This window comes from Ischnura elegans, chromosome 5, assembly GCF_921293095.1.
Source record: "Ischnura elegans chromosome 5, ioIscEleg1.1, whole genome shotgun sequence".
Lineage (NCBI taxonomy): Eukaryota > Metazoa > Arthropoda > Insecta > Odonata > Coenagrionidae > Ischnura > Ischnura elegans.
The window spans coordinates 78,866,640-78,932,854 of record NC_060250.1 but is presented as its reverse complement, the minus strand read 5'-3'; the positions used below and the strand labels follow the sequence as shown (position 1 = coordinate 78,932,854).

Sequence of the window (66,215 nt, the reverse complement as noted above, 5' to 3'; positions counted from 1 at the left end):
ATCACCTATTAACCCTTTCGAGACGGCGGAGTTTTCGTCTTAGCATGACTGCTGTACTGAGCCCCAAGAGACTCTTCTTTCTCGTGGTACGGAGCATTTTTGGAGGGCATTCGTTAAGAAGGGTCTCGCTGAACCTTTTTTGACCCCTCCCAGCGAGGACTCCGCACTATCTCGGACTCCGAGAGTAGTTGTGCTCCCTCCTTTCAGGGTTTACGACCATACCTGCAGCATTGGTTCGCGGTCAACTTATGTATTGCTTATATGTATTTAGCAAATGGATAATTGTTGCTTGCACGTCAATTACAGACTTTCAATTGAATTCCTCATTTTTATCTGAGCATTGTAAAATTTTAAACGAAGTTCTAAGGCCATTATTAACGCATTTAATGCAGCAACAATTTCCATGTTGATGTTTATACATAACTCGAGATATAAGTTAATATTTGTCGTAGAATTTCGTTTAAAAATTGTAAACGCTGCTCAAAAGACAAATAATTGAATTCTAAGAGTATATATCTTGAGAAATGAACAAATATTTATTTCGAAAATTGACTGTATAAACAATTGAATGACCGCTGAGAGGGGTTACAAAAGACGAAGGGTCTGGGTACTTGCTCCAGGATTCCGAGGGTTAATTCTAAATTCCGAAGCGTTGGGTCCCGAGACAAAGATGTCGTAAACCCACGACCATCCTAAAAGGGAGGAGCTAGAAAACGTATATATACGGCTTTCGATGTCCTGGCCGGGAAAATCTCACACGTATATATGTATACGCCCGTTGTCTCCTGGGTCAGGAAACATCCACATGTACATATACATGTACAGTAGGGAAAAGGTTAAAATTGCCTATTTTCGGAAAGTTTCTTTCGCTTGATGATAAGGTATTAATAATCCTTATTTAAGCCAAGCGATACCTGCTAGCAGCCTGCATTGTAGCTGCGGTAGTGGCACTCATAGCCTCGCACCAAGGTGGCCTCACATGGCGGCGGCCAGAACAAGAATGAGTCACATGGGCTTTTCCCAGCATTCAAACTTAGCCGTCACGTTGTGCGCTTGAAAATTTTCACTTTTCATTTAATCGCGAAAAATAGATTTCTTCATTTAAAAATCTAAAAGCGTGAAATAACTACTCCAGGAGTAATAATTTTTCGATTTAGGCAACAAAAAAATAGGAAACCACCCTATTAAAGAGAGGCCATGTTAAAATTAGAAAAAATAATTAAAGTATTTTAAAGACATATGATTGCTTTGATACTGATACTTTATTTTTAAGGCTATCCCTGGGGAGATTCCCCTAATCCTCCCCCTTAATTATGCCACTAGTGTAATCAAATCTACTGTTCCCACACTTGCCACTGTATAGATTATTGAAAAGGTTAGGGAGTCCCATACTTCTCATGCAGGTATCAGATCAATTTTTTTTATTTATTTATATATTTCCATTACCCCATAAACAGCACATTTATGGCCTTTACAATGGGGAATTAACCATTAAAAATGAAGGACATTCACACACGCCTACTCCCTGGAGAACAGTAACTTACCCAGGTGGGACTCGAACCCGCGACCTTCGGTTTGGCAGGCGAGGACTTTACCACCCCACCACCGAGGCCGGCTGCAATAAAGGTTGTGTTTTAATTTTAGGATTGTGGCCTTCCCAGGTAGGTTTTGATTTTTTTTACTTATTTTCGAAGTGATTTTCAAAATATTGTTTTATCATCTCTCATAGCTTTTGCTGGGGTTTTTGTCATTTCGAAGGCTATATATCTGTGGCGGATACTGCACCTCACTGGTGCAGTATCCTAGCAAGGTGGCTGAGAGTGTTATTAAGTGGGGATAAGGATTAATCCTGCTTCCCCTCCAATTGGAAGAACATATCATTCCCATGTCTATCAAGGGATAATAAATTGGAAATGACTGAGTAGACCAGGGGTAGATTAAGGTCATTGTTTCAGAGGAGCTCATTATTTTCCATGACCTTTTGGTGGTGGTAGTAATTCTCGGTAATATTGCCTCTAAGGTCTGATAGGTGTATGCTGCCTAGAGTGTTGGCTTGCACTGTGCATAGGCACAAGCTACTTTGGGATATATATCAATTATTTTTCATCATTGTTTGTTAAGCTGGTATAATAAAAACTTCCATTGAAGAGCCACCATACAGACTGCTATGTTTTAATTTTTTCAGACATAAGGGTGGGGGCAGCCCCCGGCCCCCTTAATCTGTCACCGTAATGGAGTGAGGTCACTTGTAAGGGGCTTTCTCACATTTTTTGTACAAAATGTATATTTTAAAGCCAAGTGATTATTGGGTATTAATTTCTGCATAAAGCATTACTAAGATATGATGAGTATTTCACAACAAATTATCATACAGTCAACAATAAACTGTGAGGAGAAGGGATTAGAATTTTCCAGAAAGTAATAGAAAACCTTTAGTTTAGAAAACAAGTATTTTAAGTCTGATGGACACAGGCACTACCAAGTAGTTCCAAGGACGGGGAATTAGGGAAGCTGGAGGATCTCCCCTTGTTTTATAAGCATATTGGATAACATAGGTTAAGGCAACTCCTACCCATGTTATTCCTCGTGATGGTATTTTAGAATATTTGGTGCCCCACAAAAAGGTATGTATGTCCTATAGTACTGAAATGCAATTTTTTCACATGGTATGGTATTTAGGGGAGGCGAATGACACCTGAGGTCATTTGCGCCATGAGGGAAGGGTATGGAAGGAAGGGGGGAGAGAAACCCTGCATCGGCATAAGCCTGCTCTTAACGAAAGGTGCCAAGGGGACCACAGCTTAACATCCTATCCGATGGAAGGAGTGTTCCACTTGATATATATGCATATGTCCTCCACACAAAAATCAGCAGGGATCAGAGTCACTGGAAATTCTCTGCCACCGCCGGGATTTGAACCCGAGCCTGCTGGGTGGGAAGCCGACACACTAGCCACCACACCAACCAAATCCCCTTTTTCTAATGGTTCATGGGGAGCAGAAAGAATGGTGAGGTGTGGATTTGTAACCAGTTTCAGAGGTGAATGAACATGATAGTGAATGTTGTCCTGGATCACTTAAAGTGCAAGGTATTCTTTAAAATTTTCACATAAAAGTTCAGTATAGTGCAGAGGCTCGAAAATGGTGGTCTGCAAGATAAATGAATATGGTTAGGCATCTTAAGGGAGATGGTGCTATTATATTTAAAGGGTACCATGAGGAGGGGCTGGATCCTTGCTTGATTTTATATGCAACAGAGTGGTTAGTAAACTATGTCCATGGGTTGGGAGCGTCTGCTTTAGTGTAATGCTCAGACCTCAAACGCTAGTAGACAAAATTAGATTTAGCTCACTAAATGCGAAAATTTTCTGGTAGCTGAGTCTTATGGAATATTTAACTAATCTCCATATTAAATTCATTTAACCGAACCATAAATAATGTGATTAGTGACCTAAATAACACAGCCTCATGACATCGTAAGAGTGAACTCTGGTCCGCATTTCGTGATACTGACAATGAGTGCTACCAAAATACCGTAGGCTACGCAAAATACAATGGGGTCAACAACGGAGCGTTGGGTTGAGACAACGCCGTCTCGCATTACCAATATCATGGCAATACGTCTGAACATCGAGACGGCCTTAGTCGCCTAAGTTGAGACTCGGGAGCATGCAGGAGCATGGGCCATGCTCGGGAGACTCGAATGGATGGCGAGAAAAGTAGAATGTTGGAGATCAAGGTCACTGCGGGGATTGGAGGGGGGATGTGTGGACCAATCGACGCACAATTATTTAGGCCCGTCGTCACATTAAAATTGGCAAACAATAAATAAACGGTAATGAGTTTCCGAAACTCTACCATAGAGATTCAACTAATTCTACCTTTGACAACACGGAAGGTGGACAGCTTTTTATGAAATTTAGAATTCGTCAGCGTTGCACGGTACCATAAATATACGTAAGGTTTGCACAAAATTATAATCGAAAAATATTTTAATACACACAGTTAAATGAATGACCTCATGAAATTGAGGATAACCGCGCATAGCAACCACGACTCTAATCATTCCTATTTGCGTTGCATGACGTCCAGGTTACGTAATAATTACCAAAGACAAGGTAATTGAAGCCATGCAGATTTCGCTTCAATTGATGAAAAGGAATCAGCTCAAGGAAAAAAGCTGCAACCGGGACAACTAATGTGATTATTAGAACATCGCATTTCACAACAATACGCAACAATTTGGATAATTATGACGAAACTGCGGAAACCGCCAACAAAATATACTATCGATCGATCGATATCCTACTCTTGTTATCGATACCATCGATATATTAAGCCGTGTCCCAACTCGTTAGCCATTAGGCATCATGTATTTAGCCAGCCAGATTCTGGGCAGCCAACCACAAGGGAGCATGAATTGGGACATCCTTACGGAGGTGCTGCCATCTACTGGGCACTAGGCCAATGCAAAACAAGAGAAAATCGGAATGATTTGAACAAATGATGAACAAAACCCACCCTAAATTGTTAAAATGTGATTTTGAGTATTAGATGTCGGAGAAGAGTATTTAATCATAATTTTAGTATCTTAGACAACCTTTTTGTAATAGTAAAGTAGGGGTATACTTTCAAATTCGTACTTTTAGTTCCGTATGGTTTTGTTAAAGAGGTTTTAGCTAAGTTTGTGGCGAAATGTTAACGTATATCCCTTTTAATTGGTTTGTAATATTTAAATCGTCTCTCAACTAAGTACTTTTTTGAATTCCTTATATTTTAGCAATTTAATTTTTAGTTTTGTATTATTAGAACAGGTCTATTTAGTCTATTCAAACGGTTACCGTCTGATTTGGGATTTATTTTCAAAATTTATTTAAAGTATGGCTTACGTACATAAATCAGGTTTCGGTATCATCTTTTAATCACCATACATTTTAATTTTTGTTACTTATTCCGATTCTAATTTCGGGACTTTGTCCAATAACATATAATAATAATTGTTTATTCTTACGGGTGTTAACCTAATGTACAAAAAGTGTTAAATAAGAATTTAGACATAGTGTTACATAATTAAGAATATATTAGAAGCATATAAACATCAATAAGCATTATTTAACACGTTAGAAAAGTAAACGGTAGCAAAAGATAACATGTGATCGGTATAAAAAGTTATAAAATAACATATACATACACAAGAAGCACATAAACATTAATTAGCATTAAAATTAACGCCGCCTTCTCTTTAACTAATTTCTCCGTAATTCTTACACTTCCATTAACGCAATTTCATTATTATAAACAAAATAAAAATTAATAATTATTCGAACAAGTCTCAAAATATCAACACTACTTGCAAACAAGTACTATCCCTTTTTGACAGCCATGATGCCCTTTCTCCTGAAGACGCTTTGAATCATGGGAAAAGTGGGGCGAAGGATGCACTCCTCGATGCCTAAATCTGGCGGCCGCGTTAGCTGCCTAAATTCCCTCCCTTATGCTGGCTAACGAGTTGGGACATCCTTCCAAGATGGCGTCATGGCTAAATCCTGGAATTGGCATAGCCAAATGGCCAATTGGGACACGGCTTTACTCTCCTTCGTTATGAGAAAGTATGAGAAAAGTACCAACCCAAACCCTCACCTTAGAATTTAGTCTTGCCTACGAATGACTTCCAAGCACAAACAAGAATTGTTTGAAAGATAAAGCTCTGTGTTAGTGCTAACGATCATTTTTTTAAATAGCAAGCTGCAATTTTTTAAATATTTATGATTATAATCATCGCCATTCTGGGCCGCGTTCTCTATCAAGATATTCGGGTGCTGCGCAAAGCTCATAGTTGGTGCGTGATTGTGTGCAAGTCGTAATGCAATAAATTTTGTCTAATTTGGATTAATTTTGTGTAAGTGCATTGTATATATGTGTAGTTTGAAATATTTGCGGATATGGAGCAATAGATCCTAAACTTCTCAAGTACTACGTTGGAATTAGAGTCGGCGTTGGTGCATTAAACAAACTTACCTGTAATGTTGAGTAATAATGCATGGTTGCGCGATCTCTCATGTTATGAAAACTGAATTTGCGAATCATATTTATTCCTTGAGTTTTCAATGTAACTAAGATTTCCTCTTCATTTATTTCCTGGTAATGATTCCATTTTAGGTCCCTGGGGATGACATAAATTCTGTTTTCCAAGAATGCCCAGAAATGAACAGGTAGGTTTCTATTTCGCCATTTGTGGAATGCATGAAATATATGTTTCCTGAGGAAATTTGTGTTTCAAGATTTCCATGAGAACTAAGTTTCATGCATACATATATCCTTGCCTCATTCCATGTTGTGTATATGTGTAATGGATTCGGCTCCTTATGTGATAATTGCTTTAGATTTAACCAATGCATTTACGTTTCAATATAATTCATTAAAGGTTAATGAAAGATAACTAGTAATTAAACTTGAATTACGGTAAGGTAAACAAAGATCGACTAATTTACGTGAGGCTTACCTCGTGAGAGTGCGGTCCGCTTGAGGCTGTTGTGTGTTTTCATCGTGGTATCTTATGGTAACAGATGCAACCGACTTTTGTATCGGTATTCTATTGTATTTATTATTATGCCTGTTTTTGATCTTCATTGATTTCTTGATACCATTATTTTGGACTTGGATCTCGAAAGTTTTTACTTGATTGACTCAATATTGGAGGAGTTAAATACATGTAAAACATTGGTAGTTTTGAGCCGTTTTGCTTCATAATTTTATTTACGCTTCTTAATTTTTTTTAGACAGACCACTGTATTTAGAGTATATGTAGTATGTTGAAAGATAAACTGCTAGTCAGTATTACTGTTTGCAGTGTATTTTTTTGGCAAAAATATTACAATTTTATCGGCCAACTTATGTGTTCATGCAACTTTTCCAACATTTTACGTACTGGTTTCATAGTCATCTCAAAGAACAGTTGCCTATTTTCATTCTTATTATACCTCTAACATATCGGAGTTGCCCTTATTGAATTACTTACTCAATGGGAGCTATTCCATTTTTTAATATAAATATATGGGTTTAATGGTTCAAATGTATAAAAAAACTATAATAGACTCCTTTCCCATAAAACATTTCGTTACTCTTCCAAAAGATTGCTAATCCTTGATAAATGTGTAAATTTAAAAGTACTGTAGTGTTGTAGGTATGTAGTGAATGAAAATATTTTGTAATTTTTATGATTATTTTCCAATTTATGTATCTAAATGTGGTGTCGTATTTTTCCTTAGCAGTTTTATTATGTTTTGCAAGTTATTTTTAATTTTTTTCAGTTGCCTGCATGACCTAATGTGATATAGTTATGGCTGCCTATCTAAATCGCACTGTTTCCTTGATGGCTGGGGATGGTCCTGGCATCAGATCCACACTTGCACCTGGTGATGTCCGAAACCATGATACTTCTCCTCTTCAGATTTTTGTTCGAGCGAAGAAGAAAATAAATGACATCTTCGTGGAGATAGAGGACTATGTGAAGGACAGTGTGGAATACATGAACAGTGAGTTAGAAAAGCCCTTGCACCACATCAATAGATTTATGTAAACCTTTTCAAAAAAATTTTCTGATTGATATTATCCGAAGGGCCAATAGATTTATGGATAACATCTGATCTTGTATGCTAATGTCATATCTCTCATAAACTATTTTATGTAATTTTTATGTCATTCTTCGTTAAAACTTTCGCAGGTGCTCGTCATGTTGAATTAAAACTTTTGGGCTATGTCGCCGTGTCAGGTTTTGGGTGGCCCCAATGTTTCCCAACCGATGCTGGTCGCTTTCTCAAGGGAATCTGAAGAGGTGGGATTTAAAATTCATATATACAGGTATACGTGTCAGGTGGTGGGGTGGGGGGAGGGGAGTGAGAGGTTGGAGGAGTAGGTTGTTGATTATTTTTGCCGATTACGGGTTGCCAAGTACGGCTGATTTTAAGGCCAGTGTCTCTGTTGAAGTTGTTTTTCTCCTCTTTTGATATTTCTATTGCTCCTCTTACGAGTCTCTGTTTAAAGCCTTTCACTCTTGCAACAATTTTTGCTTCCTTAAGGTCGATTGTGTGGCCCAGCGCTGCGTGTTCGGCTACTGTGGACTTCGTTGACTGCCCCAGTCGAATTGCTCTCTCGTGCTCCTCTAGACGTGTTTTAACCGATCTGCCTGTTTCGCCGATGTAGTTCTTCCCACAGGTCTGGCAAGGAATTCGGTATACCCCTTTGACTTGTAGTGGAGTTCTATCCGTGATGGTTTTCAATAGATGTTTTATCTGTACGTGAGGCGAGAACATTGTCCTTATCTGGAATTTGCGTAGGATATTTTCTATTCTGTCAGTCGTCCCCTTAATGTATGGCAGGAAGGCTTTCTTCTGGTCGCTGAGGTCATTTACAGAGGAGTTCGCTGCTTCTGCGGTGTTGATTTTGATCTCGTTATTCCTTCTGATAACTTTATTAAATGTTCGAGAGATAACTCTGTCGTTGAATCCATTTGCCCGTAGAATGGCCTCTAGCTTCTTCCTCTCTTCGGCAAAGTTGTTCTGGTTGCTTATTTTGTAGGAGCGGTGAATTAACGTGTTGACCACTCCATTTATTTGCGCTGGATGATGGTGAGATAAGGCGTGCAAGTACCGATTTGTTGCTGTAGGTTTTCGATACACTGCATGCCCCAATGTTCCGTCCTTCTTTTTTTCCACGAGGACATCTAAGAATGGAAGTTTTCCACCTTCCTCCACCTCCATTGTAAACTTTATGTTGCTGTTGATCCCGTTCAAATAAGTAAAAAATTCCTGAAGCTTTTCTTTCCTGTGCGTCCAAATGATAAAAGTGTCGTCGATATATCTGACCCAAATCTTCGGCTTGTAGGGGGCGTTCTGAATGGCTGTATCTTCTATGTGCTCCATGAATATATTTGCAATTGCTGGGAAGAGAGGAGAACCCATCGCTGCTCCAGACATCTGTTGATAAAAATTATTCCTCCACCGGAAGAAAGTGCTCTTGAGGTAAATCTCAGTCATCTTGGCGATGTTTTCTCCGAACCTGTCTTTTATGATATTTTCTGCCTCGTCACAAGGAATATTTGTGAAGAGCGATGTTACGTCAAAGCTGACTAGGATGTCTTCTTCTTTGACCTTGACGCCACTAATGATCTGAAGAAAATGTTGTGAGTTTTTCACGAAAGATTTAGCATCTTCTACTGCGGGCTGTAAGATCGGTGCCAGGTATTTTGCTAGTTTATATGCTGGTGAGTCAATGGCACTGACTATGGGTCTAAGGGGCACTCCTTCCTTATGAATTTTTTATAATAAAAAATGATATATGAAAAATAATCGACAACCTACTCCTCCAACCTCTCACTCCCCTCCCCCCACCACCTGACACGTATTCCTATATATGTATATCAATTTTAAATCCCACCTCTTCAGATTCCCTTGAGAAAGCGACCAGAATCGGTCGGGAAACGTTGGGGCCACCCAAAATCTGACGCGGCGACATAGCCCAAAAGTTTTAATTCAACAATTTTTATGTTATTCATAAGAAATATGTTTGTAATCATAAAATTACTTTTTTTATTAGGTAATACTTATAAAAATCATGATTTTGGTTTTATTGGGTTGTTTTGCTCACAGTCATTTCATAGCTAACACATGTGATAAATATTTAGGTGAAATGTAATAGTGACAAATCATTACTTGTAAAGCAATATATACCTACCGTACTCGAGCAAATCAAAGATGATTTTTTCCCTCTGAGCTCTTGCAGAGGGCTTACTATCTACAAAAGAGGTCTTACTATCAGATGCAAAATCCTCGACTTCAAATTTGCAATGCATAATCTATTTTGGGTTGCATAATCGAAGTAATGGGTAGGTACCAAAGTGTGCCGCCAGATAACTTTGCAGCAAAGTCTGATGTTGAAAATTGTAGCACCATAATTTAAAAACTTTATTTTAAGTTAAAAAAATGACATTTTTTGACAGGAGGCAAAGATTTGGCTGGCACCAATCAGATGTAAGGTGCACTCCTTAATATATGTTCACAAATTTGCCTCCGTTACCCTGGGTTTGGGTAAGAAAATTATCTATTATATTTGCCTCCATGGTTCCTGTTGTGGCTTGATAGTGTTTTCATAAGTATGATTTCAAAAACTTAATTCCATAACTTCCATTGACCATGAGTTTGATATTGGCATGCCATAGTTATTCTTGGCAACCAAAGATTTCAGAAAAGTTCATGCATCTTATTCTCATGGTGTTCTTTAGGCTAGGAACTTGCATTAATTGCTAGGAAATTGCAGAATAATTTTTTTACTTAAAAGGATCCCAATGATTAAAATGCATACACTTCAAATTATTGTAAGGATTCCCTTGAAATCTGGTTGATAATAAACAAGAAAGACATCTTAATTGATCTTTGAAAACAGCAGAACAACAAATAATTGTCTGCTAAGCCGCAGTTTATACCTTGACGGTGATGTTCAGGTTGCCTTATTAGTCATTCAAGTACATGCTATCCAATGTGGGCATAGCCCTCTTCAAAACTTAATTATTAAAGCATGCTATGATTTCGGCCACCCTATTACTTATTTTCTGGACATTTTGGGCAAAACAGAGGAACTATAATCAGAGGTAAGCAGTAATTATTTTTCAAAATTAATTTTTATCCCTAGCAGAGTTCCAAAAGAAAATAGGGGTTGTCCTCAAATCATGCTTGACTTTGATTCATACAGATACGGTAGTACAACACATTGTTAGTATGAAGTCATGGAAAAAATGCTAGTTCCCTATTCATGAACTGTGTATCATTCAGGAGGGTATCTTAGAGGTATTGACTGTGTTTAATGACTTGGAAAATTTTCTTCTAGGAAACTGGCTGTTGAAAGTACAAAAATACATTGATCCTTACTTGTATACCTTTTGCCTTTGCATGATCAATATGTCTTAGACTTCCTTTGACCTACAGGGTGGATTAACGAGAGCAAATCTACAAAATAATTTACTGCATTCGCTTAAATCTGAGTTGAGCTTGATTCTAAGAATGGCACTTCTCAAGCTAATGCAGGGAAGAACATTTATTCTGAACAATAGGGTAGTTTGCTTCTCCTAATATATGTATATACAATCTATAATCGTGGCTTTTCCCAATATTGATGCATTAGGAATGATGCCTGGAAATTATTTGAATGCATAAATTTCGGTTTAATTCAAAATCAATGGTCAAATATGAAAATAGAATTGAATTATCATTTGAGAAAGCTCACAATGTCTGTACTGCGGTACATAGGATAACCCAGGTAGCTGTTTTACATTGCTTGGCATAGTTGAGTTCATCACTTGTGCTTACAGTAGCAACTCAGTGAAACGACATCCTCAGTACCCAAAGAAATCTTCTTTATCTCAAATTAGCATCTTACTGAGGTGGAGAAATTAATGTCCATGAAACCTATTGTCAAAACCTTTTCAAGAGTCAGGTGGTGGTGTCAATATGTCAGAACGCCGCTCCGGCATTGGTTAACAAAAGACTTAATAGTCGAATGACATTTTTATCAATTTTGTTGCCTCAAAATTTCTAATTTATGCAAAAGACTTTGCAGTCGAATAACATTTTTATCAATTTTGTCGCCTCATAATTTCTAATTTATGCATTCGTAACCAAAGTAAAAAAATGTTGTTATAAAATTTAAATAATAAATTGTGATTATAAAAACAGACTAATATGTCACTTCTTAAAAAGTTAAGGAAAGTGCATTCTGATACTGCTAATTTTGCCATGATGTCACTGGAGTCAGGTTGGTTTTTTGGCGAAGTACTTTCAATCAAGAAACTTATGGATAAATGCTGAAAGAAGGGGGAAGTTTTTACAACAATTCATATCCTTACGTAATTTACCGACTCACCTTCATTTTGGTAATTATGAAAAATATGTTATGGTAAAAAATCCAATTCTATTCCACAGATGCCAGTCAAGAAATGGAAATCATACCTCCTGAGGAGGCGAAAGAGGTTGAAAGTTATGTACAAAAAGTTAAAGGTATTAGGGATGTGTTGACTCGTGACCATATGAAGGTGGCATTTTTTGGAAGGTAAGTAAAAATACTGAGTAGACTTCCTCATTTTTTGTAAGAGGGAGAGTAGTTTTTGATTGGAGTCTTTAATTTTGTTGCTGTAAAATCAGTGATTTAAATTCTGTGATTACATTGAAACTTATGTGATAAATGTTGTACCTTAATGCATTAGAATTGAGGTACCTAAATTTAATCATATTTCTGTTGACACATTTTCAAAATTCAGAAGATATGATCAATTTTATAAGATAAACATTTGACAACTTAACTTGTTTCTTAACATGTACATATTTGCATTGTACCTTTTCAAAATGCAGGATAATAATTTCCAAAATCCAATCAAGAAGTAATGAAACAAGGCAATATGTTATCCTTCCAAATTTCTGTACCAGCAGTCGATTGCTGCAACATTGTATTTTGGCAAATATATACTCACACACAACTTTGCCATAAGGTTTCTTGCCCAATACAGTCTTTGGCTCAAGGATAGTGAAAATCAAGATTAAACGATTGACAGTTTCACATAATTTGTTTAAATACAGTGGAACTTGGTTAGTACGTTTCTGAAGGGACCACGAAAAATGAACGTACTAACCAGGAAAACGTACTAACGAGGAAAGTAAATAATAGCAGTCGGGGTTATTGCAATCAGTGAAAAAGTCGTCATAATTACAATTACTATCAGTAGTTCTCATAGGATCGCCTTCCTGAACTCTTTTCACATTTAAAATCAAGAAAATGAGCGCTACCATGAAAAACAATACCATGTGAATAAAAATCGCAATTTTTCATGGACATCCCGGAGAGGATTTCATGATTACGGCGTCTATCTCCCGTGATTTATCCTATATCTATTTACAGAACGAGGACGAGTGAAGACAAGTCATTTTTCTTTCTCACAGCGTACTCGGAGAATATAACAACAACCCGGAGTAAGTCAACTGGTTTTTTAAACATCATAAAAATTAGGCAAAATTATATTGACTTTCAAATTACGGCAACAGCCGTAGAAATTCGCTTCTGGAATGATACCATTTCTATTGTAAAATCGATCGATATATCAAATGATGACACGCAAGATTATTAGATTACGACGTAATTACAAGAAAATTTTATATTAAACAGTTGAAATTTACTTTCAAAATTTGTCTAATGTCATCTGCTTTCGTTCCGAGATCAAGTATTTTTAAGCTAAGCTTCGCGTGGAGATCCAGAGGATCGTCTGCTCCCGCAACAGTAGTCAAGTAAATACGCACGACGTCGAGTTTATGGAGCAGTACTGTTTTAGATAATGTGGGAATTGTCTAATACCGTTAAGACTCATTTCTTCATCATGATAACTCGTGCAATAGCAACAATTGCCCACTCATGAACTTTGTGCGCAGCAGTGGGCACCCCCAAGCTCCAAAAGGCAACAGAAGGTGAGGAGCTCGGGGTGGGGAAAATTGGGGCTTCTTATTGGCTGTAGTTTTTCATAGTCAGACATTCCCAAAAAATGGCCACATTTTATTTTTCATCACGTCACAAGAATTTAGAAATGCATTTGGATAAATTACGGTAGAAGAAAGAGATGTGGAATGAATGGAAGAATGTTAATGGCTAATAATAATAAATTAAATCACGAATTCAGACGTTTGCGACCCTTAAGAAGACACTAGAGAACGAATTGCGGGTTGCATCACGGCAAGCAATTGAGCGTACTAACCAGGAAAGCGCAATTTTTTCAAACGTACTAACCAAATTCTTTTACCTGTATTTTGTTCGGATGGTACCGGGACCGAGGGAAATCGCCGTACTAAGGAGGAAAACGTACTAAGGAGGAACGTACTAACCAAGTTCCACTGTACTTAGTATTTTCTGCAGTGGTGTAACTATGGGGGAGGGGGATGAGGGGATAGATCCCCCCTTAAGCTTCAGAGAAAAAAAAATTAACTAACCACTGTCTAGTTTTGACTTATATTAACTGCATCTCCTAAAAGTTAAATTGTTTGTGCCAAAATGGTGTAAAATGTATATCCAGAAATGTTTTATTTTTAATTTCCCAGAACCTCCATTTCCAGAGGAGGGGGTGGGGTCTCTCTCCATAGCCCCTCCATTCCCCCCCTAAGCATATTCCAAGTTACGCCATTGATTTTCTGTAATATTTAGACTTAAAGTGGTATGGTTCCAAATTGTATTTTGCCTAAATAGGTAGAGAACTGACATCTGGCTTAAGTTGCTCTTTTGTCAAAGACTAATGGTGAATAACTGATTCTCTCTACTTACTATTAAAAAAAAATCATTTAAATATTAGTTTACATGATTTTCTCCTGCTATGTAACTATTTATCTTTGACCTACCAAAATCTTAAAGAGAGTGGTACATTTGTATCAGTTGTTTATTGTTATAAAAATTTAGTCAGGTAAGTAATATAGTAATTTACTGCAAGTAGAGATGCAGGAATAGTATCCGTGAGTACTCGAGTAATAGAAAGTATTTGAGATCTCGAATAATATGCTCACAGTGCAATCTGGAATACCTCTAATACTTTGAATTTCGTGTCATACACTGTCGCACGCACGTCGTTGGTAGTTGATTCAGAAAAATGTAGGGGACAAAAACGTAGACATTTAGTGCATGCAGCACCGTTTTAGGCAAGTTGACAAACTACATCAAATTCGCAGAGTGGTGAAAAGATAGGTATTGTTCAACGTGGGGAGCCAAAAATGATCAGAGGAAAAACTCTGAAAATCCCCTGATTCCCCCACAAAACTCCTCAAAAAAATTAAAAATGGCTGGAAAAATTTCGAAATTTGGGGTACCTTCTGTTATGCATTGACCTACTGCTCCCGAACTGTTCCACTTATCGGAAAGATCATCACGCTTTTGAAGACTGCAAGGATGTGGGCTTCCTCTGACGTCAGTTTTGTTTCTTTATGCCAAACGAGGTGTCAAAGTTGCCGCAATGGCGCGTCAAATTTGATAAAGGATCAAAATTTTCATTAAAATAATAGTAAAAAATGGCATATGCGCAAGTCCCTGGCTGAATGTATCAATACACCAACATTCAAAAAATTATTTTCATCACTTCTCATTCTATGCTCATCCAGAATGAACCCACAAGATGGAACTCCCTATTTCAAGTGATGAGGCGTCTCCCGGAACAGAAGCAAGCCATAACGTTAGCTGCCCCTAACCTGAGTTTAATGTAGACTTAACTCCACCACAGGGCGGTGCTATCAAGCAATTGATTGATATTCTGGATGTTTTCGAAAGAGCAACATTTCTTGCTAGTGGAAGTGCTGTCACAGTTTCTTAAGTCATCCCCCTTGTGAATAGCATTATTAATTTCCTAGAAACCATGAAGAAATTTTCGTCATAGTCATCTACAAGGTTTGGTCAATGATTTGCTGTTTTCCAGTAAAAGTTGGTGTGAATTTCTGGAAAAAGAACAATTATTCACTTTTGCTACAATTCTTGATGTGCGATTCAAAGTCTGTGATTTCCAAGATTCAAACGAAGGTGAGATGATAAAAAATCAGTAGGCTTTGGAGATGACAAGTTTGTCTAAACAAAGTCACCCAACAAAAACAGATACCTTAGGAAAAGTGAAACCGAAAATAGCTTATGTAAAGCAACAAAAATCAATGTGGGGAATTTATTCAAAATAAAAAAGTTTATTTTAAAAATTTATTTGATATATACCTTTTTATTTATATATTCATCAAGTGAAGTAGAAGAAAAAGCGTATGTTTAATATGCTTAGCGCAATTCTAGTATTCAAGGTACATATTCGAATATTGGAGCAATGATTTAAATATTCGAGTTCGAGAAATCTGCTATTCGACCCATCTCTAACTGCAAGCAAGCTGGTTTCTCTTTGCCCACAGTGAGAATAAGTTTACAAAATTTGAATTGTTCCACCATTTACAACGGGCTGTGGAAAGATTCAGTACAAACTTCGTAGCAGAACTGGGGAGGAAAGGGTCTCTAGGTTATTTATACGACAGGACGTGCCTTGGTTTCTTAAATTGTTTTACTTCAACTGCTATCACATTTGCTGCTTCTGTAACCAAAGAATTCAGCAGTAAGTCCTCAAAATGACAGTATTCTCTTTTTGGAGAGAGCCCTACTAGCTACAGTGCAACCTTGGTAATAAAAGATCTCATGGTGCTCAAATACAAACTCGCTATGGCAAATTGTCGCTATACCGGAGGTGGAGCTAATAATAGCCAATAAACCTATTGTCAACTCTTATATAGGAACAGGATTGATGTGAGGATGGAGATATTTGTATCTAAGAAACTCAAGCATAAATCTAGAAGGAAGGCGGTAATAAAATTATCTTCAATGAAAGCTTATTATGTAGGTCGGTATGGCATATATGTATTGCTTTCTCAATATTTAAGATAACTATTTTTTAGCCCAACACTTATTGAGTGTAAAAATAGAAAGTATGTGCGAGTTAGATGTTAGTTTTACTCATCAAGGTTTATTATATTTTTCATTAGGATATACCTGTAGCTTTTAATCTGAGGTTGTTAGCTTTCAATTTTTTTCACCTAATGACATTTTAGTTGGAAGAAGTAAAATATTCTGGCTTCAGGTGACCTTTTGATTGAGCAGGAATATTGATAAGTTGTCAGGGAATAGTTAGGTTATATAGACTCTGGTGTCTGTAGCCACACTGGTATGTATAAGAATGTCATTTATTTGAGTATCGTAACCATAAGATTTCTCAATAAAGCTGCAGCTCTAAATTCAAAATTCCTGGTAATTCATGACATTATTATCGCACCAAACTTGAAAACCAGAAATGTTTAGCTTAATATTGGGTGATTAGGGTGTTGTAGAGCTTATGTATGTATGGTAGAGTGTTGTAGAGAGTTCCTGAAATGCACATACATTTACATTTGTGTTTTATATTTTTTTATAGGACAAGTAATGGTAAAAGCACGGTTATCAATTCAATGTTAAGGGAAAAAATATTACCCAGTGGAATTGGTCACACAACAAACTGTTTTCTACAAGTTGAAGGTTCTGAAAATGGGGAATCCTACTTGATGACAGAAGACTCATCAGAAAAACAAAATGTCAAGGTATGTCGAACTTATTTTCTGCTTGGATTGTCATAAGAGTAAGAGTCAAAGATTCAAGTGTTCTATCCCACTTTTTACTTCAAATCTAGGAGTATAACTATGCTTTTATTGGTGAAGGCAGTGCTCTGTATTGAAAATGGGGGGTCACTGATGTGACTGAAGCCTTTTCCATTTAAATTGTATTTGCTCTGTTTCTTTAATTGGGTTTTCTTGATGATTCTGAAAAAGTTCGTTGCGGAAGTATCCATGTTTTGACTCTAAGGCTCTCTTGATTTTGGCTTTTTCTAAAATTAAGAAATATTTGGTTAAATTTTAACAATTATATGTTGATTACAGTATTATTATTAATATATTATCTTTTACCCTACAGTCTGTTGGTCAACTGGCACACGCATTATGTAAGGAGAAACTTAATGAAAGCCAGCTAGTAAGAATATTCTGGCCAAAAGAAAAGTGCCTTTTACTTCGAGATGATGTGGTGTTCGTAGACTCTCCAGGTATTGATGTGTCACCCAACCTGGATGAATGGATCGATCGGCACTGTTTAGATGCTGATGTTTTTGTGCTAGTTGCCAATGCAGAGTCCACCCTCATGGTCACTGTGAGTTATCTTTATTACTTGTGATCTTATTGCATTTTAGTTTATCTTAAGTAAGACCAGAAATTATTGTAAAAACATAGTTTGTTATCTCTATTTTGAATGGTAAATATGATGTGTGTGGATGGGTTGGTTGGCTTTTTGGTTTCAGTGGTTCTTTGGGTTGGAATTAGATTTGATACCATAAATAACTGGCACTGAAAAAATGGCAAGAAAACTTGTTTCAACCCAGTTCACTTGTTGAAAGTTAAGGGATAGAAAAAGTATGTGGTGATAGATCACAAAAAATATGAAATGCATAGAGTTTTAGAAATGGGACTGGGAACTTTTACCACAAACCATTACGGAATTAAATGGCTAAAATACTTGTTAAAACCCTTTTTACTTTTAAAAAGTTAACTGCTTACAAAATAAACTCTGAAATGGCATGTATATTTTTGTAACTGGGACCAGGAAGTTATAAGTAAATGGTACGAAAACTAGTGATGGGAATACCTGTTTGAACCCTGTTTATTCGCTGAAAGAAATGGGCTTGCAAAAAATCATGAAAAGACATACATGAGACTACGAGCGAAGCAGCAAGGGAAGAACAAGTCTGATCTTGCATGTGACGTTGCCTTCAAAGCGAAGGGGCGAAGGCACAGCAATGTGATATGGTCCTGTTTGGACTATGTTGAATATTAGTAGCCTTGTTGTGACTATAAATCTTTGGGTCAATACATTGGAGCTTAAAAACTTAAATGCTGTCAGATATGCGTCGCAATAGGTCTCATTCTCTTTTGAACTTGCGTGTCATACAATCACACAATTGCTGAAAGCTATTGAGATATCTTCGAGCTCAGAAGGTTAATCACCTAGAATTTGGCCTCCAGAAATTGGGCCTGGGAGAATTGAAGCTGGTAGACCAAGAAAGCTCAGTTGGTGAGATGGGGTAGGCATGAAGCTCGTTTCCATTGTTCCTGTTCCTGTTTCCATAACTTGATATATTCCTTTGAGGCAAGTGATATATGGTCTGTGGGGTCTTGGAACAGAAAAAAAAACACTAGAGGCATTGGCTGATGGAGGGCTGAGTGTGGTTCCGTGAAATCTACGATGTGGTTATTATCCTACGATGCTGAGATTCCCCCGATTGTTGTTCAATCTCTTGGGAAGGTTCATACTATGTGCCTGTCATGTTTTGCCTTAAAATTTTCCACGGCTGCAATTCCATTGCAATACTCTCACGAGAACTTTTAAACAAAATTGTTCGTGAGTAGGACAAGCATCGTAGAGCAATGGCGTATGCGAAGAGAGGATCAGAACTCTTTCTAAGAGGACGAAAGCAATGATTTAAAATTTCAGATTCAATTTCTTCGACGAATTTGGATCCGGAGTTTTAGGTGAAGGGCATTATCTGTGGATATTTGGATCTGAGGTATCCGATCTGACCATTGCTAGTAAGCATCATAACGATTAGACTTCAATGAATTACTACATATGTGTTCATACTACTTCAGTGAATAACTACATATCTCCGAGTGCCGTACACATCGTGTAAATTTAGGTGAAAAAATGCTGCGTAAATTTTTAGTATTGAAAGAGGAAATTTTGATAACTGTTGAAAGTCCCGGCATACATCTGCAACACTGTGCGATAGGATTAAAAAAATGCAGCAAATTTTTTTTCTTTTGCTTCAATGCTCAAAATAGGGGCGCGTCTCTTTATGTGTTCGGCTCTTACACGTGCTTATATGGTAGAATGGTGATTTCAGCTTTCATAAAGTGATTAAGAATTTTACTCTAAAGGGAAGAAAAGCAACAATTTCACAGTATGTTGCCTGTTGCTTTCCGATTGGTCACGTATCGGAATTGGTGTTACCTGCTACAGTTGCCACTGCTTCCTAGTTTACTGTGTGGTAGTATCTATGGGTGCCAGTAGACGTAGCGGGAATTCTTTTCCTCTCATTTCCATACATCGAGGACCGCCATGACTGTGCTCCATGAACTTAGCACTGCATCATATAGTAGTTCCCCCTCAAACAACTCATAAGCCATGCAACTGCGTGCCATATTATGGGACAATTTAGTTAAGCTAGGAAAATATAGGTAGTTGTCATCTAATACAAATACAATGGCTGATAGGCAAGCTTCTTTCGTAGAAATAATATATTTTAACATCATACTATGTAAAGATAGCATGTAAACCTGTTTGAGCATTGATTGAATATGTTCATCGTGAACAACCAATGTCTGAACAATTTGTGAATTATGATTCATATGTTTTTAAGAAGAATTTATTTAATTTTAAGAAATGCTGTCAGGTTCATTGAAATTCATTATGTAAGCTACAAAATCATGTTATATTTGATGAAAAATTTTAGCTTCTCAGTATTGAATTTCACAGTTGCAAATCACTACTTTTTGGATTCTTTGAATTTCTTTTCATCCAATCCATTGTATCATAAATGAAAGAGATCTTGCAAGTTCTACTGAAAAACTTTGTTGGATATACTTGAACATGATGTTAAAACATTCAAACATGTTGTGTAGTTAAAAAAAGTTTTAGGTTGAAATTTTTTGGATCTCTTTTATTTATGATAGATTGGTTCCACCATATGTCAGCAGGCGCAACTATTTTATCTTATTATTTCTTTTTTTTATTTGTACATATTTTATTTTTTTTTGTCATCTTGTGTAAGGTACACCCCCCTCAAAATGGGCCATTTGCACCCATCCTTTCAAGTGAAGAAAATTATTCTGGTATTTGGTTTAGTTATAAGAAGCCAAATTTAATACCAAGTTTATATGTAAAATGGTAAGATGTAGTTATAATTTTCTCTTAAGCTAAATGAAATATTAAATTGTATTCTATTAAAAAAAAAGTTGTTTTGACGTGTATCCATTGAGAAATATACTGACTGGATCATTGCCTTGTCAGCTAACATTTATGCACAATTACGCATCACTGATAAAGAGTAATATTAAAAATTGATAATAGCCCATTTTTAACCAATATATTGACATTAAGCATTGACTGACTTCAATTCTATGCAGAATAGAAGCAAGTTATATCAATTACTATGATAGATGTTGAAATTTTGCCTTACCACTTAAATAGCTGTAACGGTTTTTTGTTTCAGGAGAAAAATTTTTTCCACAAAGTTTCATTACGACTGTCGAAGCCGAATATTTTCATTTTGAATAACCGATGGGATGCATCAGCATCAGAACCTGAGTATCTGGACCAAGTAAGTATCAATTAAATCATTTAAAATTAATAGTATACTACTGTACATTTAGTCGTGTAACCTTTGTTTGCATCGTGACTAATCATGGTTTTTCAATTTACCTATTTAAGCAGCGTAATGAACAAAGTGAGGTAAGGTTAACCCAATTAATTTCCTGCACTCTCAAACATTATTGGCAATTCTTTTTTTTTTTCTAAGCAGCTGGTGTGGAATGAGCTTGCATGGCATGGAAAATTTTATATTCTTAAAAGTTCATAGGGCAGAGGCAGAGGTATTTTCTGTTGTCAGAGTTTCTTGCTGTAAAGAGGATCATTCATTTCTCAATATCTATTATCGAAAGCACTTCATGGTTTTCATCCGTTATATGCTTTTTGTACTTGTTTGAACCAAAGTTAGTACAGAGGAAGTGTTACAGTTGTTAGTGATATCCTTTTTCAAGAAATACTTCATGCATACAACAATTCCATCTCTCATTATGAAAAGAATGACATAGCATGTGTTAAAGGATGGTCGGAGCTTTTCTCTATGCTAATTTACCCTTTCGAGACGGTGGAGTTTTCGTCTTAAGCCTGAATCACAAGATCACAATTTTTTTTCGTCGCGAAAGTGATCACTATCGCGATCACTGCACAAAATGATCGTCGCCGGAAATTGTTTTTCGGGATCACGATGAGGATTCCCATCGCTATTTTTCATCACTCGTTCCGTCGCTTTTTCCGTCGCGAAAACCGTCACTAAAACCACATATCAGCCAATCTGAACGCATGACCGTATGGTGTCATTGCAGCGCAGCGTTTGACAATTGTGGGAATGACATAAATAAACAACACGCTGTATATTTTCTTGATGTGGGTCCTATGACAACGAGCTGTGCTATTGGAAATGATGCTAAAAGCGACGGCGGGAGTGACCGTGTGATTCAGTAAAATGATGGCTAGAGCGATTGCTTTTCGCGATGGGAAAAGTGATCTCGATAGTGATCACTTTCGCGACGAAAAAAAATGATCGTGTGATTCAGGCTTTAGCATGACTGCTGTACTGAGCCTCAAGAGACTCTCCTTTCCCCTAGTATGGAACATTTTTGCGAGACATCCATTAAGAAGGGTGTCACAGATAATCAAAAGCTCTCAGCTTGAACCTTTTTCGACCTCTTCCAGCGGGGACTTCGAGAGTAGTTGTGCTCCCTCCTTTCTGGGTTTGTGACCCTAGCTGTGGCATTGGTTTTCGGTCAACTTATGGGTTTCTTATATGTATTTGGCAAATGGATAATTGTTGCTTGCACGTAAATTGCAGACTTTGAATTGAATTCCTTTTTTTTTTAGCATTGTCTAATTTTAAACGAAGGTCTAATGTCAATATTAACGCATTTAATGCAGCAACAATTTCCATGTTGATGTTTATACAGAACTTGAGGTACAAGTTAATATTTATCATTGAATTTCGTTTAAAACTTGTAATTGCTACTCAAATGTTAAAGAATTACATTCTTAGTTTATATTTCTTGAGAAAAGAAGAAGTATTTATTTCGAAACCTGACTGGATAAACAATTGTAGGACTGCAGTCCCTTACCGCTGAGTGGGGTAATATAAGACGAGGGGTCCGGGTACCTTCTCACATATTTCAAGGGTAAAGCTGAAACCCGCAGAGTTGGGTCGCGAAACAGAGCTATCTTACACCCCCGACCGTCATAAAAGGGGGAGAGCTGGGAAACGTATATATACGGCTGATGCGTAGTTTTCCGCGGCGTTGTCTAGATGATGTCTCCATGTTCCTGGGCTTCACCGCGTGGATTTTTCTTTATGACGACAGTTTCTCCGGTATTCCAACCGGCGTCTTCAGGTCGATGTCGGGATTCCTGGACCTAAATATTTTGATTAATTTTCATACCTGTATACCCTTATATATTAGTAACTCTTAGGTATGCAAAAATTGTAAGTTGCCGGGCGCTGTCGTCCTCGTCATCCGCAGAAGGATAAGGAAAGTCGCGCAGAAAGAAAGGAGAAGTCACATGTCGGGGAGAATCACACTTTATTCTGCTTTGGTTTCCTTACAACCGTCGACTGCCTCGAACTGCCCCGCGAGTTGCCGTCTCCCTCTTGTCAGCGTTTTTCGTTGTTTCCCAGGTGCGTTGCAGGCTCACGTTCTTAAGAAAAGATCTCTTACCTTACGTGGCCATGTGAGCGCTTCCTGTCTGTGTTGAGAGGTAGGGGAATCGTGAGAGCGAAAGGAAAAGGTTTATCGCTGAGCTGGTCTGGGAATAGGAAATGAGGTAAGGAAGACGGCAGTCGCCCCATACATTCACTCTCCCCCAAAAATTTAAAAAATTTACAGATCTGGAAATTTTTTAAACACAATCACACAATCAGGTCAGAATAACGTTCTTAAACATAACAACGAAAACCACATCACGAGCAATCGAAGGAAAGAAAAACAAATGAAACCAACACAAGCAATTTCGTCCCCTTCCGTTATCACGGACACATCGCACCATTTCTAGTCCTAACCAATATTTTACAACAACTATTACACTTTCAAAATCACACACAAAACAGAGAACACAATTACACTAAGAACTATAACCACATTATTTTCTACCGTGATCGATGGTTACCCTAGCTCGACCTTAAAAGGATTCAATTCATTAGCACTACTACCCATATAAATCTAACAAAAAATTATTGACTACAATGCAAACCTCTCCTACCTCGGAGAGCACCTACCCATTATTATCAGTATCTAAGCAATATTATCTTCACCATCGCTTGCCCCATCATCTCTCTCCTCATTAACCACTACGCGTACGTTCCTAGCATCGATAGTCCTCGTACGAGTGGATTTCTCGCCCAACCCATGGCATTTTCCCTTAATGCAAGTAAGTTTACTATATAGTATCCCCAAAACTACTATTAAAAGTACCCCTAGGCCAACAGGGATCGAGATGTGATAGATATTTCCCGTTGATGACTTCCTTTGCACTCGCTCTATCAATTCGCTCAAGCCAACAGTCAGTGACCCCTTCGCGACTTCCGTGTCAATCTCCCTCTTGAGCAAGCTCAAGCTGTTCATATCCATTTTTATCAAGGTTTCCCTTTCCTTCCCAAACATTTCAATTTGAGGGGAAACAAACTCGATCAGGCTTTGCGACACTTCAGATCTCCCCTGCCAGGCTGCTATGATTTTGAAATTCTCACCCGTTATATCACAATGGCTCACGTTAGCCAGTAAACCACTTCCCTCCAATTTCAGCAACCTGGGCCTGGCTTCTCCTACTCCCTCATGACACAAAAAGGTGGCGGAGAGTGTAGAAGGAGCAGTAAACACCCAGCCCCGTTCAACCTTGCGGAAGAAAGGCATTACCAGGCGCATTTCTTCCCGGATACACATTTTAGTCCCCCTATCCATGAATAAATCATACTCACAGCTTATCCCCGATCCACTCAACAGAACGAAATCACCCGGGCATGTATATATAGGTCCTTCTCGACATTTTTGGAGCTCATCCACCCCCGCGATAGCAAAATAAGCTCTGTCTTTCGAGATAAGCAGATATTCCCCCACTCTCCACTGACCGTAGACGTCTAATCCTGGGTATTTAATAGAGAAAGTGTGGACTCGATACAACTCCAGAATACCGCCGTCTCCAACCACCGGAATCTTTATTATAACCCTCAACGTCTCACCCACCACTACGACCGTCACCCGTGCGATCTCATAATATACATATAGCGTCTCATGCTCACATGCGGACAACATTCTCAATGGGGGCCGTAAACTATCTCTGATTCGTCTGAGACACTCTAAATATTTATTTGGTGTGATTAAGATGCTACTAAGTCTATTATAAACACTACTCTCCAATGCAATTCTCAGCCCGGTCAAGTCAATCCTAGCATTGACTAAGGCGTGACCCACCTGCCTCAGAGCATCTTCGGTCATCACCATCTCCCGTAGTTCCCTATAGTTGGCCTCCGACTGATTAAACCTCAATTGCGACTTGTTCCTGTAATCAATATACTCGTCAACCAAACTCCTTAAGAAGCGCGTGTTATTTGCCACTCGTCCTTCCATTCCTTTCAGAACCAACAATTGAGCACCTATAGCTGCATGAGCATCTCCCCCCTCCCTCTCAAGCTTCTCAATTCTCCCATTTAGCTGTCTCAAATCCTCTGCATCAGCTGTTCCGAGAACCATTTTTAGAAGGGATCCTCCTGCATCAATCCAGCCTCTTCTTACTCTCTTTTTTTTCACCAAATCCACTAGGGTCTCTAATTCCTCTTTCACCCTTGAATACTCCACTTCCATCCTATTTAGAGCAATTTTGTATCCCCTTCCCATGGATACCCCTCGAGTTAATTCGGCTTTTTTCCTCAATTCTGCAAACGCGTCAACTAATTTAACATACTCCTTCTGTACCTCTCCCAAATCAAAATTGATAACCAACGCCCACGTTTTATCAGTTATCACCACGTCTTGCGCCCGCTCAAACACCACTCCACTCCCTATTGGAATCACATCTTGCCCATCTACAGAATCCACAAATATAAACAAAACACACATCACCAAAATTTTACACTGTATAGCTGCTCCTTTCCCCATCATGACGGAGGGGGATTCCTCTTGCGCAGGAAGTAACGGGGGGAAGGGGGGGTATCGGGAGGGGGTGGCGGTCCGGGTGGGGAGTGAGATGGGGGATGGGATGAACGTGCCCTCGAGCGGAGAAGATAAGGGGACCTCTGAGGAAGGGGCGTGCTCCAAGCGTCTTCTTCACTCCCAACAGCGGCACGGCCTTGCTCGTTATCAGCAAGGTCGGCAGCCTCCCCTCCACTCTCCCTCTCCTCGCAGATGGGCGTATCTTGCAGGGGACGCTCTCCGCTAAGGCAAGGCGACGAGCTGTCTAGCCCTTCCGATAAGGAAGGAGATCTCCTACAATCCTCTCCCTCGTCCTCAGCTCCGATGAAATTCCCGGAAGGCGAAGAGAAATTCCAAGAAGGAGATCCCTTCTCAGCTCCCTCAAAGACGGGAATCACCGTCTGCTTTTTTGGCCTCCCTCGTCGCCTCTCACTGGCAGCGCCTGCAACTGCGGGAGAAGGAAGACCAAGATGGCGGGGATGGGGATGGACCGCTTTTAATGTCGACAGCGGGCATTATCACTACACTAGGATGCCGTTCGGATTGCGGAATGCACCTGCCACATTCCAAAGGATGATGGACGGCCTCCTACGGGGCTTGAAGCCGGTACAATGCCTCGTGTATTTGGACGATGTGATCATCTTTGGTGCAACGATAGAGGAGCATGCCGTACGGCTGCGTGCCGTACTCGACAGATTAAGGAACGCCGGGCTCACGCTTAAGTTTGAGAAATGTAAGTTTTCGGAGGAAAAGGTGAACTATTTAGGTCACGTGATTTCAAAGCGAGGGATGTGTCCCACCTTGCCACAAGCGTAACATTGATCCCTTCGCGGCAGTCTGCATTCTCGTGCAAAATGTCCAGGCTGGAGACAATTGAAACATTTCCTCTCGTTTGGCGCCCGAAAAATCTTCGGGGGGATTGGCGGCGCCCGAGATGCCACCTTCGCTTCGATCGCCTCAGCCCGCAAGGCGCTTCTGACAGCGTCGTCGAGGGTCTTCGGCGCATCATGGCGGCATCTGCGCTCAACCTCACCGGAGAGTCCATTCAGGAACGCGTCCAACGCCCTCTGCTCGGCTTCAAATAGGGTGGCCTCAAAAAACTCCTGGGGTCGATTTCTCTCATAAGTGTTCGCGTTAGCATTCCTTATCCGATCAGCGAAAGCCTCTATATCCTCCATTGGGCCCCGCTTCATCTGAGAGACAAGCTCCCGATAGAACCGAGCGTCGTGTTTCCGCTTATATCTTTCAATAAACACCTTTTTAAAGTCTTCATAAGAGGCGGCGTCACGGCACTCCTGCTTCGAGCGGACGAATTCCGCTGCACCACCCGACACACGCAATCTTGCAACCCGTAACTTATCCGCATCAGCCCAGCCACTTATTACCGCTATCTCGTCCAAACACTCAAAAAATGCAAATACATTCTCGGACTGACCACCCGTAAACACTCCTACAGACGATAATAGTGAGAACTTCTTACTGTCGGGGCCTAAACTGGAATTAAGGGCACTATCACGTTCAGCCAATCGGGATTTTAGGGATTGATTTTCACAGGCTAACTCACGAAGCCTCTCATGGACGTCCTCTATCACTTGCTGCAACTCCACCTCTTTTCCACCAACACTAACTCGCCCCGCCATAATGATCTTACCTCCTTATTCCGCGACGAAATTCCGTCCTCAGGTCTGCTACAGCTAGATGGACGAATCCCACTTCTCGACACCAAGTTGTAAGTTGCCGGGCGCTGTCGTCCTCGTCATCCGCAGAAGGATAAGGAAAGTCGCGCAGAAAGAAAGGAGAAGTCACATGTCGGGGAGAATCACACTTTATTCTGCTTTGGTTTCCTTACAACCGTCGACTGCCTCGAACTGCCCCGCGAGCTGCCGTCTCCCTCTTGTCAGCGTTTTTCGTTGTTTCCCAGGTGCGTTGCAGGCTCACGTTCTTAAGAAAAGATCTCTTACCTTACGTGGCCATGCGAGTGCTTCCTGTCTGTGTTGAGAGGTAGGGGAATCGTGAGAGCGAAAGGAAAAGGTTTATCGCTGAGCTGGTCTGGGAATAGGAAATGAGGTAAGGAAGACGGCAGTCGCCCCATACAAAATTGCATTTTTAATTGTTATGTATTGCACTACTTAAAATTTAGCACAACAGGAATACCACCCTTTTCCATTCTGAATGTGTGCATCCACACCAGAGGCTGTAGTTGAAATGGTGGCCATTTAATGGTACGAATCCCTCGAAATATCTTTCTGCAACATTACCTATGCAACCAAATTTTACCAATGTGATGCATTGTGTAAAAATAATATTTTTTCTGAAAGGGTCGAAAACAACCTGTTCGGCGTAAATGGGTTAAACATACCATATTGCAAAAATGACTAAATTTGTACTGGAATGATAATTCATATTTTTTTGGCTGTTACTCTAGAATATAAGTTTCTATTCCATGAGTAAACTAGTTTTCTCTGATTCCTCATAGCATATTATAACTCTTGACCCTTCCCCAATCAGGACTTTCATCCCTCCTTCATTTGATGTCGACGGCTTTCGGGAGCAGCTGCGTATTGCGCTTTGTCACGCAAGCTTTCATGGCCATTGCAGGTTGCGTCATCAAGTGATGAATGAGGCCCTCATTCATTGCCTGAAGATCACTTGCGTGACAAAGCACAATACGCAGCTGCTCCCTAAAGCCGTCGACATCAATGAATCTCACTGCGAAAGCCTATGTTCCAAGTCCTCCTTCATTTAGCCTTATCTGAGAAGATCCCAAAGAATAATTCTGGTTCAGCCACGGTTTTGCCACATTGCACGTATGAGGGCCTCATTCTTCGGCTGATGATGTGACCTGCAATGCAAGCTTCGAAAGCTCACGTGACAAAACGCAATGCGCAGCTGCTCCCGAAAGCCGTCGACATCAATGAATCTCCCTGCAAAAGCCTACGTTCTAAGCCCTCCTTCATTTAGCCTTATCTGAGAAGATCCCCTAAGAGTAATTCTGGTTCAGCCATGGTTTTGTCACAGTAAAAATTTGAGCCTGTACCACAGCTTTGCATGCTATCCATTTTTTTTCAGGAAAGAAATTCTGGCTTCAAAATTAAATAATGACAGATTGTATTTAGTGTGATTTCCTCATCTCTTTGCTAGAGTAAAATATTGAGAAATTTTCGCAATGAGCACACCATCAAATCCCAATCAGTGCATGATCTTTCTTACCCCCTCACACTTTTTCATTTGGGAATGCAGAATGTTTTTTCCTACTTTCTTTCACTGAGCAACCAATGTGAATTAAGTTTAATGAAAATTAAGGGAACAAAAATATTATTTTGTGGTGATAAATAAATGAGCATCTTGTTAGTGTAACCTCTGTCCTATGATACAATAGTTGTATCAAAATCAATTTTTTTATCACTTCCTAAGTTGTAGTAGGTAGTTGTAGGAATTAATCGAACAAGGTTTATATTTAAATGCTTGGAGTATAGAGTTCATTTCAGCAGATATTATTTTTCTTTCAGTTACTATGGGAATTTTTTCGTTTATTGTCATCTGATGAATCTCAAAAATTGTAGATTCATGACACTCATTCACTCTAATTAATATGCATCTAAGCCTAGATGTCATTTAGGTACTCACTGTGCATGTTGCAAGTAATTTTATATTACTTACAGCTAATGTTTTTAAAATTGTCTATCACCATTGCTAATATATTTGTATTTTATCTAATACTCAGGTCAGGGCACAGCACATGGAGCGTGCTGTTGACTTCCTCGTGAATGAATTGAAAGTAACAACTCGAGAAGAAGCATCGGAGAGGATATTTTTTGTAGCAGCCAAAGAGGTTTTGAATGCTCGGTTGCATGAACAGAAAGGACTCCCAGCGCACAGTAAGTCGCATTTTTTACCTTTGAAAAATGAATGCAATATTACCTCTATTGTATAAAATTGAGTTGATAAATAATTTGAGGTTGGCTGATGCAGTGTAGTGTGGCGTTTAGGGACTTGCAGTTTAGCACAGTTAACACTAGGAGGACGGGAGTTTCGCACTACCTAGAAGGACGGCTAGGGGTCATTTGACCCCTAAAATGTATTTTGGAATAAAACGCCTAATTTTCAACCAATATTCAGTTTAATCGTATTGATTGTTGAATCAGTTGATTAAAACACTATTTAATGTTATTACATATTATTTCCATCGTCAAAAGTTAATAACAATTATTTTAAAGAACCATGAATTAAACCGTATGTAGTAGTCGATTGCAAATCAAATTATGAAAATACATACACTCAATACAAAAGTTTTGTTGCATGTTTAAACAATAGGGGTACTGGGCTTACAAAATTAACATTAAAATTTTTTTAACTTATTACTTTGTTGTAAATCTCAGACAGACAATTTTTTCATCGCTGTTTCCACAAAATATTTTTTTGCGTTGAATGCGTTCATTGGAGGATTTATTCATCTACATCTAAATCTACACACTAACCCGCAAGCCGCTTAAAAGCGTGTGGCAGGGGGTGTTAGGACACCAGCCATTTGCATATGAAATGAATTTTGAAAATGGAAAGAAAATTGATTCAATATTTTTGGCACTGTTCTCTTTTTTGTGCCCGTGGAGATATGGCTGTTGAATTTGGACACGTGTAAATAAACTGATGCATGCTATCCATCATATCTCCTCCCGCTTTGTTTTTATTGTGAAATAGGATGGCCTCTGGTATTCTTTTATTCGTTTCGGAAATAGTGTCGTATGAGTTCATGCTGCTGAGTGAAAGTACATTATTGTTCTAGTTTGCCTGATTCTACGTAAGAGTATGGCCTAAGGTATTTTTTAGAGATGTGCGAATAGTATCCGCGAATACTCGAATACCTCGAATAATAGAAAGTATTCGATATTCGAGATCTCGAATAGTTATGCCAAAGGTACCGTCTCGAATACCTCGAATACTTATAATTTCGCGTCATACACTGTCGCTCGCACGTCGTTGGTAGTTGACTCGGTAAATGAGAACTCTAGTCGTCTAGTGCATGCAGCGCCGTTTTAGGCAAGCTGACGAAATACATCAAATTCACGGGTTCGAGCGGTGAAAAGAGTTCGACGTGGGGAACCGAAATTGATCGGATGAAAAAAATCCGAAAATCCCAGGTGTCCCCTATTAGGAGAACCTCAGTTCCGTGGGATAGCAACATTGGCGCATTTCCCACGATCCGCTATCCCCATCCATTCAGCGTTCGCCCCACCCCTTCAGACGATTTCTTCTTCCCCGAAAACAAAAAAATGGTCCCGGCTAAAGCAGGGATCGTATTACGAAGACCTCAGCTTTGAAAAAATATCAAGTTACCGGAAAATAATAGAATCGTGTTTCACCCTTCCCTCTTTCTCCCCACTGACCATTTTCCCGCATCCATCTTTTGATAAAATGAGAGGAGGTGTTTGCCGTGTGTCCTTTGTGGCTAATAATGACAGGCACTTATTTTGAATCTTCCCCAGGAGATGAAACTACCATAGGGAGGAACTCAGTGCCGTGGGATAGTGACATTGGCGCATTTCCCACGATCTGCTATCCCCCTCCATTCAGCATTCGCCTCAACCACTCTTGACGATTTCCTCTTCTCCGAAATCAAACAAAAGATCCCAGCTCGCGCAGGGATTGTATTACAAAAACCTTAGCTTCAAAAAATATCAAGTTACGCGAGAAAAATAAAAACGTGTCTCGCACCCACCCCCTTTTCTCACCCACTGACCTTTTTCTACCTACCTGCTTCGAATTTCCCCCTTTCTCGAGGTCAACTGCTGCATGAGTCATCTACTAGCCCGAAAGGTGTCTAACAATGACTTTCGGCAATTGTTATTACACCTTTATTGGATTGAAATATTAGTAATGTGCGCGTAATTTAAAAAAGAATAAGACCCAACACGACATATTTCTGACTTAATTTAAGCATTTTGCGCAGGAAAATAAATACCGGGAAGAAGAAGAAATACGACGGAGGCGTAATGCTCAAATAGGGTGGTTTCCTATTATTTTTTATTGCCTAAATCGAAATATTAATACTCCTGAAGTACGTATTTAACGCTTTTAGAGTTTTATAAGACGATATCTATTTTTCGCGATTAAATTAAAAGTGAAAATTTTCAAGCGCGCGAATACGCGACGGGTAAGTATGAATGCCGGGAAAAACTCCGCGTGACGTCGTTCTGGTTCCCGCTGCCGCAAGTGAGGTGACCTTGGGGCGAGGCTCTGAGCGCTATTACGACGCAGGATGCTAGCAGGTAGCCGAGTACCATGCTAGCTGGTAGCGCTTGGCTTAAATAAGGATTATTAATACCTTATCAAACAGACTGTGTGATTATTAAGACATGTTTCCCTGAGCTCTGTGCCTCATGCATGCATTGGTAACCTCAGACAATGTAAAACTCCGATCCTCTCGTGTAGAAACTAGGTCCCTGTGATGTCACGTGGAGTGGCATCGCATAGGCGCCAATCTGGCCTTTTTAAATGAGGTAAAATTGAACATTGCCATTAGTCGAAACCGGTATTTCTGGAACGAAATAATTTGTATATTATGAATACACTAATGGTGGGTAACGAATCACAATCAATACCTTTCGTTTTCTTTAATGAAGGAAACTACCCTATTGTTTACATAAAATTAAAATATTCCATTAATCAGCTAAATTCCTTTTTGAATCCTTTAAAGGCAATCACAATTACTCGCCAAAATCTTGGGTTTCCTACTGCATAGGCGACCTAGTCAAACATTTTCACATTCATCGTTTAGTATTCGAGGTATTCGAAATTCGAGGTATTCGAATATTCGAGCAATGATTTAATATTCGAATTCGATATTCGAATTCGAGAAATCTACTATTCGACCCATCCCTAGTATTTTTGAACACTTGCGTTGAATGGATTATACGGCTATTTTAGGGGTCATGGATATATGTGCGTCAAGCCTGTTTTTTTCAGATCGTCCGTGCAAAGAGAAGTTTTCCATTTTCTTATGGTTTTCTACCAGCTGGATGGATGGAAAATAATTAGTACAATTTACATTCATTCCTGAATTCTTGTATGCTACGGTCACTTTAGTAACTATTTATTTCCCCAACGCTTGATTTGATGGCCAATCATCATCTTTGCTACAGTATGGAAATTCATTTAGACTGTATGTTCATTTCACATCTGTCAAAACGCAGTACTCGATTCCAAATTTGTCTGGTTTATTTGGAATTTACCTCATAAAAGGACAGGTGCATTTTGTTGGTTAGAGCTGTGCATATGCTATCACTCCAAAGTCGCCATCCGATTCACTATCTTGGACCTCGTCGCTGCCATCACACGCAGATGTTGATGGATTGGTCAGAATTCCCTTGAACTGATGTTTACGATTCACTTCCAGACTGATCTTGGAATTCCCTACAGCTATTTGAATCACAACGATTCTCTTTTCTTGATATACTTCTCGACTTCTTACTTTCTTCCTCAACTCGCTACTGATATGCATGCAAAAAAATCTACAAACGAAAGCGCATTATGGTAGAATCTTCTCTGGTTGCATTGGAGGTAGAGAGAGCTGGAGAGTATTAGAAATTCATACAAAAGGACCAAATTTTCAGAAGTAACGCTAATTGCCGTTCGAAAGGCAGGGACTCAACCACCAATCGTATCCTGATTCGTATCTTCCAGGAACTTGCAGTAAGGCTTCTTCTCCGACCTATGTGCGGATTCCAAGGGTAGGATTTACAGTAGAATTTTACAGTCCACCCAATTCCTCCGCTCTCTCAAAAAGAGACAGGATTTTTCCCCAGGACGCAGCGTGAAGTCAACCCGCCCCAAACCCCGACGGGGTCAGACGGCACTAATGCTGGACACACGGCAAAGGGGCTAGGTCAAGTGCCAGTGCCGTCAGGCCAGAAAGATGAAAGTTATTCGTAAACATGATGAGTCGATATTGAAAATAATGTCTCCAAGAGCTCAGAATCTTGGACGACGGAAAACAATTCTTGGGATACGTGAAGATTTTCCGGTGTGGATAATACAATAATCATTGAACAATAAATAAAACAAAATTAAAATATCATAATTACATGAATTTACGCAAATCAAGGATTGAAAAGGTTTTATTTCCGTTTTCTGTAAAAAAAAAATTGGAAAGATTGTGCACAACAAGTCGCTATGCCTAGGTTTTCGAATACAGATTGGAGCCCTTGGGACGAAACTGGCATTGAACCGGGTACTTCAAGATTGAAAATGAAGCAAATCATCTACCACACTAACCTCTTGCTGATTATATGATATATACATTGCACTAAAGTGCCCACGGGCAAGAAAATAGCGCGAAAACCAGTTGTGGGTCAAATGACCCCTAGCCGTCCTTCTAGGTATAACACGTCATAAAAATTTAAAATAAAACATTATTGTTTAATTTTCACTAATTTATCAAAATATAGACCAAAATGAACAAAGTCAAAAAGTTTCAAAATTTAAAAAAATATTTTAATAAGAGAAAAACAAATTTGAAATCTGAAAATGGGTCAAATGACCCCTGCCGTCCTTCTAGTGTTAAACCATGTATCAATCGAACCATTGTGATATCAGAAACTGTTGAGCGTTTTGCCCATTCTTCCTTCTTGTGGGCAGCAAAGCTATTAATTATTGTGAAATTTTTTACCTCATAAATCGGGCCCCAGAGGTAACTCTGTGATGGTGTTACATAAGAGAATATAGGCCATATTTAAAAGCTGTATTACCATTCACTTCATTTTCTGCACTTAATACCACAGTCCGGCCGGCGAGAGTTGTTCTATGGCAGCACAAAAGGAGGGGTGGAGAGCCCTGTGCCAGCATGGTTTGCAGTTAATTGCTGTCCCACAAACGCACCTCACACCCTTGCCTAGTCGTACAACTTTGTCATATGCATATGAAGCTCTGAAACAAGCCTGAACTGCCAAAATAAGCCGTTTCTTTGAATCACCTAAATGAGAGATTCTTCCTTTGGGTAAATCACGCTTGTAGTCCCTTCTGGCTCCTTTCTTCACGGAAGCCTTTTGTTAACATGTGATGTGGGTGTTTCCCTTTCTTACCTGGCAGCTTTGCCCCTAACCTAGACTCTTCTGCCTGTCATCGGACAAGTCTTGTTGGCCGAACTATATTTTATGATTGCAAACCTGCAGGTGAGTATTGTACATGGAGTAGAAAAGTCCATTGGTGTTATTCAAGGTACATTTTGGTCATTTATATTTATTATCACCTTATTTCAGCCAATGATGATCCATTTGCATCCCAGTATTGGCTCAAAATTTGTGAATTGCTGTAGTGTCATCTCGTAGTATAATTCCCAAAACAATTTTGAGAAACAGAATTTTCATGAAATTTTATTTCCATAAACTCATTGCCAAAAATTAGCATTTTCAGCCTCACCCTTTCCAGTTCCTTTTGCATTTAGAACCTCAAGTAATCCCTAAGTGTGGGGAAAAAATCTGCTGTGCTTTCACATTAATGTATTCCTAGCCTCAGAATCACCGAAATGAAGATTATAATCACATGCTAAAATTTGATTGCTTTTAAGTTCCTGGAATATATACCCCAAGAACCCTGAGTATCATGGACCCAAAATTGGATTCAATAGTTATGTATATTATAGTCCTCAGCAATTCTTTCCACACCCCAGAGCTCTACCTTGCATAGCAGTGCCTACAAAGTACTGGCCAACAACATGTTATCGCCACTTACTTCTGCTGCTGGTACTTCCCCTTCACCCACGCCTCACCAATATCTCTGGTGTTAAGATATAAACTTATATATTGTAGAATTGCACAATGTTTTCTCTGACATCATGTTAAAATTTTTAAATCTGACATCATCACAGTAAACACTATTTTATGCATCCATTTTACTGACACTCATTGTTAACCTGTAATTGGAACACTATGTCCGTTCAGTGTTGACCAGTGCACAGGCTCTTCTTGTTTGGCAGTAATTGGAGCAACCAATAATGAAACAGCTTTAGGGAAAGAGTTATTGTGACTATTAGCAACATGTTATATTTGAAAAAGTGTTTGAGAATGCGTCCATCAAAAAATGTTGAGAATTTCTTGAGCTTACAATAATGTTCCTTGGAAGAGTCCCTCCAAGTGGCATTTGCTTGAAGCAATTAGATCTGATGCATAGCTCTCGATGTTACCAAATAGGGTAGTAGCTGCTGTAAAGTTCCCAAAATATTACCTCATCTGGGACTGTTGAATGGGTTTTCTGATTTTGGTGGTGATATTGTTCTACGAATTTTCTTTGTGACTGCTGGAGAGTGGATTAAGAGGTTCAAGTGCAATGGAGAAAATTAGCCTAGGTTATTTTTTGTTAGTTTTTCTTATTTATTCTCTATCTCATTTTTCCATAGCTGGTGCAATTGCCGAGGGTTTTCAAACTAGGTACTTCGAATTCCAAGATTTCGAAAGGAAATTTGAGGAATGTATATCAAAATCTGCTGTGAAAACGAAATTTGACCAGCATTCTCAGCGTGGCAAACTAATTGCAAGGTAAATATATTTTCTTGTCATCTTGGACTTCATTTTTTATTAAGGTGTGAAGTTTATAATGGTCTTAATTTTAATTTAAGTAACTTTCATCTTGGTTGGATACCTGCATTGGTTGTGTAAACAATTGGATTATAATTTTATTCATTGGTACTAATGCAGAGAATATGAGTTAATATGAAGATATAAATTTTTCTTAGGTTGTATCACTGGTTTATACTGCATTTAGTGATGTCAGCTCAATGATTTTAATACAGGTGGTCCTCGACTTTTGTACCCTGGACTTTCGTTTCACACTTTCACGTTCGAAATTGACACCTTGTACTTGACTTTTGTACGATAAATTTGGACTTACAAGCGTTTGTCTGTAAGTAATTTTTTGAATGTCCCGCGATGTTTACTGTTCATTCTAACATTGAACTGTTTAATATGGCAGTAAATGCAGACAATACGAGTGTATACAATCAAGGGCAATGCTGACTTTAATGAAGGTGATTTTTATTACACGCTTTTATTTTACTCACTCTGTCTGTTTGTTTGTATGTTTAGTTCAAATCTTGCAATCGAAAATTCGACCACTTTCCGACTTCCAATCGATCTGAAACTTTACAGGAAGTCGTATTCCCGGTGAAAATACAATATTTTACCACTTTCGAACATCTAAAGTGTGTATTTTGATCATTATAAACATATTAATTTAAAAAATGGAATTTTCAACATGGCAGATTTTTTTTGAAAAAATTGAAGCATTTCTGCTCAATTTCGAAGCATTGCTTCTCAAAGCCTCTTACATAACGTGCCAAACCTCACATTCTCGCTGGTGGACCTGTTAACTGATAAATCAGTAACTAACGAGGTGGGCTTTTACAGTTAAACAAAACTTATGAAAGTGGTCAAGTATACGATTGCAAGATGTGAAGACTAAAAAGTAGAAAATAAATACTTCTTTAAAAAAACTTTTTAAAAAACACTCGTTTATTTCGCTTGGAACAAGTAATAAAAAAATTATTTAAAAAAATGGACTAAAAAGTAAAAAATAAATTTTTATGTGAATAGTTCAAAGAACCTGGGTAATCCATAATATTTTCTCTAATAAATTTTTGAAATGATAATTCAAAGAACCTGGCTAATCTATAATGTTTTCACTAAAAATAAAAGCGTGGGGGCCTCACCATAACATATTACTCCATTACATAAAAATACTACTCCACTAAATTTCTATTGCATTTTATATCTAGAACACACCTGATGACACCATATAGTGAGGCCCCCACGCTTTTATTTTTAGTGAAAACATTATAGATTAGCCAGGTTCTTTGAATTATCATTTCAAAAATTTATTAGTGAAAATATTATGGATTACCCAGGTTCTTTGAACTATTCACATAAAAATTTATTTTTTACTTTTTAGTCCATTTTTTAAAATATTTTTTTAATTACTTGTTCCTAGCGAAGTAAAAGCGTGTTTTTTAAAAAGTTTTTTTTAAAGAAGTATTTTTTGAGTTAGGTAATGCCTGCTATAGGCTCCTTTATCAAGAGAAGAAGAAAGTTGTAGTTCAGCCTTCATTGGAGAGATTTTTCAAAAAAATTAACTGAACCCCAACACACAGCTTTCAATAAAATAAATAAATATAGAAGTGCTTCTTTCTAATAGTGTTTTCTGTTGGAGTGCTGTTTAATTCATGCATGACATTTACACTTTCAGTGACGATGTTGCGCATAATATCATCTGAATTCCATATGTCTTTTGTCTTTTTTGAATAACATGCAAAAGATATGCGATCCTGAGATACGCTGTGGCGAGAAGTCACCCACCGAGGAATTTAGGTGTTAAAATTTAAATGTATCAAGAATGAGGGTTACCCCACGGAATTCATTTTTTAAACTTTTATTTACGCTTTGTGTATTTTCAAGAGACATTATCTAATGTGAGGAATTTTATTAATTTATTATTAAAAATTAGATAGTTAAAATCTGTGCAAAAAATAAGGTTTTAGTACGTATAATTTGCTCCTTTGGAACGTAATTAGTATGGAACTCAATGGATCGACTTTCATACATTCAACTTTCGTACACTTTTTCAGGAACGCATTATGTGCAAAAGTTGGGAACTCATTCTGTATTCATTTATCTGTGTCCCTATTTCCTAATAGTTACATATTTGATAATTCTCTGATAGACCTGGTATGGATAGAATTTTTACTGCTACTATTAAGGTCAATGATGTTAATTTGGAGTGGTGGTATAGATATCTTATGTAAATTAATACATAAATCTTGTATTTGCTTGAAATGTTCCAAGCGTTGATTTTTTCTCTCTGCAAGATGCTTTCTGATAGAGCGGCTCTGTACATTGCCCTAAGGCAGTGTATATGGACACAATGCCCTAAATTGCCAGAAGCATCTAATCATAGCCATAGAAAATTTTCTCCACTTTTACACTGTGTTGGCGAGGTTGCATACCAGATCTATTTATCTTTAGTAATCATAATCAGGATGTTTTTGTTAACTCGAAAACTCATTTTCAATGGGATCTACGTAAACAGATCTGAGATCCACACACATAAATTAGTTTGCGGGATCTGTGTACATAATTTTTTAAGTTTTTTTTAAAGATAATTTTATCCTATTAATTTTCACTCTTTGTGACTTTGCTTAAGAGTGCAATGGAGGAGGCTGATATTTCTGTAAATTTCATGCATTTTTAGTGAAACGAGGACCATAATGGATGGTATTTATGAGAGGGCTCTTAAAAAGAAGGCAGAAAAGGCTCTTTCCAAAAAGGAAGTGGGAAACAGGCTTAATTATACTGAACAACAGTTACTTATCATCACTCAAGAAATGAAGGACAAGATTCATCAAATGGTGGAGGATGTTGAGCAAAGGGTGAGTGAACCTAAAACAGTGTTTATGTCAAATTATTATCAGTTGATATTCTGTGACAGGAATATTATCTTTTTTTTATTCTCTATCATGTTTGAATCTATTATGTTGCCCAGTGATTTTTGTAAATACTTACTTAAGCTGTAAAAATGTTAATGCCGTAGCATAGGGCCAACAAAGGTGCTTCGTTCATATAATAAAAAGCATTTGCAAAAGTAAATTTAAAGGTGTTAACATGATGTAGTTGATATTAAAATATATTATTTAAATGTCCATACTTCTTTCAATAAGCACTGCCCAGAGTAATTGATTTGACTCGAGTGTTGAAGTAATGACCACATCTAATTTTTTCTTCAACTTCAAATTTTGAATTGCTCTTACTCCTCTAACTTACCTTACATTGCCATGCATGATGTGAGCATTTTTGCATGACACTTGACCGCAACTCTAAAATACATAGGTAAAACTGTCATCTCCGTAATTTCTGTGCAATTACTTCTAATCATAGTTTTAAGCAATCATAAGGGAAAGTATAAAACAAAAAATAAATGAAATTTATGGAACTGGAAGAGTGAAATTAGATGATAACATCCCTAACTATTTACTTAAGTCTAGGAACATTTGCTGTTGACATTTAGTCGTAAAGCTACTGTAAAAATTGTCTAGTCCTGTCAAATATCTGATTTAGTGTTTGCTTACATTATATGCTCAATATTGTCTCCCCTGATGGATTTTGGATTGTAATTGACTTCCATGGTTTTCATATTTCTATGATGTAAAAAATATTCAAGTCAGGATTCAACTTTGAAACTATTAATAGGTATGAATAATCATATCAGCAATACCTATTTTATTTAGTTATCATTTTTAACCAATTTTCCCTGCAGGTATCTAAAGCGCTAAGTGAAGAAATTCGTCGTCTTTCTGTGTTGGTTGATGAATTTAGTCTACCATTTCACCCAGAGCCTTTGGTGTTGAATGTATATAAAAGGGAACTGCATGCACATGTGGAAACAGGCTTAGGCAGTAATCTCCGAGCCCGCTTATCCACTGCCTTGGCTCTGAATATTGAAGCTAGCCAACGGGAAATGACAGGTATATAATTGAAAATGATCAACTTCTGCTCAATTATTGGGTTTATTACTTTTCAAATGCTTTAATTAATTTTTCTTAGTATCTTATATGACCATGTTTTAAATTATTTACCTCTTTTATGTTTCATAGTGAAATTTGCCCATTTCTTCTTCAAACTTGGAATTAGCCCATGTTTTGAATAGATATGATTACAAATAGTAACTCAAAAATTGTTTAATCATATTTCAAGTCATGTGTAATGCGAGAGATTTGCACAAAATTTCTGAGAATAATTGTTTGTAACCGGCAATTTCAATGAATGTATTTTTTCCTCCCTTATCAGCGGGAAATACGGACGTTTTCGAAGCTAAAAGGTGTAACATCACTTGTGGCTAAATGATCTTAATGAAGAAGCAGGAGCAATTTCCACAATTTTAAATTTATTGGTACTACCGGTTTCGCTGTACAGCATCGTCAGGTACAGATGCGGTAAAGCGAAACCAGTAGTACCAATAAATTTAAAATTGTGGAAATTACTCCTGCTTCTTCATCATGTCACGTTTCCACTCCATCTCACCTGAAACCTCAGATTATATTACTAAATGATCTTATTACACCTTTTTCAGAGAGAATGGCATCACTTCTTCCCAAAGATACAAAGCAAGTCTCCCTTGGTGTTCTTCCAAGGCGAGAGCCCTTTGAGATCTTGTACAGGCTCAACTGTGACAATCTGTGTGCAGACTTCCAGGAAGACTTAGAATTCAGATTCTCTTGGGGAATAACATCAATGATTCAGCGATTTTCTGGAAAAAATGCTAACAGGCTGTGCCTGTTGAATTACAAAGAGGTGTGTATGGATGTACAAGTGGCTGTGATACCTCATGTTTCTGTTACAATTGTTTCTTTGCAATTACATCTAGCTTTGTATGAATTAATTTATGATTTTTTTCATAAATGTAGAAGGCTGGTGAACTTCTGACACCTACAGAGCACATGGATAATTCTCTTACATTTTCCCATGTCAAGAATACAGATTGGTCAATCCCATCAAAGATTGCTCTGGCATCTATAGGTTCTCAAGGGACCATGGGTGGAATGCTTGTTGCTGGCTTTGTAAGTAGTAATATCATTCCTGGTTGTGTGTCTTCTCAAATGAGAGTTTGTAACTCTTTAGTGATGTGGTGTGAAATGAAATGAATAGTAGTTTTTATCTGTTTATGAATGAAGATGGAATGTAACCTCAGTGAAAATATTCCCATCGATATGAGTCATTTTCCAAATAAAATGTTATTTATGCTGGTATGCCTGGGCTTTGCTGTGTAATTTATTCAATCAATTTGGTAGAAGATTTTTAGAGAAACATTAATTTTGGGTAAAGTAAAGGGTGAATTGATATTTAGCTTAACAATCATAATTGAATGCCTACTCTATAGTAGCATATTTCGAATCTATCAAAAGAATGATTTTGTTGTTCTGCTTAATTTAAATTTCTCTTAAATTGTTTGAAATGGGAGAGTAGTATTTAAAGTATGAATGTTTTGAGTGTGATGCATTGCTTGCTCTTTTTTAAAGATGATGAAAACAATTGGCTGGCGAGTGATTGCAGTTACTGGTGCTATTTATGGTTTACTGTACCTGTATGAAAGACTTACCTGGACAAACAAAGCCAAGGAAAGGTCTTTCAAGGAGCAATACGTTGCCCATGCAACGAAGAAACTTAGGCTTATTGTGGATTTAACATCTGCAAACTGCAGTCATCAAGTCCAACAGTGAGTGAAAATTTAATTTTTATTAGAATATTGGTTCTGGTAATAGGGTGTTCTGACCATGGTCTTATGTCTAGTTTTGAAGTTCTAAATTTTGTTTAGGTTGTGTTACCATTCTATGTAACACATTAAAGCGAGGAAAGTGTAATGGTTGGGGGTGCCTTGAAAATAAATTTTCTATGGTCTTCACCAATAGAGTATGTGCACTCGGGAGGAATACGATTGAAATGCAGTTTATTCGATAAAGTGTATCGTAAATATCATTACTTTCGATTGACAGCATTAATTGTTGCTTAGTTTGTTTAATAATTGCTATTTAATATGCATTGTTTTCGCAACGATATTAGGCAGACGAAAACGCTCATCTATTGGCTCCTCGGTATGTGACGTCATTCTGGTCTATCTCATCAGCGTGCAAGGTGTTTATCGTGTTATGATCGTGTTTATGATTCAATAAACTACATATGCATTGGAAAAAGTTGGTGGATCTGATCTGTGTAAAGGGAAATACGTTTAAGTGCTTATCATGGAATCAGGTTTCGTGAGGGTTTCTTCAAATAATATCCCGAAGGTGGATGCTTCAATGATTGACCGTGCTGATTATGTTGGACTATACCTACATGCCTCGGCACGAAGTTTTAATGTTGAACTGGAGCTTTTATGTTGTCTTGTCTCATTCATAATAAAGAGAAATGGACGGGAAACCTCATCGTAAATTAGGTCTAACATAAGTGAATTAAGTGAGATTGTTTACAGCAGGTAATTGGCCAAAAGTTTGTTAGCACGATTCGAAGGCTTACGGAAGTAAAAGTGCCGGTAGGTAGATAACTATCGATATTTGTATTATTGTCATTTCAAATACCGATCATAATTTAATCTATCTATTTAACTATTTTCTATTCTATTATTATTTAACCTACTGACTCTCGAAAAATAATTTTTCATATTCAGTTATGGCCCGTGGTGACTGGATGAATATCCATAGTTAATTATTAAATTGCCGTTACTGAGCTGGGTTCTTCTTCTTCTGGGCTATTTAAGGTTTTAAACGTAAGCACAAATAACTGAAGTTACATTTTGGTCCAGTTTAAGCAGTAATCTGATCTTAATTTCTTTAAAGAAACGCACTTTTAGTCGACGTATTTGTTCTTTCGTAGAATTAATGTATTCAAAAGCAGAGTTCTGATTATCTCAATGTTTCTACAAGTTATTTTCAGTTCGCTAACATAGATATGTCAGTCAGATGTACATTTGCTTGGTTGAGGTTTATGAATAGCATTTGTGAGGTATATCTAAAAATTGGTTATTGAAAACTTGGTCCGGATGAATGACGGAAATCTCTCGGGCTGGAAATCAAATGTTTGATAGTTAGATCAGACGATTACTTTTCATTCATTCGGTTTCAATATGCTTCTCGACGCATTTGTAAGCACAATTTAATAATTGGTTCATTTTATATTTCTTCACAGCATAAGTTTATTGGTTTTCAAGGTACAAGTGTCTTGTTATGACTATCCATTAAGCGAGGAATCCCTGCGCGCGGTGCTTTTCCAAAAAGTAGTCCCGACTTGTGATACGTAATAATGAGCTTATTTCACATCCGATTTGGAAAATATTAGCATCACTGTGTTTGGAATTAAATTACAAACATTTTGAATACCCAAACTATCAATTTTTATCGAAAATTAATTTTCCGTTTTTTAGTTAGTAGTACGGGTACAGTTACTAAGTTAGTTACTAATTAGTGACTTAGTTTTCACGAATTAAGTCGTACTATTTCAAGGATCATCACTGTTTAAGTGTCTCTTAATTTTAATGTCACTATAAATCTGCAAACGAACGCAATTGCGAGAACCGAGGAGTAAGAAATACGATTAGGTAGTTCGAGGTAGAAAAGTTGATAGAGTCTTGTCGTCAGCGTAACCGAGAAACAAATGAATTAAAAGATGTAGATGATGGCATGTACACACTTTAAATCTAGTTCATAAGGCATTCCATGGCTTCTTTCCAAACTCAGTATACGCTGTAGAGGGGCTCACCCTAAAGAACAAGGAATGCCTGAGAACACGTCGAACAAAATGACGTCACAGCCTTGAGAATATGGCCGACTGGTGTTTCAGCGCATTATTAATTTTGCAAATTTTAATAATTAATATCTCGCTTAAAAAGTACCTCTCTATTCTCAGATTCGGAATTTAGCCTAATTGAGGTGTAAATTCTTTTTTAAGATCACTTCCCAAAAATGTGCACATACTCTATTATCAAACCTTAGAATACGAGCGTGCTGCGCCCACTCCCAGCGGGCTTCCCCCGCACTTTTCAATGCAGGTCCACAGAGGGATTGGCGCGTTTATAATTTTAAAATGTAGAAAAAAAAGGCAGGGTCTTATGTACAAATTTAATTGGAATGTTCATGTACAAATTGAGGTCAAGAGGACCTCTTTAAACACAACATTGGAAGTAATTACACTATCTTCTGTTAAACGCACATGATAACTCATACTTACCTATCAACAGGAGACTTGAATGTGGAATCAGCCGCATTTTGATAAAAGTTACTTAAAGAATGCGAGATATTGTTGCAAATGAACAAATGTATCAGTTTGTGCGCCGTTAACGTCGGGAATATTTACCGGTTTTGTTTTTTTTTTAATTATTTAAAAACCAATTCTAGGAAACAATAGCAATATTGAGGAAGTAAGATATGCCGTCGCATGTTCTCTGATAAATTCTGTGCATTTTGGTGCCTCATTTGTAGAGTTTGGTTAAGTTAAGAATAAGTTGAGAAAAAGGTATCTATACGGTAGAAATAATATAGAAGATATTTTTTACTGCTATTTTGCCAAAATGCATCGACCATCATTTCAAACCTGTTGTATTTTTGATTACGAATTTTGAAAAAGCTATTCGGGCAAAAGGGTTATGTCTTTATGCTGGATATCATAGTAATTTAGGGTTTAGAGGGGCAAATTGAAGGCTCAAGCTCAAGTTATGGTTGTGTTAAATTTGACCATGAATTCCCAGCCTATATTTTGCTGATTTATTGTGGAGTTGAGTTGCTCCAAATCTGGCACCTTTGGAAATTGGGTGATGCAGGATTTGGGGTTTTCCCAGATTTTGGATGCTGTATTAGTAACCAATATAACTATGGATTCTGTGATTCTTTTTAAGTGGGAATTGTGTAAATCGCAAATAATAAAGTATCGGCTATCTGTCTATATATTGGGAGTGACTGACCCTCGAAAATATAGTTAAAATCTAATTTTCTCATTCTATATCTGTGACTAGAAATTGTGAATTCAAGATTTCTTGCATTAGCCGTGAGCATTCATTCTTCTCTTTGGCAATGAAATAAATTTCAAAAACAATATTTGTGCAATGCCTATGTTGTAATATACAGTGCAACCTCAATAAAACAAGACCCCACGGTGCTCAAATAAACACTCGATATAGCAAATTGTCGCTTTACCGGAGGTGGAGCAAATAATAGCCAAAATGCCTATTGTGAACAGTTATACAGGAACAGGAGTGGTGCTTGGTGTTTTTTGGCTATGGTGTCTACTATCAAATGTTTTCTATTCACGCAACTCACAGACGTGTGGGTATGCTGCTGACTACTTTCTGCCACCCGAGGAACAAAAGAAGATCAAGCATTCGCGAATGTTAATGCCAAAATATTTTCACCTAATTGAACTACTTATTTATCAAATGACAGTTTACTACATGAATTTGAGAAAGAGCTCTCCATGTTAACTTCACTTCTAACAGATTGCCAGCAATTACAGAAATTAGGGACTGTTGGTGACTTCCAGGGATAGAAACTTTCGCTATGGCGAGTGCCAACACTAAAAGGGCCTTGTAAAAACAAATTTTTTAACATGCTTATTATAGGGTGAATTGACGTTGTCTTGGCTATCTCTCGTAATGGCGGGGGTCTCGCAAAAGCCCGTATTTGCTTTAACGAGGTTCCACTGTAATTAACTTAGTCCATAAAATCTCATCTGCCTTAGTGATAGTGTATCCCTCACTCTCGAGGAAGGAGATCCACATCCCATGGTTTTTCTCTCCCTTTACCTTTATCTGTCTCTCTCTCTCTCTCTATCACTCTCCAACCAGACTTGACTGACCTTATGAGTGTAGGCATTTATTTTATTCCCATCTGAAGCCCTTAGGTGCTGCATTGCTAGCAAAAACCTTTGCTAGCTAGAACAGTGAGAGTAGCAATTTCACAAGTTTCGTCTATGACGTGAAAAAAAATACAAAATGAATGCAAGCTGTGCATTCACATCTGGTCAAAAAAATTTCTTAGATAACATGGAGCATTTTTAATAATTTAAATACATGTGCAATGGAGAGAAAAAATATAAATTGAAAATATTAACTGCATATGTATCTTCATGAATGAGTGACCTCTTTCAAAATGTTTGTACTCACTGAAATTTTAGTCCAAATTTTCAATGATGTGTAATGGCGCAATAGTACTCAGTGGGTATTTTCCCTTTCATTATAAGCCAAACTTGAAATTCAAAGGTGCCAAACTTGAAATTTCTGGCACGCTCCAATTTTTCAAATACTCGTATCTATGAAAGTTCGTAAGTTGGACGTTTGTAAGAAGAGGGCTTAATATGTAAAAATATCCAACAAATTTTATCCGTCAGATGTAATTAACTTGATTACATATTAAAAATTTTAATTCCTTCGAGTCCTTCGATAAAGGATCTTTAAGTCACAGCCATTAGTACTAAATTAACCTTCTAGACTGCAGTGCCATTTTGAAATTGGCCTTTTTTAATCATCTTTGCAAAAAATCAATTTCTCGATAATTAGTTAAACAAGCTGACGATGGTTATATTTTTAGTTTAAAATAATTGATATCAATGTATATTTTAGTGATGAATCTGAAAGTAATCTTTATTTTTTTCCAACTTGGCAACTAATTTGCAAATAGTCAAAAACGTGGTAAAAAGTCTAAATGTGCTTCAAATGTTTTTTTTTTGATGATACAGTAGACTCTCGTTAATACGAACAACGTATGAAGTTCTCGTTATTACGAAGCAATTAGTTGGTCCCGACAAAAATGCCTATCCAATCTATAGGAAAAGAAACATTATTACAAAATTAACTTCATTACGAATTTCCACGAAAAAGCAACAGCATTTAGGTGGATATATCCTTTGCTACGTTATCATCATTGATGTAGGTTTAAGTTCTCTTCTTGTACTGTGTCCGAGAGCGTCAATTTTGGTTCTTTCTTCAGTAGGAGGTACTACAATATGCACTTAATATCATATAATAAGCTTCATTCCTGTGGAATTGTGGTGACCCATACGTTAACGCTTGTTCATTGGACGTGCAGTTAGTCCTCTTCCTACACATATTGGATTTACGAACTTTAAGAGATACGAGCAATCAAAAAATTCAAGCTCGCCCGAAATTTCAAATTTGGCGCCTGTTTGCCGATGCAACAGGACGTGGCGTAGAGGAACTCGCACTTTGGGTATAATGTGAACAAAGTATCATTTAATCCGGTGTGAAGTCGGGAACTGTTCAGCGTTTCACCCATTATTTCTTCCAGCAGACAGCGATTTTTTTCGGCTCTGGCTACATTGCAAGCTAGATAAGTTCATCACAATTGTGAGTTAACGCAATATTGTGATGCAGTGTTGCCACTCTCCTTGATGCCTTGTATAGGTTTATCTACTAACGAGCAAAGTCTCGGAACGCATCCTCTTCATATAGTGAGGACTTGCGCACAATTTAGCCATGTATATTATACACTTGTCTCTGAAGATTATAAATGCGGGAGATTGAAGATACAAGAAATTTTGACAAAGGAAGGTTTTTTTTTTTCCATGATTCCTGAAAGAAACGTTTATACGAACTTCGTTATTACGAACCTCCGGTTTTTCGGTCCCATGAACTTCGTAATAACGAGAGTGTACTGTATGTGTATTCGGGTGTAATATTATGCTTGTCTTCCTATCACCAAATGGTTGTAAAGCCTGAAGAAAGAGAGGGGGTGGCTTATTGAAGCCTTAATTGCACATTTGAGGAAATTGGTTTTTTCATACACATTTAATGTTTGTGATAATTTCATGTTTGTAAAAAATTATAAATACCAACTTAGGAATTTTTTAGTTCTGTGAACGTCTTTGTATCGAGATTTACTTTAATTTTAGTTTGAGTCCATTTTAAGCATAAATTATGATGTTGCAATATTTTAATATTTTTCAGAGAGTTGTCCAGCACATTTGCCCGTCTTTGCCATTTGGTGGATGAGTCTACCAGTGAAATGGATGCCAAGATGAAAGCATTGGAAAAGGAAGTTAAGCTGTTGGATGATGCAGCAAATAAGGCCAAAGTGTTAAGGAATAAGGCGAACTATTTAAGCAAAGAATTGGAAATGTTTGATGATTGTTACCTGAAAATAAGGGATTGATATTATAATCAATTAGGAGGAGCGTAAGGCATACCAAGCATTCTCTTAGAAACTGAGTTTGACATGATGAGTGCTTGCTCCCCTATTTAAGGTGGCTTGACTTTTAGTAGAGTCATCTTTTTACCTTTTAGCTAAGGTAGAGCCAAATCATTAGCATTTTATATGTAAATATGTTTGTGAAGTAACATTCGGGCAGCTCGCCATGCTATTACTGATGTGAAGCAGCATGTTTATCAATGTATATTCCATAGGAAGGGAAAGTCCATTGTTGGAAGCAAAATAACACCACATGGGACTCTGGTACATTGATTTTAGCCACAGAAAGCTCAAAACTGCCATCTCATTCTGAGCCAATCATTTCAAGCTAAAAAAAACATTTTTACTTGAGGAATTGTTTTTTTGATGAAGAACTGAGTGGCAATGAGTAGGCAACCAGCTTAAGTTAACAATCATGGTTACATATTGCAGATTTATTTAGTTAAATTTCAATCATGGCCCCCATTTATGTTTTGAATGGAGTTTAATTTTCATTAGTGGCTCCTAGTTGATTTTTATAACTAGTTAGAGCTGTTAATAGAATTGTTTTTATAGTTGAATGCCTTTGTTATTAACTGTTATTCTAATCTGTCTAGTCAATGGACTTGGTAATATTAAAGGTTGGAAGGAATGACCCTGTTTTACATGTGAATTCATAACAATGATTGGAATTGGTACTTCAATGGGTACCTAGTTTAAATTTCATGTTGATGTTTTACTGTTTTTTTTAAGAACATGTTATCCTACCATATTCTGACGGTTCAAAATTAAAGTATTTTTTCTTGGCAAACTCTTATCTCAGTTGTTTTTTTCTCCATTTGGATAATCAGGTTAATTCTTCTAAATTTACAAGGTTTTGATTAGAATATTTTCATGCTGTTAAGTCATTTAATGTGATATATTTATTTCTCCTTTATATTTTTTCTTGTTTAATGTGTGTTGAGTGGGAAGAAAAATTAAAATTTACTATTCTGCTGCAGTAATTAAGTAAATCAGACGTCTATAATGCATTTAATTTCAAATCCTATGTCCCTCTATATTTTTTTGATAGCTTAATGGCATTGGCTGAAATTTGACAGCAATGTGGTACTCTCTATTTCACAATAATTTGTTCTTATTTGTTTGGGTGGTTTGTGATATTATGTGAGGTTTTTGCTGAATTGCTATTTATCTGACTACATCTTTAAGATAGCTGATAAATTAGGGATAAATTATTCCTGAAGCGCGAAATTTGACATGTCGCTTTTCTATTTTTTTTCTGACTAATTCAATGTAGGGCTGATATGGTTCGAGTTTTTCAACTTATTTTACTCTATGGTGACTTATTTAAAGGTAGGTATTGGACGAACAGTTTGACATAGCTTCATATCTATCATTCTCTTTTCTCTATCCTGTAATTCATGCATGTCGTAATGTTTTCCACTTGTGTATTCTATTATTAGGTAATCCTTTTTCATCATGTCAATTAATTACATCAGTTTTCGTTTATTTGTCTATGATTTTTTCCTCTCATTTAACTTCTGCCTTTGAACCAAGACCTTTAATTTTATCCATGAACCCTGTTGTCTTCCTCTCACTTCATTCCTAAGCTAACCTTCTCCCAACATTTGTTTTCAGCACCCTCACGTCACGTTGTGCCTACTGTATCGGTTGCCTCCTTATCTACTCGAGAAGTTTCATTTCTAAGCAAACCATGTCTAACCCATCCTCATCAATTTTCTGCGCTCTCCGTTCAGTTCCATTTTTCTCCAAGCCCATATCTTGTTTTTCTCATATATGTATTTTCTTGTCCTCCTCGCACCGTGCCAATTTTTCTGCGTCCTAATGTGACTTTCTCCAGATCAGATTTTTCCCTTTTTCCCTTTTTAATTTGAATATTTTTTTAAGCTAATACACAGTTTAAGAAAGAATTAATTAACTTGGGAAATGTTTTCTCAACCTTGTGGTTGAGTAAATTGTGTACAAGTGGTAAAACTCATACCTTCAGCTTCATAATATTGGATCCCTCAGGTCGCCTCTAAAAAAGGGAATTTTGGTGTGTACTTATGATGCCATCACAATTCAATGCTGTGTATTGTGGTTGTGATGAGTGACTATGTGTTAGTTGAAAATTATTGGTTGAAGGATAGCTCATTTTAATTTGGCCTTTCATAGTAAATAATTGAATTAATCTATAGTTTGAAATTTGATCCTCTTGGAGGTAAGTTTAGAATTTTTAAAAGGTTATCCTTACAGTATTTGATAATTATTAATTTTCCCTGCTAAGCCGTGATGCAGATAGGAGGTTGGTTAATACTCTGGAGTTAATCCTCCTCAGTCAGTTGTCATGCTCAAATTGCACGTCATTTGGCAGTTCTGTTTCATGAGTTTGGTTGTCACATTTTTGATGTATTTTTGTGCCGTAATTTGTAGGGTTATCATATTTTTATCGAGGAAGCCATACATTTTGAGGAGTATAAGAGTGAATGATTTCCTGCTATGTAACCCCCTGTGAGTGGGGGAAGTAGAATACCCTCACAGTATCCCTGCTTGTCGTAGAAGGCGACTAAAAGGGGGGTGGTAAAAACAGGAAGGGAAGATAACCTGTGGGCTAGCCTCCTGTTGAATAGTGTGTAGAAATTATACAGGAAGACATACTTTTTCAGTAGTAAAATATTGAATGATTTCCTGAGATATAACCCCCCTGTGAGTGGGGGAAGTAGAATACACTCACAGTATCCCTGCTTGTCGTAGAAGGCGACTAAAAGGGTATGGTAAAAACAGTAAGGGGAAATTACGTGTGGGTTTGTCTCTTGTTGAATAGTGTGTAGGAATTATACGTTTCGGCTTAATAGAAGTTCATCACTTGTGTGTATCCCACCACGAATTAAAAATGAAAGGTGTTTTTTTTTTGAGACACCGTATGATTTCATTTTTGTGATGATATTTGGAAGAGGGGAGTTAGAGCTGATGTCATTTGCATTGTGAGAGCAGGGTAAGGAAGGAGAGGTGGATAAAAATCCTGGCATCATCATTAGTCAGCTCTTAGTGAAAGTAGTGGGGAGTGTAATGTACACCATAGATTTTATCGTGCTATTTTGTAATGATCAGGCGGATTGCATCAAAATAGCATGATGCAATCTATGGGGTACATTACACCTCCCTTCTTAGGTCCAAAAATACTCACAAGAGGTTTATGGTCTCTTCTCATGGTAAAATGTTTACCATAGAGGTACTGGTGAAATTTACGAACGCCATAAACTACCGCCAAAGCTTCTTTATCAATTTGTGAAAAATTCAATTCAGCTGGCGATAAAGTTCTGGAGCTATAAGAAACAAGCTTTTCAATACTATATTTGTCTACAATACTTAACACGCATCCTATTCCCACACTGGATGCATCAACTGTCAATATGGTAGGTGCTTGTTCATCGTAATGGGCTAACACTGGTGCAGCGCTTAACATCTGCTTCACTTCATTAAAAGCTTTAACACATTCCTTTTCAAAAATGAAAGGAACATCCTTTTTCAACAACATATACAATGGAAACAACACCTTGGATAAGTTTTTCACAAATCTACCGGAAACATTATCAAACCAACGAAAGTTTTTACATTCTGTGACATTTGTAGGTAACGGCACTTCAACAATTGCCTTTACCTTCGATGGTGTTGTGTGCAGTCCATGCTTGTTAATAGTAAATCCCAAAAATTCTAGGTGTGTTTGGAAAAATTTACACTTTTCTGATGCAACTGTTAAACCAACGTCGCTTAATCTTTTTAAAACAACTCTTACCTTTAAAAGGACCCAAGTGGTCCAAATGCAAATGCTCCCACGGCTTACTTGGATAGTGCCAGTTATGAAGTTCACTCCTAGGAGGATTAGGTCTTTCCTGGAGGCATGAGGAACAACTACTTGCAAGAACTCCTATATTCTGATCAATATTTGGCCACCACATGTAAGATCGGGCAATGCTTTTCATTTTCACAATGCCCAAGAGTCTAGAATGTAATTATTTTAACATGTGACCACGTAAGCTAGAAGGAACAAAAAATTTATAGCCAAACATTTATAAAGTCCTTGCTCAACTACTAACTCATCCTTCCTCTGGAAAAAAGGTAATAGTTCTCTAGCATCTTTTGGAACTGAGCTAGGCCAACTGTACATAATGTAGCCTACAATTTTGTTTAAATTGGAATCCTTTTTTTGTCTCAGTTTTTACTTGCTCACACATAATTGGACAAGAACTTTCCGTGATACATAGCAAACATGTCCTTACCCACAGTAACTCTTTACTGTCATCAGTGTGTTTGACATATAAGGGTAATCTAGTGAATGCATCTGCACTATTGAGATTATATCTGACATACTCAATCCGACCATCGCAGTGGCGAAGAGGATGGGATTCTTTATCAGTTCCTTATATCAGGATATCATCTAGGATAACTGCTACGCCATTAAGCCCCTGCAAAGCTTGCGCCATCTTTCTTTGGAAGATTCCAGGAGTGGAACTTACACCATAAGGTATACGTGTAAAGGCGTAAAGGCCTTAGTGAGTACTGATGGTACACAGCTATTGTGACATCTCATCAAGTTTCAGCTGCATATATGCTTGGCTCAAATCAATTTTACCGAAGAACTCGCCCTTTTGAATTTCATTCAACAGATCATCTATTCAGGGGAAGTGGGTGGCGATCAATTTCCAAAAAAGGATGAAGTGTGGCCTTAAAATCACCACAGATTCTTAAGCTACCATCTTTTTTGGTAATGGGAACAATAGGTGTTCCCTATTCAGAACTCTCAACAGGGTAGATAATGTCTTCACCTACTAACCGTGCAAGTTCTTTTTCAACTTTAGCTTTTAACGTGAAAGGCAAAGCTCTAGGTTGGAGGGAAATCAAAAGGATTTCCCTCCAACACTACTGTGGCTACTCTCTTTACTGCCTCTCTCTCCTCGGGATCCGCGTCGGCGAGGCAATTCGACTCGGACCCTTTTAGTTTTCCGTCCCTGGAGTTTGGCTCCGCTGTTGAGGCACAATACCCGTTTCCTGATTCACGCCAGGGGATAGTGAATTATCCACCTGCTCCCTTCTTATCTCCGTCCTTTCCCAAAACGCCAGTGACCTACCTTGATCTCAACCGAAACCAACGCTCTCGGTATTGCCTATCTCTCTTTTCCTCCTTCTCCTCTTTCTCCCTCCGTATCTTTTCCTCCTTCTCCTCTTCCTCCCTCCGTCTCTCCTCTTTCTCCCTCCGTTTCTCTTCTTTCTCCCTCCGTCTCTTTTCCTCCTTCTCTTCCTCCCTCCGTCTCTCCTCTTTCTCCCTCCGCTTCTCTTCCTTTTCTGAAAGCAAGTATTTTTTAAATTCTAAAATCGGATCGTTTGAATCCGGTGAGGCCGGTGTGGAATGAAAGGTAGGAGTTGACCAAACGGTCGATTCAACTCCAACTGCGCTTTCCTCTACTGTCTCGTCCCCCACGCTGTTCTCCATAACCTCTACTTCATCGATATCACGTCCTTCCATATATTTCAGATCCTTCTTACGAGTACCCATTGTATAAAATATCTAAATTTCCAAAAATGTGCCAAAATTTTGCCCCTATGATTACCCTCAGTCATTCGTTTCCAAAAGCTAAAGCGCCACTTACTCGAACATTTACACCACATAAAGAATAATCGGGTCCCTGTTCGGGCGCCACTTGTGGCATCCCACCCCCGACTCGCCCGGATACCACAATAGAACCGGGGGGAGACGTCGCACAAAAATAAAAAAAATACAAATCCGCGAAGATCCCTCCCACATGGGACCTACGGGACAAAACTATGCCACTCACTTCTCGTAATTCACATAAAATAAAAAAAATATTCCCCTTCTGTGAAGATGATTGCGGGTGGGGGGTTCCCGATTCAAACTGATGGGTGACGTTCGGGCGCTGATGCACTCGTCCAACACGCATTTATGGGAAGGAAATCAGACGGGGCGAAAGGAAGGACGAAGGATATTTTCAATGGGGTGACCCGCGGAGGAATCAGAACAAAAACACTCTCTCAAACACTTTCAATTAAACAAAATATAATTCACACAAATAAGGTTGCATATGACAAAAAAAAACAAAAGGAACCCTCTTATACGCTAATGAAATATGAATTGGTGAAAGCCACTTATGAAACATCGATGATAAATTAAAATAAAAAACAATATAACTTGGTTTCTAGATGAAAATCAATACAGAAAATGATGGTAACAAAGTAAAGTTCGGTGGTGAACACGTAAATATGATACAAATTCAATGATTTCTTGACTGGGGAGGTAAATGATAGTCCATCCCGTCGAATGTAAATTTGGGGTGCGAACGTTAATTGTACTTGGTGACTGATTTCACTTTCACTAATGTAACGGGTGCGTTCCGTGACTGTTTGTCTTAACTTGGCTTGGCAGGAGACACAAGGGGACTTTGGGGAGGGGGGATAGCTGCAATCTTACTTTGTCGTAGTCCGAGTCTCGACCAGGTTGGATCCAACACACTCTCGTTCCATTTACTGCACTCCTTTCTCCCTTGTTGGAGGAAGCTGCATCCGGAACGGAGATAATGCGTCCTCTTCAGCTGGTCCTTTGCTCCTTCGGACGGGGGGGATTCTTCTTCCAGATCAATCTTTCTGATAATACTTGGGCCCCTTGTCTCCTCCTGCCGTGCGTCGCACTGATTTTGGGCATAGGCTCCGCCCGACAGTCACTTAGGAATTCTCTTCGTTCTCTTACGCGCACCACCTTTTATTATACCTCAACTAGGGGTGGGGGTAATGCACAATGAAGGGGGGGGGTAATACGCCACTCACCCAGGGAAAACCCGAGCTCCCCTCCTCCCACACACACACTCTCACACACAACCATACAAAAATCGGCGAAAACACATTCATCCCCTCTTACTCATCCACGCCTTCCTCCACGGGCCATGGTCTGGGGGTGGGGTTTTGGGAAATCGTGGAACGAGCGGGTAAACTGGTAGGGAAGAAAATGCGCCGAGTAGAAATGCACTGTAATGGGGCTTGAACCATTACAGTGCATTTCTACTCGGTCGCGAACTTAGATTTATCTTTGAAAGATATCACCACATTCAAGGCTGAGAGCCAATCTCGCCCCATTAACGGATGTGACCCGTTTTTAGTAACATACAGATCTAACTTCTGATTGTGATCCTGGTAATTTACCATAACCTTGATTTTTTCTACACACACAATCTGCACATTGGTGTAAGAATGTAGTGCTAAGTCACTACCTGTTAGGGTAATGCTTTTAAAATGGTCGAAGTAAAATTGCTCACTTATTACACTTACTAAATCTTTGTTCGCGTCGCTGCCACCTCTGCACTTTCCTGCACCGGAAGGAGCAAGGAGAATCAGGCGGGGGCAGAAAGGTTCAAGTCGTGCGACGCGAACGCCTGTGCGAGGAATATGGCGCGGAATATAATTTTGGGAAACCTTCTCGAAGAGGACTCTTCCGATGATGATAATGATATTTTCCCGGCTGTTATACAGCCACGGGAAAGAGGTGATGAGATAATTCGTTATTCCAGTAATTGTTGCGATTTACTCGGGTTGTTTAAGATGCTGTTTGAAGTAGTGCTGAACCCGTATTTGGGTGTATCACTTTGCGAATGCCTTGACATCTTTGTTTTGAGTTTCCTTATTAAAAACAAAGTTTACAACTTTTGTAATTATGGCGAATTAATGAGAAGAATATCGATATCCTAGACCTAAGTTTATTATTTGGCGTGAGATTTGTGTCAGCGTGCTTTTTCTCTCCATTTCGATGTAAACATTGCCTTTAGCCCTTCCGTTCCTTCTCACTTCATGTTTATGCTGTTAAGTTATGCTTGTTGTTCTTTTAAAAGGTTATTTTCTTTTTTACGCATTCATTTATCTACTTGATAACGTCCACTTGTAAGGCCAAGAGTTTTACGAGTTTACTTTCAGTAAGTTTATTAAAAGTATTTGTGACCAATTGGCACTAACTATGTAGCTAATATCTTCGGCATTTTCTGGCAACACTAAAATTCTTAAGATGGTGATGATTGACGGCTGTTTTGACATTAGGAAGGCATTGTACCAATATTTTTGAGTCTGGCATTCCTCACGTTCCTAATTATCTATTTTGTAGTCTACATGATTGGGAAAGCCGCATTGCTTTTGTTGCCACTCTGAATGCAGCATAAGGTGTACATGACTGAAAATCATAATTATCCTATGGTCTGTACCCTAGGCAATCTACAGGTAATAAACGGCGTGATAAATGCTGTTGAGCGTCTGGAGAGGAATGCCATACCGGGGTATGTTGAGGAAATTATTCCTCTCTATAGTGAAAGAGAATTTGTAATGCATTTTCTCCTGAAAAGAGGCACAGTCCGCGATTTAATCGCAAAATTTCAAGAATCTCCGGAATTCATTCGTTTGCAAGGTACTTAAACAACTTACCTGTTCCATTTATTCCACCTGTGTGTTTATAGTGTAAAAATGTTCCGAGTTTTCATAACAGGTCATGGAGGATTTGAAGCAATAGGTAAGTCCCGAAAAACATGTTATGGCTTATTTGTGGTTTCCGGGTCACGAGGCTGCTAGTTATAGAGATGTTGCGGACAGATTTACTGTCAGCCTGAGTTCACTCCATTCTATAGTGACACGGATGAACAATTTTATTTTGGGGATGGCTCCATCCATCATTAAGGACCCAACTAATGATGATAAAAATGCCACAAAAACTCACTTCTTAGTGAGAAAAAGATTTCCAGACGTTATTGGTACTTGATTTTAATTTGAAAATACTCATTTGCCTTTCATTGTTTAAAACAATATTTACACATCCACTCAATTCCCAGGTTTGATAGATGGGACACATGTCCGCATCGATAAGCCAGTAGAAGATCCGGAATCATACATCAACCGTAAGAAATACTTCTCTGTACAAGCCCAGGGAATTGTAAATGAAAAGGGAAAATTTATTGATGTATTTGTTGGGTTTCCTGGGTCTGTGCATGATGCAAGGGTGTTTAGGAACAGCCCCATTTATGCAGAACTTCCTAATTTATGCCAAGGTTTGTTTCCTTGTTAATTTTTCCTTTGCACATGTATTAAAATTACAGATTTTCAATTAATACCAGCGGAAGATTTAGGGAATGCCATGAGAGGTATAATTAGACAAAATTGGAAGACGCAATGGCTCGAAATCCAAAATAACAAACTTCGGGAAATTAAGCCCGTGATAACTGCGTGGCAGACCTCTATAAGAAATGTCCGCAGGGAGGAAGTGGTTTTAACACGCTTAAGAATTGGTCACTGCTTATTAACCCATTCATACCTCTTCACCGAAGAGAGAATACAGCCCCAATGCTTAAATTGCGATTGTCCACTAACAGTGCGACATATCCTGACGGACTGTGCAAGATATCGTACTGCACGGACGAATCATAAGATCGGAGACAACCTAGCTGAGGTATTAGGAGACACTCCCGTGAACATTTCCCGACTGATAGCATTCCTACACTCAACTCGACTTTTCAATAAAATATAAACGATACCTCTTGTAAATTATTGACACGTTAATTTCAGAACGGGCCTAATCCCCTTTATCAATTCCAGTCAGTGAGTGGTGCAAAATGGCCTTAGCCGCCGACGCACCCTATAAAAGAAAAACTACTAATTTTTCCTTCAACACTTAATTTTGCCTTCAGCATGGGTTTTACTACGTGGTATATTTCATTGTATAATACATATTTCTTTGCAAGAATTCCAAATCAAACTCCAATGAGATCTTCCTCATACTTCCAGGTCAGGGATATTTATTAGGGGATAGCGCGTATCCTTGCTCCCAGTTTATACTTACTCCATTCAGGGACAATGGACATCTAACTAGAGCCCAAAGGAATTTCAACTTTGTTCACAGTAGTTGCCGCATTACTGTGGAACATGCCTTTGGCTGGTTGAAACAGAGGTTCCGTCAATTATACCACCTAAAAACGAGGAACATGGAAGACATTGTTAAGACAATCCATGCCTGCTGTGTCTTACATAACTTAGCAGATTAAGATGATTTAGATGGATTAGTGGAACCCCTAGCTGAGGATCATCCTGATAGGGATGCAGAAGCCCTTCAGGAAAGGAATGGTGCTGATGGAATGGTCGACAAATTGGGAGATCCAGTGGATGCTGAGGGAGGGAAAATTTTAAGGGACGAAGTATGTCGTCAGTTGGCAATGGGGAGGGCTAATTAGAGGGCTATATGTTAAATAAAATGCTGGCTTAAAAGGGAGTAAGAATATGATCACTATTTATTTAAGAGCTCCTTCAGTAAGCTTATCTGTTCTCTTATTAAAATGTTTCTCTCAGCTCTTTGAGCATTACCCTCTGCTTTTAGGGCATTATTTTTTTCACCTCCTCAAGCAGGGCATCATCCCTCACTTTCTGAGCCTCTGCCTGCCTCGCCATCTCTTTTCTTAGAGCATCCAGTGCCATTGCCATCTTGCCCTCTTTTTTTCACTGGAGCTGGCTGAGCAGATGGCATCCCTTCATTGGATACCTCTGGGTCCGTCTCAATAACAGTTTGTGCCCCTGCTTGTGAAGTGGATGCATCTTGGTTCACACCTCCAGCAATTGTAGCTGTACATATAGATTTTTGCTCAGCTGTTATTTTCACTTAGGCAAGGGTTATCAATGTTCACCCATCCCTTATTAGTTAGTAGCAAGTAAAATATTGATATTTGTTACAAATACTCACGGTGATGGAGAGGCCATGGCGATTAATCCATGCCGACCTGACACTACCTTGGGGAAAATGTTGTGTTTTTTCCCGAACATTTCGGTGATTTCTCTGTGGCAGGAAGTATTGTATGGTTTTATATATTATATAATATACACAAATATACATGAGGATAATGGAATGATCACAGAGAAACTAAAATTAACTTACGTTTCATAATTTAAGACCCTTCGTCCCCTCCCAGTCTTATTTGTGGCCACATGGGTTTTGAATGCCCTTTCAAGCGACTTATATTTGTTGCGGACTTGCAGGGTAGTGGTTGCATAAACATGCTCATTCATGTCTGAGGCCATTGCCTCAAACAATCTTTTGTGGATAAAACATTTTCCACTTTTTTTCTTGTTAGCAAAATATGAGGAAAAAAAAAGTTTAGTGGCCGGCTCACTCCATATAAACTGCTCCTGGGTTGGTACGGTGACCTCAGGGTTTTTATTTAAAAGTAGTTTCACCTCTTCATTCCCTATAGTACATAAGAGGAACTCTTTTCTCCTATCGATATTGTCCGAGGGTATCTTTACTATCGAAGACCCATCTATTTCATGGAAGTATACAGTAGAAAATAATTAAAGAGTCATCCAATACAGGGAAAAGATTAATTAATATTCATCAATTAATCTAAAGCGAAATCATGAATTGAGAAGTTGGTGCATTGAAAGGTTCGTTATAGGTTACTCGAACCATTAATGGTGTCGACTGTTAAAAAAATAATTTTATGAATCAAAATATTACCTTCCAAAAGGAATGATACCATTCCATCCTCATCTACGAGCAATTGACTGCTCGTCTACAATTGGGATGGCTGTCATTTTTATGACTCGGATGTATCTTTGCTAGTGCTTAATATCCACTTTGATACGCTCAAACGATATTGTTTTATTCAAGAAAAAAGAATCTACGGTACGATATTTAGAATTGGTATGGGATTGGCATCAGTCGCGAGTTATTTAGCTGGTAAATTACTCTTGGGGTAGAAAATTGTTTATTCATGGGTATACCATGTTAAAACTGAGGTATTTTTCAGTTAATTGCTTTAGTTGTTAACGCCTATGTGCTTTTGCTATCGTCAGAAGTTAAATTTTCGCTGCTTCCCAGCTCAAATTTAGTTTCCTTACAGTAAGCGATTGCGAACTATGAAATATATATAAAATAAACTGTTAAATGAAATGGACCTTTCTAGTTAACAATAGCAAAATTGCACAGGTATGAAAAATTAAAATATTTTATCGAGAAATACGTTTTAACATGGTCCTATCGCATTTTGAAGCTCTTGCCATTCATTGTGCGGTTTAAAACATTTAACCACTTCAAAAAGTTTATTATTACTAACATTTCGCGGTTTACAACATTTAACCACTCAAAAAGTTTATTATTACTAACATTTAACCCCGTCATATGTTATATTTCCGATAAAGTCACGTAAAAATGATACTCCATCCAAAAGGGCCTTTGTTTTTCGCCGGTTCTCGTCTGCTACTTCCCATGATTCCTGAAGTTGCACCTTTGCTCCACCTCCGAGGCTGGTGCAAAAGGTGCAGATAAAAGTTGCACCTTTTGAACCTGTACCTGCGACGCGAACAGCGTTTGTCACTTGCAACTTCCGCGACGCGAACGCGAAAGTGGCAGAAAGGTGCAGGAAAGTGCAGAAGTGGCAGCGACGCGAACAAAGCTTAAGGCTCCTGTATCCACCTCAAAACAAACACCTTGATTTTCAACATTGACATAAATTACCACAGGCTCTGTTTTTAAATTATTTACCCTCAATTGTTCATGGTCCAAATGAAACAAATTAGAAACATCAAAAATTTCATCACATTACTCCTTTTCCTTAACTGAAGCATCGAAGAAATTGTGCTTTTTCTGCTTAAAATGTTGATTTTTAGGCTTAAAAAACCCAGAAATACGTGCATGACATACGCTAAGTGATTTTTCTTACCACCAGCTTTTGAAAAATATCTGCCACTCCCAGAATTGAACCATGTCTTCTGGGTCTGAAGCCATCTATCAAGCTACCACAACAGCCCAATCATCCACCACAGTGTTCCTTCACCAGCCCAATTATAGATATTGGATTCTAGAATGATAATTAAATTGGAAGTAGCTCCACTGCCCCTCCTCCACTGCCCCTCCTCCACTGCCCCTCCTCCACTGCTTATATGCACCACTTGACTCAACTGTCTCACTTAGCACCTTCTGGCTCTGATAATAAGATAAGAAATAAAATTCTCTCAATAATGGTGGCTCTCATCAAATTATTCCTGAATAGAGTAATTTATCATCTAGGATTAGTTAATTGGTGATTTGATTGGTCAGTTTTCGTTAAGGCATAATGTTTTTTGTCTTTGTGTGGTCCTTTTAATGAGTATGTCCTCACAGAATGAAGTGATGCATCCAAAAGAGGTATTTTATGTTCAAAGCATTCATTTTATTTACGTGTTTAAAAATTAATGTTCTGAAAGTGTTAACATTTCTCCATCATAAGTGTCTTCCATTTAGTAATCCCTGCTTTAGGGTACTACTCAGACAAAAAAGCTAAAGGTCTGCAAGGTTATTGGTCTCAGTCAGAATTAAGTCAATGTGGTCCTATGACTATGTAAGGTCCTTCTTAGGCTGTTGCCTAGTGGCAGCATGAGATTTAAATAAATGAATGAACATTCTACCTATCTAAGAACAAAGCTGAGAGACAGAAAATACATCTATCGTGTAAGACAATGCTTTAATTCGAATGCCATGCAATTAAAAAATGAAGTTTAAACCAAATAACCCAATTTCCTACTCTCCATAATAAATCACAGTGTCATCAGCCAAGAATCAATGAATAATTAATTTTAAAAAGTTAGCATTCGCAGGGAAGGCAATGGTTTCCATCCCAAACACCCTAGCACTGTTTCCCCTTTTATGCCTCCCTGGAGGATACCTGGCTCGCCACGCCACGCCGAAATTTCCAAATTTGTCTTTTCGCTGTTCCCAGCCACAGGCTGTCTACAGCACATTTCAGTTTTTTCGTTTCAGGTATTCATTACTCAGTTAAGTCACAGTGTGGCATTTTTTTGGGGTTAAGGGGAGGGGATGTGATGAGGGAGTAAAGCATGTTTCGTAGACTTATGCTTAGTATTTACTTCAGGCGGGTAGTTCCATAGATTTAGGAGAAGTTCATTTTCGGTTTTTGCTAAAGATTGCTCGAACATTGGACGGTACGCTTTCAGCTCGGTTAAAATCGGAGCGATTCTGAGATCTTTCCTGAAGTCTTTGTTACGTACAAACCACGGGGCTCCTGTTAATTTTCGTATGATTTTGTTCTCGGTCGTTTGTATGCGATTAAGGTGGGATTTTGCGGCCATTAGCCAGACAGGCGATGCGTACGATAGGAGCGGCTTCAGCATTGAGTTATATAGGAGTAGCTTCGTTTTCAGCGATAACTGCGACTTTGGATGTAGCAGGGGGCCGAGGAAAGAAGCTGCTGCAATGGTCTTTCCTGTAGCGTATTTTATATGCTGCTTCCAGCGCATCTGCTTGTCTAGAATAATACCAAGAAAATTTGCTTTTTCTGATCGGGGAATTTCAGTGTTTCCGTAGAAGATTGGTTCACCGATGCCGGCTTTTGGACGGCGTGAGAAAGTTACGTGGACGCATTTCTTCGGATTTGCCGACAGCTTCCAAGTATCGGCCCATTCTTCATACTCATCAACCTGACGTTGAAGCAGCTCCGCAGTTGTTCTAGGGTTTGAACCCTGGGCAATAAAGGTGGTGTCGTCAGCATAGAGGAAGGTTGAGGCACCAGGTATGGAAGGGAGATCATTTATGAATAGGTTAAAAAGGACAGGTGAAAGGATTGCTCCTTGAGGAACGCCGGAAGAGATAGGAGCGGTATCAGAAGAGGAGGAATTGCATTGGACATAGAAGGTTCGGTCGGAGGTGAAGGGATTGTATTAGCTTTTGAAGGTAAATAGGAATAGGAGAGGAAGAAAGTTTCAGGAGAAGGCCCAGAGTCCAAACCCTGTCGAATGCAGCTTCAAGGTCGAGGAAAACTGCTTGGGTAATCCAGCGATGATTAAATCCGCTAATAATCGTCTCAGTCAGGCGAAGTATCTGATGAGTTGTTGATGTATGACGCGGAAAACCAGCCTGCTCCGGCCTGATGCAATGGTGAAGGGAAAGGTGGGATTGGATTCTGACGTGGATGACAGTTTCAAAGAGTTTGGAGTGTGTGTTTAGGAGGGAAATAGGACGATAGGAGGAAGGATTTGTTGCAGGTTTTAAAGGTTTTAGAATCATGATGATTTTTGCACATTTCCAGGCAGTGGGAAAGTATGAGATTTGGATGAGGAAGTTAAATAGGACGGCAAGGAAGGCTATTGCAGGAGAGGGAAGGTTTTTAAGGAGTTTGTTTGAAATTGCATCAGGACCGGGAGCCGACTTTGATTTTAAGCCGTCAATGATGCCTTGGAGTTCACTTGTTGAAGTTTGGGCAGGCTGATCGATCGGGCAGTACCGAAGACGCAGCCAATGTTGTTCTGCTTCGTCTTCTAATTCCGATGGCAGATCGTTCGAGAAGCGGTTTTCCAAGATAGATCGAAAAAGTGCTGCCTTGGCGTCATCTGTAGTGGCCAATTCTTCATCAGAGCTGAGTGGAGGAGATGTGCGCTTCGGGTTTTTGAGAGCGCGGGCCATTTTCCAAACCGAGTTGTCAGCAGTAGAGAGCGAAGCAACTTTTTTATGCCATAGAGTTTGACGATGGCAACGGATAAGAGAGTTAACTTTATTTCGAAGAGCTTTGAATCGTTCATGGCATTCTCTTGTCCTGAGAGATTGCCATAGCTTTCGTGCTTTATTTCTTTCCCGGATGGCGGAGAGAATTTCGGATGGAAGAGCGTCATTAGATTTTGCTGGAGGAATAATAAATTTGGGTTTATCCGCGCAGGAATGAATGATGTCCGTCAATTCGTGGATGCAGGCATCAGCGTCAGAGCGGGAAGCCAGAGGTAGTTGCTGAAGTTGATGAATGTTGTCTCTGATGAGCCGGGAGAATTAGCTGAAATTAATTGCCGTCTTTGGAGGAGGAATATGGGAGGTCGGGGAGCAGTTTACGGAAAAAAGGAGTGGGAGATGATCGGAAGCAGAGGAGTCTATGGTAATGGGTTGGGTAATTGAGGGAAGTTTAGAGGCGAAGGCAATATCTAAAATGTCATCTGTGCCGTTGTTGCAGTAGTGAGTGAAATTGGACGGAGAAAGAATGGTGGCAGAAAGCTCTCTGGCGATGAGATGAAGTTTGCGGCTAGCAGCATTGGAAGTGGAAGCTCCCCATTGTGTATTTTTTGCATTGAAGTCGCCGCCAAGGAAAGCTCGTTCTCCCAGCATTATGGCTATTGCACGGAGGTCTTCCTGTTCTAGCTTTTTTGGTGGACGGTAAATGGACCAGATGTTTACTGATCCAATCTCAGTTGAGATCTTCGCGCCGACGGATTCTAATGTCTTCACAGATGGTGACTGTAGCTGAGATGATTGAATTGTTGATTTGACTAGGATGAGAACACCTTCGCCAGTTTTTCCTTCTCGATCGCGACGATATTGTCTGTAGCCGGGAATGAAGATGTTTTTACCAGGAGTTAGATGAGACTCCTGAATTAAGGCAACGTCAATTTGGTTTTCCCGCAGCAACTGCAGCAGTTCTTCAGTTTTAGAAGGGATTCCGTTAACATTCCATTGGAATATCCGAAGTTGCATTGCTTTGCGTAGATTATCCATCGCTGATTAAAAGCAAGGCGCCTTGAATGATTTCTTCCAAAAGTATGTCGGTTTTTGGTTTCTCTGAAGGAGCTTTTAATTTCTTTATTAATTTGGAGAGCCAGGAAAACAATTTACTTTTGACGGAGGGAGTGAATAGGGAGTTAATGGTTTCTTGGATTGTGGCGGGTTGGGAAGCAGGAAGGGGAGGAGCGGGAGCCGAAGGTGAAGGAGATGCAGAGGTGGAGTTGATAGGCGGTGCAGGAGGAATGGCGGCGGCACGGCGAGAAGTCTGAAGGTGTTCGGAGTACGTGATGTAAGCAGGACACTGGCGGTATTTGGCTGGTTGGTTTTGCTTGCAGTTCGCGCAGGTAGCTGGCGCCGGTTTATTAATTGTGCAATCTCGGTGCGAGTGCAGATCTCCGCAGCGAACACATCTAGTCGCCAATCCACAGGTTTTTTGGGTGTGGCCGAATCTCTGGCAATTTTTACACTGCGGCGGTCCAGGAGAGGGCTTGAACGTTTCAAAGGTGACGCCTAAATCGCAGAAATGCGTAATTACTTCGTATTTTGGACGATCAGACGGATGAGAAAGTTTGATCTGAAATAATGGAAGCAACCTAGATGGCGGAGTTGGCAGGATTGCATTTGGGTCTTCAGTTAGTTTCCTGTCGCGAAGTTCCTGTTCACGTCGAGTTGGTCGCGTAGCTCTAAGTTGAATTATCTCATCTGGATGTAGAGATTTTTCAGCAAGAGATGATTTAATTTCATCGGTGGTGGTGTCAACAAGCAGTCCGCGGAGTAGCAGGAACGGTTTCTTATCCTCTGGCAGCTGGTACGTAAAATATTCCCACTTGTTGGCGGAAAAGAGACGAACCAAGGCGCGAAAATCAGAAGAAGTGGATGTTTGTATCCTAATTTGAGCACCGGTGGTATGGCAGACAGGAGGAAATTCGCATACAGTTTTTATTTCCTTGGATTTGGTTGACCAGTTAGAATTGTCCTTCAAGAAAATTGGAGGAATGGCTGATTTAGGCTGATTCCTGGCTGGAGTTGACGTAGAGTCACTTCTAGGACGATGAAATGCAGAAGAATTGGGAGGCTCTTCTTGTTGCACGGTTGAAACATGCAGGGAAGTATCAGATAAGGGAGTGAATTTGTTGGAAACTTCAAAAGGAGCAAATTCCGGCAGTGGGGGAGTTTTTGTGGCGCATATTCGCTTTAACGGTCCTGAAAAGGGCCTATCGTCCTCTTCAAAATCAACAGCATCCACTACAGTATTGGTTGTTGGCGGAAGGACGGAATTATTGTTCGGTCCTAAAGAGGGCCTATTGTCCTCTTCAGTCACAGTCACATTGGTGTCGGTTGAC

General features: G+C 38.6%; 1 protein-coding gene across 6 annotated transcripts; it reads left to right on the top strand.

Moving 5' to 3' along the window:
* Positions 1-5,615: 5,615 nt before the first annotated feature.
* On the top strand, positions 5,616-49,131 carry LOC124159099 (transmembrane GTPase Marf). Of its 6 annotated transcripts, none has more exons than XM_046534645.1 (16): positions 5,616-5,838; positions 6,159-6,211; positions 7,310-7,534; positions 11,972-12,098; positions 16,996-17,158; positions 17,529-17,759; positions 20,875-20,982; positions 21,093-21,113; positions 29,337-29,490; positions 36,003-36,141; positions 38,846-39,023; positions 39,908-40,115; positions 40,721-40,941; positions 41,055-41,207; positions 41,667-41,863; positions 48,095-49,131. In XM_046534645.1, the coding sequence occupies exons 3-16, from the start codon at positions 7,339-7,341 to the stop codon at positions 48,297-48,299; spliced, it is 2,301 nt and encodes a 766-aa protein (XP_046390601.1). In that variant the 5' UTR covers positions 5,616-5,838; positions 6,159-6,211; positions 7,310-7,338; the 3' UTR covers positions 48,300-49,131. The 6 variants fall into 6 exon arrangements, with proteins under 6 accessions (XP_046390601.1, XP_046390598.1, XP_046390603.1 ...); XM_046534642.1 differs by having other exon boundaries at positions 5,616-5,898; XM_046534644.1 differs by lacking the exon at positions 5,616-5,838 and adding an exon at positions 5,923-6,019.
* The last annotated feature ends 17,084 nt before the right edge of the window (positions 49,132-66,215 follow it).

Excerpts from the sequence above, each read along its gene's own strand:
- LOC124159099 (XM_046534645.1), top strand. The coding sequence starts at position 7,339 with ATGGCTGCCTATCTAAATCGCACTGTTTCCTTGATGGCTGGGGATGGT. Across the intron at positions 41,208-41,666 it reads GAATGCTTGTTGCTGGCTTT|ATGATGAAAACAATTGGCTG; the intron begins GTAAGTAGTAAT and ends TCTTTTTTAAAG. Across the intron at positions 41,864-48,094 it reads TGCAGTCATCAAGTCCAACA|AGAGTTGTCCAGCACATTTG; the intron begins GTGAGTGAAAAT and ends AATATTTTTCAG.